This window comes from Meriones unguiculatus, chromosome 16, assembly GCF_030254825.1.
Source record: "Meriones unguiculatus strain TT.TT164.6M chromosome 16, Bangor_MerUng_6.1, whole genome shotgun sequence".
NCBI lineage: Eukaryota > Metazoa > Chordata > Mammalia > Rodentia > Muridae > Meriones > Meriones unguiculatus.
In genome coordinates, this window is record NC_083363.1 from 5,718,134 (window position 1) to 5,787,799 (window position 69,666).

The 69,666-nt window shown below is 56.6% G+C and overlaps 1 protein-coding gene across 6 annotated transcripts; it reads right to left on the minus strand.

Annotated features, from left to right (window-relative positions):
* Positions 1-945: 945 nt before the first annotated feature.
* Mdga1 (MAM domain containing glycosylphosphatidylinositol anchor 1) lies at positions 946-57,392 on the minus strand. 6 transcript variants are annotated; one of them, XM_021633474.2, is made up of 17 exons: positions 56,242-57,348; positions 28,149-28,288; positions 23,505-23,679; positions 22,146-22,342; positions 21,237-21,369; positions 20,753-21,022; positions 17,792-18,121; positions 15,171-15,467; positions 14,506-14,793; positions 13,005-13,156; positions 12,014-12,191; positions 11,714-11,737; positions 10,647-10,799; positions 10,146-10,280; positions 6,236-6,366; positions 5,917-5,973; positions 946-5,335 (listed from the first exon to the last, which is right to left on the minus strand). In XM_021633474.2, exons 1-16 carry the CDS (start codon positions 56,306-56,308, stop codon positions 5,959-5,961), a joined length of 2,685 nt encoding a protein of 894 aa, XP_021489149.1. In that variant the 5' UTR covers positions 56,309-57,348; the 3' UTR covers positions 946-5,335; positions 5,917-5,958. The 6 variants fall into 6 exon arrangements, with proteins under 6 accessions (XP_021489149.1, XP_021489148.1, XP_060225183.1 ...); XM_021633473.2 differs by having other exon boundaries at positions 5,917-6,025; XM_060369200.1 differs by lacking the exons at positions 946-5,335; positions 5,917-5,973; positions 6,236-6,366 and adding exons at positions 7,066-7,295; positions 7,441-7,635 and having other exon boundaries at positions 56,242-57,350.
* Between the last annotated feature and the right edge of the window lie 12,274 nt (positions 57,393-69,666).

Genomic DNA, 69,666 nt, shown 5'->3' on the forward strand with positions numbered 1-69,666 from the left:
AGCAAGCACACTTGTTTTGAGGAGACCTGAGGAAGAGGCTGCAGTAAGAGTCTGCAACAGACCTAGAGTCTTAGGGGCTGGAGAGATGGCTCAGCATGTAGGAGCACCGGCTGCTCTTCCAGAGGACCTGGGTTCAATTCCCAGCAACCATGTGGCAGCTCACAACTCTCTGTTAGCCCTTGTTCCGTGGGATTCGGCACACATACATGCAGGCAAAACACCGATGTGCATACATTTTTTTAAAATTATTCTTAATTATGCATCTGTGTGTCTGAGTGTGGGTAGGTGCACACGTGGGTGCAGGGACCTTCGCAGTCCAGAAGAGGGCATCAGATCCCTGGAGCCAGAGTTCTGAGTGGTTATCATCCAGGCCATGTTTGGGAACTGACCGTGGGCCCTCAGCAGGACAAGGTCTTACATCGGAGCCATCTCCCCGGAAGTGACCCCCCCCACACACACACTATTTTTTTTTTAAACCTTTTATATTAAGACGTCTCACTAAATTGCCCGGGTAGTCATGGCCTCGCTCTGCTGGAGCCTGGAGTGGCCTCAAACTTAAAATCCTCCTGCCCCAGCTTCCCAGGTTCTGGGATTACAAGCACACACCACACTCAACTAAAAGTCTCTTTTAAAAAGGGGTGTCTTTCCTGAAGCCCTGAACCCACATCCTCTTCGACAGCCCTGTGTTTTCACGATATCCTTCTTGGTGTCAGCCTTAGTTCCGTGTTTATCTCTCCCGCTAGGGAGGAGATTCTGCGTCTTGACGGCAGTATTTGGCTGACATCGGTATGAACAAGGGCGATGATTCTCTTCAGGCACACAGGACACAAGTGCCCTCTGTCTAGGCTACAGTGACAGGTATCAGAGAAGAAAGGCTTCCCCAGCCCAGCCCAGCACCTAGCTCCCCACCCACCAGAAGCCCAACACACGAAGGCTGGCCCCGAGTTCTAGAACACTGCATCTTTATTGTTTGAAACGACCGAGTCCGCAACTAGAGGTTACATTTGGGGGTTTGTGGAAGAGAGAAGGATGGGTGATGGGGAACAGAGGCTGGGTGGAGACAGAGAGCAAGGCAAAGGGGTGAGGCATGTCACCCATGAGTGGGGGGGGGGTCTCCTGTTGTGCTTTTACCTCAGGGTGGGCGGGGCAGACGAATGGACCTGGGCATGTGGAGAGGGATTGGCTCTCCTCCCGTCCAGGAGGCCTCAGGGCTGGAAGAGTCCCTTCCTGCTCTGATGACCAGGCTGCCTGGGGGGCAGGGAGCGGTCCTGCTTGGGGATGTCCTGGAACGGTCAGTCCCCCTCCTGTAGAACTAGGCTGAGGTGGGGGAAAATGGGGTGTCTGCGTGGAGGGCAGGAAGGTGCTAGGAGGGAGAGCATTTGTATCAGGGCCCCCGGGGCCACGAATAGAGGCCAAGCATGGAAGGGGAATGGGGACAAGCAGATGCCTTCTCCCTGAACCTCAGTTTTCTCACCTGTACAGTGGGCACACCAGAGTTGATGTCTCTAAGGTCCCTTCCAGTGCTAAGGGTCAAGAGATCTCCAGAAAGGAGTGGTCCTTCTGCCCTTACACCACACACACACACACACACACACACACACGCACACGCACATGCTTGTGCAGGACTGACAGAACAGAATCTCCAGCACGGGTTCACGCATCACACCCCTCGGACATTCTCTGGAAACATCCCTCCAAAGCCCCATGGAGCTGTCCAAGCAGAAGACAACCCAGGGACACTGCATGTCCTCTCCAGGCTTCCTGGCCCCGGGGAGGATGAGGATGAGGAGGGCACCGGCATCTGCTGGCCTTGGTTGTAGACAGCAGTGAGCAGTCGGGGAAACAAAGTCTCCTCTGTCTGGAGCCTGGGGGGGGGGGAGGAGCAGCGGCTGTGGCCAGTGTTGACAGGGAAAGACACCCTCCGTGTGGCACCCGTGCTGTCCCCGGGCTCAGAGCGTCTGTGGCCTGGGGGGAGAAGCCAGAACAGGACAGGAAGATGGCTTCTCTCTCAGAAAGATCCGAGCAACACCTGTCACGCGTGTAACAGGCCCAGCTGCAGCGACAGCACCCAGAGAGCGGTCAGTTCCTCTTCGCTGCCTGTGGCTATCCTGTAAGGGGTTCCCAGGAGCAGCGGTCGGGGGCGACAACACCCCAGCGATGCAGCACGAGGCTTCCAAGACTTGAGCTAGCCCGGGCCCGTCTTCATTCCAGCTTCTGCATTTGTGCCATGAAGAAGCCTGCTTTTCTGAGGCTCGTCCTGGCTCTGCTGGCTTGGAGAGGTGCTTCCGGGGAACAGGAGATAGATGGTGAATGGGAAAGAGGGAAGGATGGGAGGGGCAGGCTTTGTCTTCGGATGAAGGATGCTTCCCTGGGCATTACCTGTGGTCCCTGGGCATTACCTGTGGTAACCAAGCTGAGGCTACCCATCGGTTGCTAATCAGTACCTGGTCCCAGAATCCCTTTCTCCCAGTACCCCGGACATCAACCTTCAGGGGCCAGCAGTAAAAGGGCCCCAGAACCCTGAGAGCTTGACTCTGGGGCCCTTGTTTTAAGGCCACAGTTTTCCTCAGTTCCCTCATCACAGAGGGTGAGGGTGCCACTGAAGAGACACCCTAGATCCCACCAGCCTGGTCTCCTATCGCAACCCTGACCCACAGGGATACATACAGGAATGCTGATTCACAGGCATCCACGTGCAAACGCTCCTGCCCTGCAGTTAGACTCTCAGTCCTGCACATGTCTAAATGCTTCTGGCGCAGGCAAACACATACACCTCATAGCCTCTGCACACCGTGGGCTCACATACACACACACACACACACACACACACACACACCAGCCTTACCCACTTGCACACAACGGTGGGTGTCTTTGACAGGCCACGCACCCTTAGGCATGGCTGCCCTCACCACGGAGAAGGTTCAGGGATGTGATGGGCCAACACACACTGTACTTTTTCTGTGTCCAGCCCTGGGATATAGAGGAGCCCACACGGATGGTGGACTGATGTGCGGGAGCAGGCTGAGGGTGGGATGGGAGCCCCTGGGGGACGGAACGGGGCTGTTTCTCTAGCACAGCCCTGGCCCAGAGGCCCTGGAGTTGAGAGGACCCCGGCTTCCCCTCTCGGGTTGTCCTAAGGGGCTTCTTAATGCCTCTCATACCAGGCTGCACCCCGATACCATCAACTCACACCCTGACACCCAGGCTGAGAGTCCCCTGGCGGGTGAGTTTATAGCCAGGGATCACTGGCTTATGGAACCCATTCCACCAGGTTTTAGTCCTCGTCTGCCCCCTCATGCCTTCGAGAATGAAGGAGGGGCTCGGGGGGCGGGGCTCACGGTCTAGCTGGGGCCAGGGACTCGACACAGATGGGGCAGATAAGGAGTAATGTACCCCATAGGTGCCATGGATGCGTGTTCTGGAAGCCAGAGCAACTCACTTCAGACAGGCCTTGAAGGGCCAGGAAGGCAGCCACACTGGTTGGGTACCAGGAGGCCCAGCTGTAGCCTGGCCCGACCACTCACAGCCGATGATGATGATGATGGTGATGGTGATAGTGATGATGGTGGTGACGGTGATGATGATGGTGATAACAATGAAGAGACAGACCAGGAGGGACTTGGGGCCTGGGCTGCAAGGGTCTTGTCCTCAATGTGCCTCTTGTTTCTGCAGTGATGCTGGGCTTTCCAGTGTCTTTGCAGCTGTTCCCCACAAATGTACTGGGAAGAGCCCGGGGCCTCCAGCCAAGGGGCCAGCCTTCAAGAGGGTCCTCTGTAAGTTCTCTGTCATCCACAAGGGATGAAAGACCGCAGCAGGCAGTCTGAGACTGCACACAGGGCCAGCTCCCCACGTCATCACGATGAAAGATGCACGCTGACACTCAGGGACTGGACTCTCGCCTAGCCTCATATTTCTGCATACCCTCATCCAGTGCTGTGCACAGTGGTACACAGACACAGATGGGCGCACACGCTCTTACCCAGAGACGCACACACACACAGACACACTCGAACACGGAAACACAGACATACCATGTGCATGTACACAAACTCATTCCAGAAGGGGTTAGGATTCCGCTCTTCCATGGAAGCTAGGTAGCCGGGAAAGGGGAGCAGAGAGGGAAGTTCTAGATCCTAGTCCATCAACGTCGAGCTCCAAGGACAAAAATCCCTTCCCAGCTCCCAGGGAACAAGGAGACGCAATAGCCTCCATCCATCACTGCCGTGCTCCACAGGGCTGACTGGACAGTGTCCTACCCTCCCCGGCCCCTTCTTCCAGAACTCCCTGTCTGACTAAACGCCTGAGAAACGGGGGTGGGGGGAGGGGAGGGGCTCCATTCCACTCACGAGCTCATCGTTCTCTGGTTCTCTGTGGGGACTTGGGGTCGCAGAGGCAGGACCCCGTGCTCCTCTCAAAGCCGGGGCTGACCCGGGAAAACGGCGGGGAAGCTGCCCCTCCCACACAGCTGGTACTGTCTGGCATCGAAGCTGCTGATCGGAGTGGGGGCAGGACGTGGGGAGCAGCCTTCACCAGGCACATCCCTAAGCCCTGTGCTGGGGCCCTCCGACTGGGCAGGGAGGAGAAGGGAGCGTGACATCCCAGGAACAGGTGTGTGTGGGGGGGTCTGAGTTGACTGGCTTCTCCACCATCCACTCTCCATCCTGCGGACAGCTACCCGCAGCGGGTACCCCTTCCTCGTCAGCCTCTGAGCAAGGGAGACTCTGAGAGACCCCCCAGGCTTGCCTCTAAACCCCGAGAGCTCCATCCAGGCAGCCCAAGTCTGATGTGCCTGCCCACATCTGGCTCCCTTCCGGCAAGCCTCTGGGCTGGAGTTCGGCCTCGAGTCAGGGGACAGGGCGAGGTCAGGAACAGTGCAGTGCAGCCAAGAGGAGGCCTGTGTCACACCGAGGTCCCTGGAGGTGGCGGATGCCGTTCGGAAGGTCCCCTGTCTCCATAGTAAAGAAGTTGCTGGCAGGTCGAATAGAAACTTGTGCTTTAATATCTGTGTGTGTGAGTGTGGGTGAGTGTGTGCGTGTGTGCGCGTGTTGAACAACCCTCAGAGCCTGGCCTGGCCTCTGTCCGTGTTCTCCGCTCATCCTCGCAGCCGTTGAAGGCCCCCTCCCTGGCGGGCCGGCCCCGCCCCTGGGCACCCCGGCTGGCAGGGGTCAGTCTTTGGTACGATGTGGACACTTTGGTGTGCCGGGGGGCAGGGTGGGGTGGGGGTGGGGCCCACGCAGCTCTCATCATCTCTGCAACGCCAAGAGGAGCACGGCCATGGACCCCCAGGGCTGCAGGCTGGACAGGCGGGGGGCGCCGCTGCCTGGCATCACCACCACTGTGACCGAAGACAGACAAGAAAGAGGCCAGGGCTCCGGTTAGCTCCCTCATGGACGGGGAGGGACAGACACGAGGCCCTGGGAGGCCTCGATCCTGATCCTCATGACTGATTCACCTCTTCAGGGGGTGAAGGAAGCCTGAAGGTGGGAGTCTGCACAGTTCACACAGACACACAAGCAGTTCGCATTTACTGAGCTAGGGAGCAAAGGGCTTGAGCTCAGTGGGCCTCCGTTTCTTTATCTACAGAATGGGTCTAATAGCATTGGACACTCCTCGGAGCTGCTGGGAGCATTGAGTTGAGCCTGCTGTGCAGGTTTCTGGCTGTCGCCTGGTACAGTCATTGCTCAGTCCACTGGACCTATTGGTAAGGGGAAACACCGGGCCACAGGTACATACTACAGACACCCCAGTAAGCTTAGGGGAGGCAGGGCCAGTGGCTTCTTTCCTCACGGCCTGAGTGGGGGGTGGGCACTCATTCACAGTCAGACACCCAGTTCTCATGGTCACAGGCAGCCTAAGCCCCTCCCTTCCGGCCCCCACCTTCTCCCAGGATTCCCCAACCCACTTCTAGACACATACCTTTGTTGGGATCCATCTGCCTCCTGGGACACTCTCCCTTCTTCAGTGTGACATCATCTATGGCAATATCCCCCAGGTAGCCCGAGCCTCGAACCCCCTCAAAAATAATCTGGGGTGGAGTCAGAGAGCAGGGGGAGGGGTTGGGGAAGTTGGGCCTGGCACCAGGGCCTCCCCACCCCCTCACCTCGGGCTACCTGGAAGGCCCTCTGCCCTGCCTTGGCACCCCCCACTCCACCCCAGGAACCTGCACGGGACCTCCCTGGGCTCTTCCGGCCAGGGCAGCCACCTGCCTCAGGAACCGTCCTCACCCGGGACTCACCTGGAAGGGCCCGCTGGGGTTGATGGGCACGTGGGCCTGCTGCCACACATTACCCTTGTTGCCGCTGAGAGACCAGGCATGCGTGTCCACGGCGCCTTTGTTCCTGGACCGCACCAGAAGGTTGAGGGAGCCTGTGGCAAGAGAAGGGAGAGCACGGTGAGGCTGGCGACGACAGCCCTGCCTTCCTGTCTTCCCCAAGCCAGCCTCTCCCTCCCTCACCACTGCCCACAGCACTACCCTGCCGGCCGGGACCTGTTCCTGTCCCCAGACCAGCTCAGAGCGTTCCTTCCGTTTGTCCTTTCTTTTTCCATGTAACCAAAGAATCAGGCCTGGCACAAAACACCTGCCACCATCCCCAATGAGGGGGTGAAAGGACCCCAGAACGCCTCACCTCAGCTCAGTCAGGATTCCCAGAGCACAAGCACATGGCTTCTGGGGTGCAGAAAGGGACTTACCGTTTTTATTTGTATAGTTTTAAAAATTATATATATATTCATTTTTTACTCATTCGTGTGTGTGTGTGTGTGTGTGTGTGTGTGTGTGTGTGTGTGTGTGTGCAGCTCACTGATTGACAGCTGGCTGGCCAGCAAGCCTCTGGGATTTGCCTGTCTTGGTCTCCACTACCCAACCCCCATCAGGTTACAGATGTCCTGCTGCTCGGCTTTACGTGGGGGCTGAGGATCTGAACTCAGGTCCTCACGCTTGAGCGGCGCATGCTTCATCCGCTGAGCCAGCTCCTTCTCTGGAGGTCTTAGGCTTTGGCTAGAGCCGGCCTTCACAGCCGTGCTCTAATGCTGATGCTAGGACAAAGCTTTAAAAAGAACCAACGCTGAAACACAGAACGAGTTTATTTGAGGACGTAAACCCCGGGGGTGACTTGGCTGTGGTGAATCCAGTCAGGGTTAAGATTTGGGGGGTGTGGGGGCACTAGCCTAGGGGTGCTGAACCCATCTGCTGCGGATCAGGAATCCTAGTTGCTGTGAGGGGCGCTAGGGGAGGAGCGGGCTTCGGCTTTATTGGAAGGTGCTGCCTTTCAATCTGCCTCCATCACTCCCTGGCTCTGCAGGAAAGGAAATCCATCTTCAGAGGCGCCCGGTGGCTGGCATTTCCATGGCGTTGCCCGCACACAAAGCGGCACCATCTGCAACGCCAGTTAGACAGACATTCCCTCCCTCCCGCTCGGGGGGAGGGTCACCAAATGTTACCTGCCTTGGATGAAAGGAGTTGGCTGGGACCGAGGAGAGCCGACGAGACACGGAGTTTAGGGACAGCTGGTGCCCAGAGCTGCCAGGCACGCTGGGAGGGGGTTACACAGCAGAGTGGGGCCTGGCGGACGTGCTGAAGGCTCAAGGCGAGCAGGGCCTCAACAGCCAGGGATGGGCCCTTCAGGGAGCAGCCGCCTGTGGGCCCAGGCCCAACGCTCCTCAGGGCCCTTACAAGCCCCCAAGCCCCCAAGTACAAAACAATTCTGAGTTTAGTTTGGGCTGAAACCCTGTCTTGAAGACAATTTTTAGAAAAGATTTATTAATTTTTTTTATCATATGCACATGAGCGTTAGCCTGCGTGTATATATGTTTGTGTCTGGTGCTAACAGAGGTCAGGAGAGGGCATCAGATGCCCCAAGACAGGAGTTACAGACCTTTTTGAGGTGTCATGTGGTTGCCAGGAATTGAATCCAGGTCCTCCTCAAGAACAGCAAGTTTCTTTCTTTTTTTTTTTTTTTTAAGTGCTAAGTCATCTCCCTAGAGAAGTCAGTGAGCGCCAGGTTCAATGAGAGATCCTTTCTCAAAAGTTATGGTTGTGTAGGTGTGGTGGCACACGCCTGGCCCGCAGAAGGCAGAGGCAGCTGGATCCCTGTGAGTTCCAGACCAGCCTGGTCTATGCAGTGAGCTCTAGGCCAACCAGGCTTGTAGAGAAAGACCTTCCCTCAAAACGATGTAAGTAAGGGAGACCTTGATAAAGGAACAGCGTCTGAGGTGACCTCTGAACTCCACACCCGGGCACCATGGAGCCTCCAGACCTGCACACCTCTCTCTCCCGTATGCATACGTAAGAAAAGGAAAAAGCCGATGTGAGGAGAAGAAAGTACAGGTGCCTTCGGCGGGAAAGCGAAGGGTTGCCCCCGGCAACAAACAAGACCAGAGACAGGGTAGAGCTGAGTAGTGCTGGGGGGGGGGGGGGGACGGACCTGAAGACGGTGACAGGAAAGGCCAGAGGGCCCTGAGCAGAGGAGTAGCCTGAATCTGGGATGAAGTCTCTCCACAGCTGAATAGTCCTGCCTGGAGAGGGGGGCAGAGGTGGGGGAGTAAGGGGGACCAGGATGCCTTTCGCCTCTGGAATAGCTCACGATAGGGGTCTGACGATGAGACCCCTCAGGCGGCCTCAGAGCTGCCTCCCGAGAGCTTTACTGCCCAGTTCCACCCTGGGGAGCTCAGAGCAAGATCTGTGTGTCACAGAGACGGTCCCCTCAGGCTTCCTGCCCCCTCATTCCCCAGGCTCTCACGCCCTCCGTTCCTCCCGACACCTGGATGCCCAGGACCGCTCACTCCAAGCTGACAGCCACCCACCAGCTCCATATTTGCCCGTGACTGCTGTGAAACTAAAGGGACCCAGGGCCGACCGTCAGGGTCACCCACCTTTCTCACCCCAGGGGAGACACTTCTCATAGAGTCCAGACCCACAGCGCTGGTCTGCATCAGTGGTTGGGGGCAGAATGTCCTATCCCACCCCATCCTGGCTCATCAGTCAGGGATGGCCCCTTCCCCCTCACAGTGGAGACTTCTCCAGGGGGAGCCTGAGGACTGTGCAGAGGTGGAGGGGAGGGGACCAGGCAAGGATGGTGAAGAAGCTTCTATGGACTGATAAGGAGGAATTGCCAAGATGATAGATGGTCCGGAGGGAAAAGGTGAGTATAAAAACAGAGTATAAAATGGTGGGGAGAGAGAGGCACCGCCACGCACTGCCTCCTGCAGAGGTGGAGGGACCAGGAAGAGCGGGAGGTATTTACTGTGTACTCTTTTATAACTTTCACTCCCTGTAAAACACATTAGCTCTCCTGTAGGTAAAACAAAACAAAAAACCAAACAAACAAAAAACAAATAAACCACTTTCTTTTCCCCGTAAAGACAGGGTCTCACTATGCAGTCCTGGCTGGCTCAGAATTGGCTATGTAGACAAAGCTGGCCTCAAACTGACCCCTGCCTCTACCTCCTGAGTGCCGGGATCAAAGGCATGCACTGCCACACCCAGCATAAACAGCACATTAAACAACGTTCCTGTTCTCAGCAGTCTCCCCCAGACCGGCCTCGGGAGCCTCTGTTTTCCCTCTCCTCCGCTGCCTTGGTGCCGCCCTGCCGTTACCACAGTGGTCACTAACTCCTATCGGATGCCATTAGCTGTCTGTCGTATGGGGACCTGCCCGTCTCCTGCCTCAAAGCGACGACTACCTGACCCGTGGCAGAAGCCACGCACCGCAGCCCTAGCTGCGCTGGTGATCTTTGGTGACAGTCATGCTCCACCTTGCCCCATCTCCCTATCCCTGGTCCTTACTTCACTCTCTGGCATCTAGAAAGCATCACTTCCTCTCGTGGCTCAGGAGGACACACCCTTCCAGTGCTGTGTTTAGGATTCAGAGAAGCCAGACCTGGGGTTTGCCGTGCTAAGCAGTCCTGGGGAAAGGCTTATTAACCTCTCTGAACAATACGGACCCAGGACCTGGCAAGCGGCGTATTCACAACCAAAACAGCTAAGTTATGTTTCCCGTCCTCGGCTTGCCCACAGTTCCCCACCCCCACTCCCAGGTTAGCCAACGGGGAAGCTTAGGTCTCCTTGGGGAGTCCAGAGCCTCCTTGTGGCCCCCTAGTCCTCCCCAGCCAGCTCGCACAGTCAGACCTCACGGTCTCCAACTCACCAATGTGTTTCCCGTACATGTGGTAGAAGAAAGAGACGCAGTAGAACTTGGCGCTGGCATTGTACACGGGGCTCACCAGCCTTGCCCGGTCCCCCAGCTCCCGGGGTCTGGAGGTCTCAATGAACATGTAGTAGCCTGTGGTGGAGGTGGGGGTGTGCTAGGAGCCTCTCCTCGGGGCCACCCAGTCTCCTCCGTACAGCTGATTTCCTCCCTGCTGGGTCTTCAGGCCTAGCATGAGCTACTGAAGCCCGGTCCTCCCTGAGGCTCCTCTGCTCAGCGTGCAGAAGTGCCCGGCTCTACAATTTCTTCTCTTCTGATCTTCAACCAGGGCAGAGTTCTGTCTCCCTCAGACTGGGGCTCCCTAAGGACCGGGCATGTCTCCCTCAGAGGGTCCCTAAGAATTGCCTGTGTCCCCCTCCTCTCTCAGCCTGGGTGTCCATGGACCTAGACTCCTCCCAGGGGCTACCCTCTCTATTCCTAAAACACAGCCCGTGTCCTCACCTTCAGGGGTGCCGCTGATGTCAGTAGGGGGACCGGTATTGGGAGAGCGCTTGGGATTCTGGGTAAGAGCATTCTGCCTCGTCCAGTCAAAGTTGTCTGTCAGATCCTGGGTGTAGCCACAGATCTTCTCGTCCTCAAAGTGACAGGTGTTGTCTGTGTCAAGGGCACAGGTCAGACAAAGAGGCCCAGCTTTAGCCTCTCTTGTCTATCCTTGCCCTCCCCTTCACCTCCCTAAGTCAACTTTAAATAATCTAAACAGTGGTCCAGGGCTTCAGGGCCACAGAGACCAGGAAGTGGGGTCTAGGACACATTTATTCCAGAAGAAGACTTTGTGCCACAGCCTTCTGGTTTAACGCCGCCTTCCAGAATAACGATTCTAGACACATACAATAAAATGCACAGGGACCTCAAAGGAAATCAATTATATTGAATACAGTTGTCAAAATATCCTTGTACTCTCTTATATAATAACAGGGGCTTCTTTATTATATAATTAAATCACGATATCCAGCATTAGGTCTAATAACTACTGTGGTTCCGAAACACTAATGAATGAAAGTGACATTTACGGGTATCTGCAACAACTGTAAGGCGGAGGGGGACAACTGTAAGGCTGGTTATCTGCAGATGACAAAGTGGCAGCAGGTCGTGATTATTCTAGTGTGGTCTGTTGTCTGCAGCCATCATGAAAGAGCACGTTAAAATTCTGTCAGAAGTAACAGCGCGCCTCCCGAGTGCTACCCCCCTTGAGTTCTGTAAGAGGTCCTTGGCAGGTAGCATCCCCGTCTGCTCCCTTTCTTCCCTGAGTTGCTCTTTGTTTAGGGAATTTAGGGATGAAATTAGGACAGCCCGGCTTTTCCATTCCTTTGGCAGACAGTGGTTCCCCCCTCCCCAGCATGCAGTCTTTAAACCCCAGGATAAACTGTGGTTGTAAGCCGCTCCGGCCCTCCCCCGTCCCTGGCCCTTTCTCCATGGGAACACAGGAAGAAGTCATTTTTCTCTCTGGGTATCTCTCAAGGTCCCTGTGTCCCTAAAGAGTAAGGGAAGTTTTAGGACTGGGCTCTCACCTGACAGGTTGGGCGAGTTGATGGCTGAAAAAAAGCAAGCAAGGGAACCAAGTCAGAACTGGGGTGTATGGCTGGGCAAAGTGTGCCCAGGCTGGGGATCAGGGCAAGAGGGAAGGGTCTTCGAAGCCAGGACAGAGGACCCAGTAGGCCTGGCCTGCAATGATGGGGGAAGTGTGCAGAGTGGGATGCTCCAGCTTCAAGGGCTGCATAGGAAGCCCCACCCCTCCTGCCGCCGCCGCCGCCACCACCACCACCACCACCACCACCACCACCACCACCACCACCACCACCGTCACCTACGCTCTGTGTAGTGGATGATTCTGGAAGCCATGTCACCAGCCCCAAAGGTGGTGTAGGGTGTGAGGCGGATCTCATAGCTGTGAGGCACACGGAGATCAGTCAGGATGTATTCCAGCAGCTGCCCCTTCTCCACGTGCCGTACGGGGATGGCCTTGACCAAGGCATTGTGCTGGTTCAGCTGTGGATACAGGGGAGTTCCCAGATGCCCTGTGACCTCCACCGGAAGGGGAGCCCAGGCCCCGGAATGCTTCCGGGCAGCAGAAAGAGCAAAGATCTGCGACATCAAGCCTTTGGTTTCCCCCTCTCTTGAGAGGGAACGGTTTTCTGATCCAGGGACCCTCCCGGCACTGTCGCCATGCTAACAATGCTACATAATGGTATACTAGAGCAACAGGCACGGGGACAATTAGTGTGTCCCTGGGCACTATGAGGTGCTCAGGCATCATCAACTCGTGTGATATTCAAAACAACAATCTTCTGAGATGAAACAGTAACACTGCCCCACTTCACCGATAAGCCAGCATGGGTTAAGAGAGCTGTAAACTTGCCCAGACTCTTTAGAAGCTGGCTTTGCCCCTCTAGGCCCTGTCCCCAAGGGCCAGTCTTCCCCTCCCACTACCGCCCCTTGGTCAGATCAGGACCTCATGGATTGGACCAGGCAGGCATGAGAGCAGCTTTGTGTGATAGAGCCCTCGTCCTCAGCCCTGAACACCAGAGTAGACGCCCATTCTCTGAGCCATACTGGCCTTGGCTGGAACCCAACCGCCTGTGTCTGCGTCCCGGCTGTGTCCAGGGACAGTATGGAGGACAAAGATGGATGCTGGGGGGGGGGGGGCTCCGGGCTCTGGCTGCTACATCCCGACTCTTCCTCTGCCTCAGAAAAGTTGTCTAGACGGAACGGACTATGTCTGGGAACTCTTCCCCCGGCCCTATTTCTGGGACCCGCCACCATACCATGCCCCCATTGCCCACGCCTCACGCCCTGGCCCACCTGGCGGACACTGAGCCTGTAGTTGAGCACAGGGTCCACAGCGTCCGGCTCCCTCTGCGTCCACTGCAGCACATAGGAGTAGTTCTTGGACAGCTTGTGGCTGCGGGTGGGGTTGGGGGTGTCGAAGTAAAACTCCGGGCTGTAGGCTTTGGCTGAGAGGGCGGGGAGGGGGGGCATGGGCCGTGGAGGTGGGGGGGGTGGGAGGAGAGAGGAGCCATGGAAAAGAGGGACAGAGGTGGGGGCAACAAAGAGAAAGGGGTGTGGTAAGGAGAGTTGGCATCGGGAGGAGAGGGGATGGGGAGGATGGAGGTGAGGCGTGGGGTGGGGAGGGAGAGGGCAGAGATGGAGGGGGCGGATTGTAAGTTCCAAGAGGGGTTGTTGGTGAGAACAGAGAAAAAGGCCAAAGAAGAAACAGAGAAAGGTCGGTAAGGGCGAGGGTCAGGTATATAGAGAGGAAAGAAAGAAGAAAACGATGGGTGGAGGTCAAAAGGTCAAAGGTCAAAAGGAAAATGGGAGAACAGGGGCGAAGGGGCAAAGGGGCGGAGGCGGGAAATGTCACAGGGGCCTCTGGCTGGCGAAGTTGAGTGGGTGGGGAGGCGGCCATGACCTGCAGCCCTCTCTCCTGCTGAGGGGATCTGGTGTATGAGTTGAAGGGGGCACCCAGTGCCTGGAGGGGGTCTATTAGAAGGCTGCGGGTACCAGGCAATAGAAAACAGGTTTCCCCCGCCCTCAGGCACACACAGATCTGGCAGGTAGCCTGTCTACTGCCCCTGGCCCTCTCAGCAACCCCCACCAGGCCTTACTGCCTGTGCTCCATGTGGGCCTGTCTGCAGCCCTGTTGGCTCATGGGAAGAGGCCTGATGCAAAAGATAGGTAGAGAGGGGTGTCTGAGCACCTGACAGCCTGTGCCTCTAAGGTGGCAACTAGGGGAAGATCATGTTCTGGCTACCCCAGCCTCATGTCCAGGGGCGTTTTTGCTCTCCTCCAAACTACAAGCCGGGCACCCAATAGTTTTCCCCATCCGCAGCCTCTGAGGCCAAGGACCACGGAGGAGAGGCTGGAGTTGAGATGGGACTGGGACCAAATTTTGAGTGTGGGTGGAGGCTAGAGGGACAAAAGCACAGGGCTGGAGTTGGATGAGGCTGAAGGGGCCGAACCTTCGTGATCGCCTGCAGAGGCTGGCTTTGAAAGGGACTGAACCCAGAAAATCAGGAGAAAATCAGGAACAGGGGCAGAGTTGCTTGGTCTCCAGGGGGCTGGGCCCTCAAGAGGATGGCCAAAGATTGGACCTGGGCTCCACGGGGCGGGGTCTACACCTGGCGGGGGCAGGTCTTGGAAGGACTGAGGCCCAAGACTGCCAAAGCAGGAAGGAAAGAGCAGCCCAGCTAGGTGTGGCAGGGCCAAGCGGGTAGGGTAAGGATAAGGCGCGGAGGAAGAGGGTGGGGATGGAGGGCGGAGCTTGGTCCCAGGTGGGCGGGGCTGGGGCCGACCGGAAGCTCACCGGAGACCTGGAAGAGACAGGTGGCGGAGCCCACGTCGTTGGAGACGCTGCACTCGTAGCTGCCGCTGGTGTCACGGGTCAGGGCGTCCAGGCGCAGCTCGGCGTGATCGGGGGCCTCGGCGGCGGCGGCGGGGACAACCGGCGGCGGGGGCAGCAGCTGCCCCCTGAAGCGCCACACGGCCGAGGCGATGCGCTGGGGGCTGCCGCGCAGGAGCGAGCAGCGCAGGAGCACAGGCCGGCCCAGCGCCTGGCGCACGTCCTGGGAACTGGGCTCCACCTCTGGCGGGACTGGGGACCGGGGCTGCCGTCAGTAGGCCCGTGGAGGAGGAGGCGGCTCATTTGTCCCCCATTCCCGTGACCCTGGCCTGGGAGGAGGGAAAGCCTATACACACTCTCGCCAGCTCATTCGTCCAACGGCCACGCTTCCTAGACTGGGCCCCTGGCCGTGCCTCAGTGGGTCCCTGGACCAAGGCATAAGGAAAGACGGCACGCCCACAGAGCTCGGAGCACGGTCTCTAGACCTGTTCAAATCCCAGTCCTGCTGTTCAAACTGCGGCAGATCACTGAACTTCCCGGCGCTTGGGCGGGGGGATCGTCAAGGAGGTTTTAGGTGTGGGTGGAGGGCTGGGGTCGGCCTAGGCTAAGTGTCTGGGGAGGGGACTCACAGTGTACCGTCAGCTGCACCTGAGCCTCCCGGGGTCGGATGTTGAAGCCGTTGTAGCGAGCGGTCTGGCAGCGGTAGGTGCCGCTCATGTCGCGGCTCACGCGCTCCAGCCGCAGCTTCCCATCCGGGGTCTCTTCCAGGGCCAGCCCCGAGGGCAGCAGGGCGGCCTCCTTGTCCACGCGAGACCACAGCACCGGCGGCCGGGGCTTGCCCCGCACTTCGCACTGGAGCTCGGCAGGAGAGCCCTCTCGCACCGTCACCACCGCGCGGCCCTTGGGCACACTGATGGTGGGCGGCACTGGAGGGAGGTGGAGAGGAAGGGAGTGAGGGATCCCCAGCCTCTGCACTTGGGGCTCTGCCTTCCCCCCTTTCTCCAGTCAGGGTAGCCTTGAACGTACTATGTAGCCGAGGCTAGCTTTGAACTTATCCTCCTGCTTCAGACTCAGGAGCGCTTTTAACCCGTCCCTTCCCAGCCCCTCAACTCCTGGACCTTCAGCGTCTCTTAGAGATAGATTTTTATATTTATTTATATTTATGTATATATGCACGTGTACTCACGCATGCATGCATGGCCCAAGGAAGCCAGAAGAGGGCACCGGATCCCCGGAAGCGCCCGGAGGCACCCCGGATTTCCAAGGAGGATGCTGGGAACCGAACTCCCGTCCTCTACAACAGCAGCAAGTACCCTTATCCCCCGAGCCATCTCTCCAGCACCCCTTCAGCTTGTCTTGCACGTTAGTCTATCTCCCACTAGTTTGTGGCCTTCCTTCCAAATAAGGATGCTTGGTTTCAGCAGGGCGCAAACTCGTGCCACACGGAGTAAGAACTACATTTCCCAGCATGCCTCTGAAAATGCTGGCCAGTGAGGCATTAGGAAAATAAAGGTCTTCCTGCGGGTCAGAATGCTGATCGCTGGGGGCAGGTGGAACTGCCATCGCTGAGTTGGTGACAACAAGCTGGTGGCACCTGGAGCTTGCGGAGACCAGTCAAAACCCGCCTGCTCACGAGCTGACTTCTACGAGATTGCTCAACTCAGACCTAACTTGCGTGCGGCGCTCAGGGTGGCGCCCAGCGCCTTCCGCATGCTCGGCCACACCCCAGCGTTTAGATCCCTGCTAATTAGGGCTCTGTTATTCACAGCCGAACCCACTCCACCCCAACACTCTGCCAAATGGGGGTCTTTCTTAGAAGACCTCCCTGGGTCTCGGCCCACCTTAAACGCTTCATCATTAAATGTCAAGTGTTGAACATTAAGTATAATTAAATACAAAGCGATTATTTGTAAATAACTGTACAAACCAGGCGAAGGTCCAGTTATCTAGTTTTTATAATTGCACCCTGCCAACATTTGTGCATCTATTGGCTTTCATTTCAGGGCCTTCTCTTCCTGTTTTGGAACCATTGCATTCATTCCCCTCCCCCCCTTCCAGGTTTAAATTGTCTCCAGAGGCTTTCACGAGGGCTTCTGTGCGCTAAGCACCAGGCCTGTCAGCCAAAAGTGGAAGCAGCCCTAGGCCTTTTCCCTCAATCAGAAACTTCCAGCCCCGGAGCCCTCTAGGCACCGCAGGATGAAGAGATGACCCCCTCTCTGACCATGTGCCTTCAGGTTAAAGCTCTATACTTGGGTTCCTTCGCCAGTGTCTCCTTTACAGACTCCTCCTTTGCCTCCCAGGTAAGAGCTCCGGTGTTTCCCCTACCCTCTCCCTTCTCCTAACAGTCCTTGTCCCCCCCTACCTAAGCCCCCCCCCCACCAGGACTTGGCAGAAATGCATCCGTGGTCTATGTGGATCCACTCTGAGGTCGTACTCAAGTCCAGCTCCTTTTAGAAGGCCCCTCTGCTCTCTTCGGTCTCAACGGAGCTCCCTATGTGCAGACGCCGAGACGGAAGGGGCCTCTGGGGTCCCTGGTCAGATGGCCCACCAAGAGACATGGCTTAGGGGCCAAAGGAGGAAATACTCGCTATGATCCGTTGTCATTGTACTGCTTGGTCACGTCATGCGGTTTCTATAGAAGGTCAGTTAGGGATCTCCCCCCATCCGGTCTAGGACACAGGGAGAAGATGCCACCAGCCCTCCAGGGAGCCCAACCCTACTGGTACCTTGACCTCAGAGCTCCAGCCTCCACGGCTGAGAGGTCCCCAGGGTGGCCTTTCGGAGCACATGCCATCCCACTCTCCCAGCCATTGTCCCTCTTCCATCCTCAGAATGGCCAGCGTGCTCTCCGTGCTCTCCTGACTAAGTGACTTTGCATTTGCTGATTCTGTGGCCCCCGCTGCTCTCTTTTGCTTAGCAAAATCTTGCTCCTCCCTCGGATCTCATTCAAATTACAGTTGGCAGCGACACGTTTTTTTGTGAACTATCTGAAACGGGTTCATCTTCCTACCAAATTCAATGAACACGGCATCTATTTTCCCCATCACTCTACCCCCAAAGCCTGTCACAGGGCCTTCTATGACAGGGACTCATGTGTTTGTTTGTGCGTATGTGTGTGTGTGTGTGTTATGACAAATGGTATCCTCCTCCCTCTAGACACCTATTTGCAAATCACTGTTTGTCTATCCACCCCCCCCACCCCAAGCCTGTCCTCCTTTCCTCCTCTCTGCAGCTTCCCCAGGACTCCCACCTGTCTCAGAAGAGATGTTGACCTCTATGCTGAGGTCAGGCACGGGCGATCCCGGGAAGGACGCCAGGCACAGATAGGTGCCGTAGTCACTGAAGTGCAGGTCAATGAGCTCCAGGCTACTGGTGACGGCGGGCAGCTCGGGGTCATTCCGGGTCACCAGCAGCCGCTTGGACACGCGTGCCGGCTTGCCGTTTTTGAACCACTGGTAGTTAACCTTCTCCTGGGGCACCGCATCCACGTGGCATGACAGCTTCAGGTCCTGACCCAGCTGAATGTTCTCGCTCTCTTTGATCACATCCGGGGTGATCTGGAACGTGGCGTTCCTCAAGGCTGAAAGGAGACGGGAGGTGAAGAAGGGCTGGGGCTGGCCCAAGGACAGATATCCATGACCTGCCCCAGCTTCTCCCCTCACACTGGCTGCACCCCTGCATGCGTGTGCAAACATACACACACACACACACACACAGACACACACTTCCCTCAGCCCAGAAATGGTTCCAATGGCTCAGAGATGTTTTGAACAGCATTAAAGAGCTCAGTGCAGGGAAGGGAGGCCGGTGATGACTGCGGGCATAATTAACGAGCGAGCGTGCTCCATCAGTGAGATGTGCTGGCCCAGGCATCACATGTACATCAGCGCATCTGGCCTGTCCCACAGTCATTGAGGGAGGCCCTTCCTAGGTATTCCTTATAACAGGGGGAACTGGGGTTCAGCCAGTCTAACTTACACCCTCAGAGCCTTCTTGGCCACGACACTGATTTGTTCTCGTTCATGTTTTCAACCTTGTGCATGCAAAGTACTGATTCAGAAGGAAACATGAGCCTTGATAGTGGCTCCATGTAGCATGAATTCAAAGGAAACTGAAGAGCAAGTAACTGCGCTTTTCCTCCCTTTCGTACTGTTTGACTCTTCACCACATGATAAAAAGCCAACATGATGATCCTGCACAACGCCACAGGGTTTAGGAAACCAAGGGTCTGGGTGCTTTGTAAAATGCAGGTCTCATTTGAAGTCAGTTAGAGCCCTTAACAGGCAAGGCGTTAACACTGGCACAGCGACCTGGAGATCAGGACTGGGCTGGACAAGGCAGGCTGCAGAGTCAGCCCGGGAGGTGACCACAGCTCCCGAAAGCTCTCACCAGCCCATTTTTAAAAGGTCAAGTGGGATCAGATAGAGACAGCTCATCTTTGCTGGGAAATGTGCTCTGGAAGAGAACGCTGTGGCCAGAGGGCTGTCATCTTGTTACTTTATTTCTCAGTCCAAGTCAAGTCCGAGGGAGGCCCCTTCTTGCTGGGAGGAGACTTGGAAAGAGCCTGCCCCAGCAGGGAGAGATGAGCACAGAAGCCAGTCAGAATCCTCAGAGGCTCAGTCACATTTGCCAGCATCTGTACTTTACTTTCAAGGCTGAGGAACTGGAATAAGCCTGAGTCTTTTGTTTGTTTAAAACAAACAAACAAACAAGCCGGGCTTGAGAGATTAGTGGTTAAGAGTACTGACTGCTTTTCCAGAGGACCCAGGTTCAATTCTCAGCACCCACGTGGCAGCTCACAACTGTCAATAACTCCTATTCCAGGGGATATGACACCTTCACAGATGTACATCCAGTCAAAAGACCAATGTACATAAAAATAAATAAATTTTAAAAAAAAAATTCCACTTTTAAGCTGGGCAGTGGTGGTGCACGCCTTTAATCTCAGCGCTTGGGAGGCAGAGGCAGGTGGATCTCTGTTAGTTCGAGGCCAGCCTGGTCTACGAAGGGAGTTCCAGGACAGCCAGGATTACACAGAGAAACCCTGTCTCGGGGACTGGGGTGGGAGTGAATGGGTGTTTGCCTATGTGTGTATGTGTGGACCACCTCTGTGCACTGTGCCCCCGGAGGCCAGAAGAGGGTCCTACCTCTTGGAACTGGAATTACAGGTGGTTCTGAGCCACTGTGTGAGTATTTGGCACTGAACTCGGGTCCTCTGCAAGAGCAGCAAGGCCTACTAACTGCCGAGCCACCTCTCCGGCCAATGTTTATGTTTTTGGAGACTGGATCCAGACTAGCCTTGGACTTGCTATGTAGCCAAGGATGACCTTGACTCCTGACCTTTTTGCCCCCACCAAGTGCTGGGATGACAGGCCGGCATCATCAAGACCTGAAAGTTTGGGTCTGAAACAAAACAAAACAAAACAAAACAAACAAGCAAACAAAAATCCCACCACCTAACACTGCACAAGCAAAACAAAAACACAGTAAAACAAAAACAAAAAAAGAAAGAAACAAGTCCAGATTAAGAGAAGCCGCTAAAGAAAGCATTCAAGGTGGAGGTTAGTACAGAAAACCTCCGCCCTTCTTTAGATCTTTTCCAAATTTGATACTGTGTAACACTTAGTCATCTTCAGATTCATTGACACTCTCTGCTGCTAAAGATTTACACATACACAAAACACCTTTAATCCCGGCACTTGGGGGGGGGCGGGGCAGAAGCAGGTGGATTCTCTGTAGGTTGGCGGAAAGCCTGGTCTGTAGAATGAATTTCAGGCCAGCTAGAGCTACATAGTGAGGCCCTGTTTCAAAAAAATAATAAAAAGTGGATATGCGGTCCATAGAAATGCCTGTTATTGTCATTTAAATTTGGTCAATCTGCAGCTAGGAAGCAAGCCAGGAAATTTCCCTTGAGGTCTGCAGTACCCACATTTAGTTTTTTTTTTTGGCAGCCTTCATTTGCCAGTTTAAAAGAAACTACGTCATCAATACTAACCCTTCTTCTTGTGAATTGCAAATTGCAGTTCTTCTGCCCCCTGATGGTAGACTGCTGGATTTGCAGGAAAACCAGACAGCCTGGACTGGGGCTCCGTGACTCGCCTTACCCTCTGCGGCAAACAGACGGTTCCCCCTCCCAGTTCACCGGCCGTCCCCGAAGCACAGAGACCCTGTTTGCCGTACTACTTCCCGCCAACCCCTCGGGGTCACCTACACCGCACCAGCAGGTTGACGGTCTTCTTGGCCGGGTTGCCCACGTTGTTGGTGGCTGTGCAGTTGTAGTAGCCAGAGTCCCGGGCCTGCACTGACGGGATGCTGAGGGTGCCCCCTTGAGCCAGAGCCCCCAGGGGCAGTGGGCCGGGCCCGTGGGACCAGTGCAGCTGGGGGAGGGGGTCGCCGCCCGTCAGCAGGCACCGCACCGTCACGTTCTCGCCAGGGTTCACCACCAGAGTTTCATTCACGGACAGCTTCAAGGCTGGCGGTGCTAAGGGGACAAGGAGGTGAGGTCTCAGGAGACTTTCAGGGCTAAAGGAGAGGGAGGGGCGGGAACAGGGAAATTGGGGTTTGCGGGGGAGGGGGGCAGGGGCCGTCAGGGAAGCTCTGGCAGGGATGAGGGAAACCCAGGAATGGATGTTGGGGAGGAGGAGCTGGGCGTGTGGGGTGGGTCCGCGTGGGTGCGGTCGGGGAGGCGCCCGTACCTGTGGTGTTGGTGAGCCGGAAGGTGATGGCCTTGTCCGGGATGCCACACACATTGCGCACGGACACCTGGCAGGTGTAGCTGGCATAGTCTTGGGGCCGCAGGTTCTTCAGCTTCAAGACCTTCGTCTCCCCCTGGGTGTTAGTGGACCGCTGGAGTGAGGGGCCTGCTTGGTCTCCTACATTCATTCATCTACTCCAGGCCCCACAGACAACAGGCAATTCCCATTCTGGGTCTCTTCTCCCCAGGCCCCGCCCATCCCATCTTCCCTAGGAAGTCCCCAAGCCCCGGACTGTGCTTCCACTGGCTTCTCTGAGGCAGGGGCTGCCCTGGCTGCACCCTGTCCAGGGTTAGGCCTCAGTCTCCCCTTTTGGAAAGGGAAGGAGTGGAAAGGGGATGCCACTGTGGCTTGTAGCCCACACAACATGGGACTGGCCCACAGGCCACATAAGGGGCTGACAGTCCCTTCTGAAAGCCCTCTGTGGCAGAATGGCTCTGTCACCACCTCCTTGGACTTAGAGGGGCCTTCCCACCCCGACTTCTGTAGCAGCTGCTCAGGAGTCCCCCATCTCGGCCACAGAAGCAGGCACAGATGGTTTGCTTGTCCTTCTAATGTTTTTGTTTTGTTTGCTTTTTTTTTGTTTGTTTGTTTGTTTGTTTTGTTTTTGTTTTTTTGTTTTCCCTATCCAGCCATACTCCCGGGAACACGTCGCCTTTGGGACTCCCCTATCTGGGAATCTGACCTCTGACTTCTGACCTCTCTGCTCTGACTTTTTACGGTCGGCTGCGTGAACTGTAGACCAGGTTGCTTCCCACCCGGGCACTGAATCGCTGAAGTCAGGCCACTCTGTGGGCATCTAGGTGGCCAGGCCTTAGCACCCCCAGATCTCTTGGGGGCGCCCCTCCTGACCTGGGTGTAGAGAGGCTCGTAGATGTCAACCCCATTGTCCTGGCTGTGGGACAGGGTGTCGGAGCCCCGCTTCCATATAAAGCGGGCGGGGGGGTTGGAGCTGACGGTGCATCGCAGGAACACGGTCTTCTCCTGGTAGAAGTTGCCACGGACATCGCTCACGGTCTGGTGCACTGTCAGCACAGGCTCGTCCAAGTCTGCAAGGACACCACCCCGAGTCCTCATCGGCTGAGGACTCCTTATGGAGCCTGCCTAAGTTTCTTTTCTTTCTGGGCCTCAGTTTCCTTATTAACCAACCACACTGCTAACCGAGCCACAGCTTAACTTGGAATTTCTTTTTAACATTGATGCCTAAAACCTTCCTGGTGGCGACCGTCTCTGGGCCATTGCTGGCCAGAAGAGGTATAAAGAAATCACCGAGCAAGCATGTCCAACATTTTGACAATGGGATGCGATGCTTTCATCTAGAAAGTTTGGATCTGAGAGCAGCAAAACCGAATTTTTTAAAAAAATGAATCTCATAATGTCTTAACTGAGTTCACTCTTTTGTGCCAGGCCGCCTTACAGCCTTCGTGGTCTCTGGCCACAGGCTGGACCCATCCTAGCCTAGCTCCTTGAAAACACGCTACAACTCGGTGGGGCTTACGCACGTGTGCAAGTGTGAGCGATTGTTGAACGGGTGCCTTAAGGGCTTCGTTGATGTCAGGCCACAGTCCCTGTCACTCACATAAGCACTTTCTGGAAGCAGAGCCCAGGGATCGGCAGAATTGAGAGATGGCTCAGCCTCCCACCAAGCTTGATGGCGGGAGTGTGGTCCCCAAGCACCGGGAGGTAGAAGGAGAACACATCTCCTTCAAGTTTTCCTGTGACACCTCCACCCCACTACATAAATAAATAAAAATTTAAACCTTCCTCAGTGAGCCCAGGGCACAGCCAGGGCTGCGACTCGGGGGTCTACGGTTCCACAGGTTAGAGGGGAAGAGAACCCCAGAACCGTTCTGAAGCCTGTACCCTTAACTCACACAGGAGGCTTAGGCCTAGTCTATGCTGGGAACAGGACTCTGGTACCTCGCTTTTCCCCACCTGTGGAGGAAATATAATTCGACATGTCCTGTCCGCCTGACAGGGCTATATCAAGGTCCACGAGAGGAGGGAATGCAGAGAAGGGTTTAGGGAGATATGGGGCAGGGGGGAGGGGTGGCACACAGCCGGCCATTCCCAAAAGAGAGGCCTCTTCCACCCTCCACATCTTCGTCCTACTCCGCCCCTATCCGGGAGGGTTCGGGAGCTCTTCCTGCAGGGCCACGGACCGGCGGGGGAGGGGGTGGGGGGTCAGCACCTCGCGGGGCCGCAACTCACACTGCACGTCCACGCGGATGGACTTGATGGCCGGCACGCCCACCCCGTTCTCCGCCTTGCAGTAGTAGCGGCCGCCCTGGGTGCGGGCGATGCGCTCGATGCGCAGCGTCTCGTTGAACACCGACGTCTCCTGGAACTTGTCAGACGCGCTGCCGGCCGTCTTGGTCCACCGCACCTGGTGGTGGGCAAGTCGCCGCACTGAGGCCGAGGCCACCCCACCCCGCTCCAGCCCCGCCCGGCGTCCCCTGCCTGCCCCATGCCCTCCAGGCCCCAGGAAGAGGGTGGACCCGGGCCTCACCCAAACAGGTGAGAAGAGCTGCAGGGCAGAGGGAGGAGGCTCTAAGTCAGAGCCTAGGCAGAGCTGTGGGTCTGTTCGGATATGCACGGCAGACTTGGGCTAGCCTCTCCTGCCTGTTTTTTCCCAAGTGGCCTAGGGTTAAGGGGGGATTGGACAGGTATATACTTGGTGATGGGAAGACTGCTCACTGAATAAACGTGCGGTGTTTGTGTGACCTCATGGGCTACCCCGCCCTGAGTCTCACACTCCAGGCCGGAAAAGAGCTCTCCTGGACGCCAGTCTCAAAGATGGCCTTCTGGGCTTCACTCCCTTCTGCAGGCCCAGCCTGTTGTTCTACAGAGGGTCTGTGCAGCCACTAGACTTCAGCAGGGGAGCCGCTAGGGTAGGGAGACTAGGCTAGGGTAGGATCGTGTTCCTGATGGGGAGAAAGCCGGCTCTCCTGCTCTAAGCAGCCAGCCCCGTGGAGAGGAGCCTCGGAGAAGCAACAGCCTCGGGCTACCACGGCCACTTCCCTCCGAAGAGGGTTCTTCAGCACCATCGCCATCACCCTCAGATGACTGACAGCCAACAGCAGCCTCCTGAGGGAGTCTGCGTCGGAGCCAGCCGGCTGCCGGATCCCTGCGAGTGTTCCGGGACTCGAGCCCCTGCGTTCTGAAGTATTTGCCAGTCAACAATAACTAATACAGCATCACGCCTGCCTTGCAAGCTACGAGGCTCGGGGAGGGAAGCGCCGCATTAGTCACTCAACAGTTTCTATTATTAATAGCGCCCTTGGTAAACGTTCATGCTCTACGGCTTTGCCTTAATCTGTCCACGCGGACTTTAACATACTATTCAAAACCTGGGTTTGGGCTTTTTTGTTGTGGTTGTTGCTGTTCTGCTTTATTTTCGCCTCATCTACGTCTGTGTGGCACGTGCATGCTCCCTTTGGAGGCCAGACGAGGGAATGCGACCCACTGGTCCCATAGTCATAGAGGGCTGTTCTCCTGCTTCCCCCTCCCCGGGTTGTTTTCAAGTGCTACGTAACTGACAGGTGACCCCAAACTCAACTCCTGTTCTTCTGCCTCCACTTCCACAGTGCCTGGTATCAAATGATGATAGCATTAACTGTTTAATGCAATGCCAGGGTGATGCCCAGGGCTTCACCAGTGCCAGGCACTCTAACTGAGCTTACAGCCCCAAACCTCTCTCTCTCTCTCTCTCTCTCTCTCTCTCATAATTTCTACAGCTTCTCCAGACTTGTGGTCCATGTTCCTAGCTCTATCACCCAATTTACTAATTTTCTCTTTAGCTATCTCTGAGGTATTAAGGGCATTAAAAAAAAAAGAGAGAGAGTTTACTGTTTTTATCTCTATGGTTTCTGTTTGCCTTTTCGCCTATCGAACCAATCAAGACTTCGAGCGAGGTTCTGCTTTCTCAAAGGTGTTGGTATCCTGCTCTGCCTCTGGGAACAGACTTCAGTCCCCTTCACAGGCAGAGGCTCTTGTTGTGTGTCCACTTCAGCTCTTAGTCCTGGAGCGACCTGTAGCCCTGCTGTGGTTTGCACGTGCAGCGTCCCTGGGAGGTTTGTGGGTTCAAGGCTCTGTGGCTTTGGGGAGGTGGGTTATTGATGGGTTCAGATCTGATGGCACCGGGGATTGTGGGAACTGGGAAGGGGAACTAGTTTGAAGTTTGTTACAGTAGGGGCATGTTTTGGGGGACCAATGGAGCCCTGAGATAAAAGTTTACTTTCTTAGGCTTTTTGTCACAGCAATGGAAACACGGACTCCTGTGGGCCTCAGCCCCTCCCTGCCCTGTGTGTGTGCATGCTCTTCCTCCTGAGGTGTGCGAAGCTGCTGGCAGCCTGGGATTGGGGGATGGTGGGAGGGGGAGGGGAATCCTTAAACCCTCTCCGTTCATTTGCTCCCAAGTGACTTAACATCCCGCCAGTGCTCCCAAGTGACTTAACATCCCGCCAGTCTGGGAAGTCACATAGCTGGGCCACAGGCATTGTCTCCCACTAGCTTTATCATAGACAACACCTGACAGCTTTGAAACCATCTTCACAACAGAAGCTCTCTTCTTCTGTCCGGCAAGGGACCGTGGCTTTCCTCTGTTTCTCCCATACTCCAGGAAAAGGTGGCTTTTCACTCTCTCCTTGTTCTCGGGGGAGCCTTTGTGCGCTAATAATCAGCTACAGGAGTAATTATTCCTCTGAAAGGCACAGAGAGCATACAGACTCTCTCTCTCTCTCTCTCTCTCTCTCTCTCTCTCTCTCTCTCTCTCTCTCGGCTTTCTTGAGACAGGGTTCCTCTGTGTAGCCTGGGCTGTCCTGGAACTCACTTTGTAGTGAGACCAGGTTGGCCTCAAACTCACAGAGATACACCTGCCTCTGCCCTCCCTGACTGTTGGGATTAAAGGCGTGCGTCACCACCACCTGGCTGAATAGATGTCTTTCTCACCCATAGATTTCAAGAATGTTTCCGGGTGGGCCTAAAGAGAGCAGCGCCTGCGCGTCAGAAAGGCAGATCACCCAAAGTCTGTGACCATCCTTCTCTTCTGCACCTCCCCCACAGTCCCCTACATAAGCCTAGCACCCATCACTTTATGTTTTTGAAACACGGTCTCCTACAGCCCAGGCTGGCCTTGGACTTGATATATACCTGAGGATGACTTTGAACACCAGACTCTCCTGACCCCATCTGGGATTACAGGTGTGCACCACCACCACCCCTTATTTTGCAGTGCTAGGGGATGGACTGCGGAGCTTTGCACGTGGCAGGCGGCTGAGCCATCTGCTGAGTGACACCTGTAGCCTTCCCATCGCTTTCAGCTTTCTAGCTCTCCACCACCTTGTCCTCAAGTCCCTGGACAAGCAGAGAGCCTGGGAGATCAGTTTCAATCTACCATAGAGGACTAGGGACAGGATTGAAGACCTGAGTTAGGGGGGCAATGAAGAGGAGACCCATACAAGACACAGAAAGCTAGCGTCTGGCCAGCAGAGCCAGGCAGACGAGACCAGGCAGAGCCAAGCATGCGGGCTTGTCTGGCAGGGCGAGCAGCGAAGCCACCGATGCAGCAGGAAGACAGAGGCTGCTCTCCCAGCATGCCTGGGTTCCATCCCCCGCCAAACGCGGTGTGGGTAGCTCGCGTCTGTAATGCCAGCACTACGTAAGCGCAAGCAGGAGGGTCAGAAGTTATCCTCGGCTGTGTGGGAAGTCTGAGGCCTTGCCTCACCCAGCCGGGGCCTCCAGCGGTCACATGTGGGACGCATGCCCAGATGGCCAGGGGAGCCTGGCAGCCTGCTCACTAGCCTCACCAGCCACATCCCCACTGCAATCATCACACGTGACATAAAGACCCACAGGAATGCAGCTGCCATGTCGTCAGCGCCAAACCAGCCTTTGAGCGCGAGGCGAGCCGTGATGGAAGCTATAGGTGGAAAGAATCTTTAGGGCCTTCCTTGTACATCTGCTCATCTCAGAGCCAAAGCTAGGAAAGCTGTCTCCATCCCCCAAACTATCGGGGGGAGGGGGGGTTAAAAAAAGGATTCTGTATTTCAATGCCCTTCCTAGAATCCAATTGCCACCTTTGTTGCTGCTATTCAAGTATTAAAGGTCACGGCAGCTCGCCAGGCAGTTAGTTCTTCCAGCCATCCTCCCCACCTGCCTCCTCCTCCTCCCCCCTGCCAGAACCTGAGCACTTGATCTATGACAAAACTCATCTGGCATTTCCAGATACTTGTCTTCTGTCCCCTTCTAATTGCCTTGTGTCTTTGAACCTCCAGAGTTCGCTCTGGCCTGCCAAAAGCCTGAAGTGTTGCCTTTCCCGTCCGTGCGGCTCCTGACCCAAAGAGGAGGGCAGTGTGCCAAGCTACAGAGGGTAGGGCTTCTGGACTCCAACTCTCCTTCCGCTTTCTTAAGTGCTGTGGGACCTTGGGAGTTTGCCCAGCCTCCCTGGGCCTCACTTTCTCATAGGATAAGTAAAGTGGGGCCTTTGGAGGAGCCAGAGAGAAAGAAAGTGAGAGAGAGAGTGAGAGAGAGAGGGGGGCCTCCATGGCATTCGGTCTGCCCTCCAGCATTTCTTGAGGGTGTACGTAAAGATGTGTCTGCTCCACGGGGATGAGGAATGAAGTGGAAAGAACAGCTGGCATTCCATTTTTTTCCCCCTCTCAGCTCTCAATGTCTTCGCACCCAGCACTTCCCCTAAAGGGTTAATTTCCGGGCTAGTCATCTGTCCCCAGTCTTCGCTGTCCCTTCATGCTGCTTGCCTTAGGAGTGCAGTCCCCAGGCTCCTGCTCGCCGTCAGACTCTGGTGCCAGGCGGTGGAGCGTGGGCAGGACAGGTGGCCAGCGAGGCCCGGCTTACCTGGGGCCGAGGGTGCCCCGTGACCAGGCACTGCAGCACCAGGGTGTCGCTCTCCCGGATGGTGTAGACTCGCTCGCTGATGTTGTCCTCCTTCACCACACAGGCCTGCCCTGCGTGTACGATCTGGGCCTGGGCCGGAGCTGCGGAGAGATGACAGAGGAGGCTTAGGGAGGACTCCTGGAGCCCAGGAGCTAGGGCTGCCTCTAGGGAGTGCATGTGGGGAGAAGCCAGCCGGACTCCCCAGACGTCACGTCCACCCGGCCAGGATCAGCTCTTCTCAGAGCCCAGGCCCGAGTCAGGGGACCTCAGGATTTTGGGAAGATGGGTCCCTTGTGTGCTCTTCAGTGACGGACAAATACAGTGTGTGTGTGTGTGTGTGTGTGTGTATGTGTGTGTGTGTGTTGGGGGCGGGGGTCCACCTACTCCGCTGTAACAGGCATGGCAGAAAGGAAGATTTCCCTCCCAATCTATGCTACCAAACCATTAAAACGAAGGAGCCAGAAGGATGGGAATTCCTCCCAGGAATCCCGTGGGAGAAGGGGAAAGGACCAGCCGGAAGAGACTCTCCGGGAAGAGCTTTCACGGACCACTTTACAGGAAGAGCCCCACGCCCAGACAGTGAAGGGTCGACGGCGGGCGGGGAGTCAGTGTATACCTCCTTGGGCCTCTGTTTAAACTGTGGTCTTATTTCAGGGCCCCTAAAGATGGACGTCGGGGTTTCACTGGATCTCTGTCCCTCTCCCTAAGGTGGCCACATTAAGTCCCCCCCTCCCCAGAATCCTACTATTAATTTGTCCCTTTTAATTGGCTAATTGGGGCCAGAGGCCAGATGTGACTTGGGTCACGGATTGTGACCCCCACGTTCAAGGACACTGCAGGGCTGGGTAGCCGCTGCTCTGCTAGCTTGGAATCACTGTCTTGGGAGCTCCAAGTCTTGGGTGCTCTTGGGGCTACACCCAGCTCTGTGCTGAATCCCCCCCCCCCCCCGCTCACAGCGCTCAGGTGACCCATTCCCCAGAATTCTTTCTTTCTCTCTCTCTCTCTCTCTCTCTCTCTCTCTCTGAGAGGGCTGACCATGGCTGTTCGGGCTCTCGGGCTCCCCCTAGGGACAGTCAAGGCCGGCCTTCCCCAACCCCACCTCAGTTCCCCTTGAGACCCCGCACCTAGCAAATCCCGCGCCCACCCACGACTCCCGCCCGTCTCTACCCTCTCAGCCTCTGCTTTTTCCCTTTTATTCTGCATTTGCGCGTGTGTGGTGTGTGGGCGTTGTGAGTATGCGTGAGTACGTGTGTGGACGTGTCCGCGGAAGCCTGAAGTCCATGTTCGGAGTCTTCCTCGGTCGCTCGCCACTTCACCCACGCAGTCAGGGGGGAGCGAGCCCGGATCTTTCGCAGACAGCTAACTAGCTAGCCTGCTCGTTCCGGGGAATCCGTCTCCGCCGCCTTTCCAGCAGGCGCTGGGATTCAGAGCAGGCTGGCACGCCCACCGGGTATTTACAAGGGTTCCGGGGATCCGAATTCCAGTCGCGCGCATAAAGCCTGCGCTTTCCCCACTAAGCCAGCTCTCTCCCCAGCCACCGCGGCCTCGGCTTCCAGAGCAGGCAATTCACAGCGCCCCTCCCCCCCTCCCCCAGCGCCAGAGCATTTGTTTATGTTGCCCCCAAGCTGCGGGCAGCTTCTCCTCCAAGGGACCGGGTTTTAATGAGAGGCTAGGAGCCCTCAGAAGACTGTGGCTCCCTTCCGCCCGGGATCCAAAGGTGTAAGCCGAGGCTTTATTGGAGGCTAGAGGGGAGCGGGAGAACTGGAGGGCAGGGAAGGGGGTGGTGCTGACTGGAGCCTAACACAAACCGCCCCCACCCACCAGTGCCTGGACTCAGGAGGAGGGAAGGCCCAGGGATTAGGGGATACAGACACAAGGCAGGGAGGGGGAGCATTCCCTCTGCAGAGGCCTTCCAGAATCCTGTATGCATCCAGACTGTCCACGCATCAGACCTGTCCTCAGGTTCAGGATGGTGGTCCTTAGGCCTCATCTCGGACCGTGCACAAGGCCCCATGTTGAGGAGCGATTTCACCAGGATGCCCCGCAGAGAGGTTACTAAGGGTGGAAGAGCTTCGTTTGCCTCCGACGTCAAAGCACAAAGACCCATGCTCCTGCCACCACATCTCCTGCCACCCAAGAAGAACAGTAGTGATGTCTGGGCCTCACTTTACCTGTCTCTGAAATGGGGATGCAGCCGACTCCTAGAGCTTACATGGTCGGGGCACCAACATGATGAATAAAAAGTTCAAAAGGAGCTCCCACCACCATCACGGACGGGACTAATAAGATCTAACCAGAGTTGTGTCCCAGAAGGCAACCAGACAGCAGGTCAGGAAACTGTCTGAAACGGGGTTTCTCCAAGCCCAGGCTGGCTTCCAGTACACTCTGTAGCACTCTGAACCTGAACTCCTGATCCTCCTGCCTCCGCCTTCAAAGTGCTGGGATTATAGACACGTGCCATTGACCCCAGGCTGGAAAAATCTGTGGCACGGCTGCTGAGCACAACTCTGGCCACGCCTCATGAGGCGGCCGTCCACGGACAGTCTCCAGGCGACCATGCCGACTGCATGGCTGTCACAGAGCCGCGAACCTCGGTTGAGCGGCTAACAGCGAAGCTGTGTGTCTTTGGACAACGGGAGTCACCTCTCTGAGCCCGTTTCCCCACGTGTGGGAGGAAGATGGGTTGATGACCTCTGAGGTCTCTTCAGCTTGCTATTGATTTTGTAACCGGCGCATGGTACCTGTATGAAGCGCACACGCCACACTGCAGGGACCCGGCCTGTCGCTGTCACCATGCCATAAGATAGGCATCTTTGGCCCAGGTCCCCAGGAAACCTCATCAGGCAACAAGCTACCAAGAGATGTCATGCATGCGGGTTGCTGATAAGGCCAGGAGGCTGTATGGATGTCTGTGGGAGGCCCGGGCTGCCTCTTGACAAGAAAGACACAGGTTGAACAGGCTTCAATGGAAGATAAGCTATAATCTTGGACGCTGTGGCTTGCCCACAGCAAGGCGGTGTTGTAATGATGGAAGCGTTGGTAGCTGATAAGGAATGATGGAAAAGAGCTACAAAGCTGCACACGCTCGGGGCACAGTGAGCCTGGACCAGGGTGCAGGGACCTGGACGGCAGACACAGGCAAGCATCTGTAGCTTCCTCACTGGAGGTGGGCAGGGAGCGGCCATCATGGATGACATCATTAAGGTTTCCCACCTCCCTCTGCTGACGTGAGCTGTTAAGACCTGACTCTAACATGGCGGAGGACACTGGAGGAGGCCTGAGCCACACTTGTGAATGCTGGCATGCGTGTGCCCCGTGATAACATAGCACCTCTCTCAGGGATGGATGAGACAGAAGTGAATGCTCATGGCAACCCCACGACAGGTCCAAGAATCTCCCAAGGGGCTGAAGGGATGTCTCAGTAGTTAAGAGCAGGTAATGCTCTTTCAGAGTACCTGAGTCCAGTTCCGATACTCACGCGCACACGTCTGCCCCTTAAACACACATGCATGTAATTACAAATACGCCTTTAAAAAAGAATCTCTTTCGAGTGCCTTTTCTTCTGATAACTAAAGCCTGGCATCAGCTCACGTGCCTGTCAAGACCGGTAGAGGTGAACCCAGCATGGTGACGTGTGCTTGCATACAGCAATGGGGAGGCAGAGCCAGGCAGAGCCTTGTGGATTCGAGGGCAGCCCAGTCTACAGAGCAAGTTCTATGCCAGCCAGGGCTACACAGTGAGTCTGTCTCAAGACAAAAACAAAACGAGACAAAAGGCAGGCTCTCTCAGTTACGTCCTGCAGGCTTGCTGGCCTGGCAGTGCCACCGTCTCTGCTTCCCTTGTCCTGGGGGTAAGGGGACACTGGCATTAGGCCCTCTCATTATCGTACCCACATTTTACATTGGTTCTCAGGATCCAACTCAAGTCATCAGGCTGGCAGAGCACGCGTCCTAAGCCATCTCCTCAGCCCACGCCGGTGTCTCTCACACAGCACATCATCAGCCAGATGAAGGGAATGCACCACAGCCAGGCTGATCCTCTCAGGCACGATTTGATAGACCCCAGACACCAAAGTGTCTATTACGCATGACTTTATTAGTTCAAAATTGAGAGCCGTGAAAGCTAACCTCGTAGTGAGGAGGCTTGGCGGTCACTCCCTTGGGGAGACAGGGTATTATTAATGGGGAAAGGAATACCAGGATGTGCCGGGGAGGTGAGATAGAGGACACCTCGATCTGAGTGCCGGTTCAATGGCGGTGAGGTCCGCATGTCCAGGTATCTATTTTGTTATAGTTTGGATATGACATGCCCTTCCCCCAAAAGGCTCACCAGTAAGAAGCTCGAGCCCCAGCTATGGTAAGAGGTGAAGGGATCTTGAGGGCACGAAGTTATTCGAAGGCCTTTGATGAGGAGGGCTCAGGCCGTGGCTCACTTTGGCATGCCTGGAACCCAGCATTTGAGCCCAGGTACCACATAAAACCAGGCACGATGGCACATGTCCGTAATCTCAGGATTTAGGAGGATGAAGCAGGAGGATCACTTCAAGATCATTCTCGGCTTCGTGAGTTTGAGGGCATCTGGAGCTATGTGAGATCCTGTCTCCGGTTGGGGATTTAGTCAGTGGTAGAGGGCTTGCCGAGCTAGTGCAAGGCCCTGGGTTCAGTCCTCAGCTGATCCTGTCTCAAAGGGAAGGTGGGTATGGCTGAGTATATACTTTGAGTTTAATCCCCAGAACTCAGGTTTGTTTGTTTGTTTGGTGGTGGTGATATTTTTTTTTATTGTTTTTGTTTGTTTGGGTTTAGGTTTTCATTACAGGGTTTCTCTGTGTAGAATTGGCTGTCCTGGACTCAACTTGTAGACTGGCTCGCCTCAAAACTCCCAGAGATCTGCCTGCCTCTGCCTCCCTGAGTGCTGGGATTACAAGCGTGCATCACTGATCCTGGCTTTTTATTGTTTGTTTGTTTGTTAATCCATAAACGGGGCATGTATTTGTGATAACCATGAGCCAGAGCAAACCTTTTTTTCAACTGAGGTTGAATTTATCACAGTGACTAACACACTGAGTTATGCTTCCATTTAAGAAACAGCAAAAGACCCATCTCTGCTGGCCTTAATTACCGTAATTATCCCAGGGAACCCAGAACATCTGTGACCCTCACGTCAGAGGTGGTTCCTGGAGGGAGGATGTCCAGCACATTACCAGGCAATTCAGAGGGCTCCCCGCTTCACAGGGCCCCTGGCCAAGGTTACACAGGCAGGAAGAGCGGCTGGAGAGAAGGCCCTTTGGCGGAGCTGGGAGCTGCCGGCCAGTTGGGCGGGTTGCTCCAGGGACACACTTGCCTTTGAGTCACCCAGCCTCCTGTAAGTAACAGCCGAAAACTCAGTTTCACTAGTTTGCCTGATGCAGGTAAACAGACATTCATTCACATCTCCCCAGGGTTAAGAGTTGATCTGGGCCAGGTGGCTCACGCCTTTAGTCCTAGCACTTGGTAGGCGGAGGCAGGAGGATCTCTGTGAGTTCAAGACCAGCCTGGTCTATAAAGCAAGCCCAGGAAGGACAGCCAAGGCTACGCAGAGCAACCCTGTCCAGAAAAACCAAACCAAACAAACAAACAAACAACCCTTTCCCCAAAAGAAACCCAACACAAACCAAACCAAAAAGAAACCATTTTCTTCCTGGCATCACATCCCTGGCGCCGCTCTCTTGGCATGCCGCTTCCTGCACTGTCCTCCACAGGTCGACGCTGATGTGTCTGTCCCCGATTCCACTTCTTCTCAGCCTCCAGCTCTGCCTGTCCTGGGAAGCCTCCAGGAGCAGCAGCAGCTGCTTCAAAAGGCCACCAGCCAGGGCCTGTCATAATCCCTTCTTCCATCTGCCCAACAACAAACGCTCAGGGCCTGCGCCTGCTGGGTGCTGGGGAGACTGCCGCCAAGAGTAAACAGGCTTCACTCTCAAAGGGCACGATCAAGCGGGGAAGCAAAGAGGACCAAGGTGGTTCCGGGGAGTGCAAAAATGAAAGCGCCAGTGCAGGGGGGTGTGACAGAGAACAGCAGGGACAGACTGGAGAGGAACGGACTTCTGAAGTCCCCGGGTCTAGCTAGGACTAACGTCCAGGTCTGTTATCCACCTGCTGGGTGACACTGCTCAAGTCTCCTAACCTTTCCGAGCCTTAGCCTCTTGGCCTGGAAATGAGAATGGTGCCGCCCCTTAGAACCAGCATGAGCGTTCAAAGCAGTGTGTGTAAAACACTGGCCCAAATAGCGCAAGCTCTCAAGATGAATGACAGCTCCCAAGACGATGATGAAACGGGAGCAAGAGGGACAGCAGACCGCCCACCGAGGTCCTCTTCCATCCCTGGGTGAAAGAAAACCCACAAAGCAGACATCAAACTGGAAAGGATGTCTCCTGAATATGCTGGAGATTCACGTTGGGGGTCATGCAGGGAGCGAGGAGCTAGCTAGTGAGGGCACCCCCTTTCTTAAAATGCCATGCCCCTCAATCCTCGGGAACTTTAGTCTTTATATATATATATATATATATATATATATATATATATATATATATATATATATAAATGCAGTGGCTGAGGGAAATTCATAAGTGAACCCACGTGAGATGTTTAAAACATCTGGGGAGATGGCTCAGAGCACAGGAGCGCTTGCTGTGTGAGCATGAGGGCCTGAGTTCAAATCCCCAGCACCCATGTAGAAGCCCACAGCCTGGCCTCAGTATTGAGAGTAGGGGTGGGGAATGGGCAGAGGACACCACCCGACAAAAGGATTGCGGCCAGCCTGGCTCCACGCCCAGAGACCCTTTCGAAATCGATAAGGCAGAAACTAACGGAACAGAATATCTAGCACCCTCCTCTGGCTTCCACAAGCATGCTCACAGGAACAGAGATACCTGTGCACGTATTCATGCTCACGCGCACACAGGTAAACATGCGCGCACACGCTGGATGGATGGATTAAGTGCAGTGGCACGCAGCAGGCACCCAACCATCGGCCACCACTCTGAGGTCAAGGCAAACAGGAGCTCTCGGGCACTCGCCTCTCTGTGAGGTGGGTCACCTTTGCATGAAGCCCGGGCCACTCCTGGCACCCGTGTGCCCTGTATACTTTCAAGCTCCTTATCTCCGCTCCAAGACAGAAAGGGCAAGTCAATATTTAGCCTCCTTCACAAAGAGGGAAACTGAGGCATAGAAAACACCTTGATTGAATCACCCCGAGACCAGAGCAGAGCTGGGGCCCAGACCCTGGTTTTCTCCCTGCTGCCTCGCAACACTGCTCACTGTCCTGTGGAGAGTCAGAGAGGGACTTGTGTGAGCTGGGGAGCCGGGCCACACCTCAGGTCTCCCCACACCCTCACCACAACCACATACCCAGAAGCCCATTTATCCCACAGGGTTCTACAGAGTGTGTCGTCTCCGACGTGACCGTATCTGGGGCCTTCAGGACCCCATCATTGTCTCCATTTTCCAGATAAGAGAGGTGAGGCTCAGTGGTTACATGAGCCCCCTCAAACCACTCTGGCCTGGAGGTCACGGCACTTCCTGGATTTCATGTGCTGGGTGCCCAGCACAGGGTTGAGGACAGAGTTCAGGATACTGTCTCTGTCTCCGGACAGATTATATGGGCCAGCATCCCTCGCCGACATCGCTCCCTCGCTGAGACCCCTCTTGCCCTCCCATCTCTGGGTTCGAACGTGTTTATTGATCCTTTTATGCGTGTAATGTAAACGGACACTTAGTAACGCAGTGGAGTTAACAGCGCTGAAATATTAACAAGCTTTTCTTCCTTAATTAGCTTCTCGGAGAATGGCGGCCAAGGATTCCGAGGAAGTCTTCCTGGGTCAGGCGACAGCCAGCCCTCCCGGACCATCTTTTGCCGGCGCAGATTCTCCAAGCTCCTCCTGTGGCCCATGAGTTATCGGACACGGGAAATGAGCCTTGCCTTCCATGCTCTCTGAAATGGGGCTGGTCTAACCTTCGTGCAGTCCAGCCCTCTGCACAGCTGCCAGAAGCCTGTCCTCTGTGCACTGCCAGCCAGGGGTGACCCAGGAGACCTTCTGGAGGCCTGCACCTCCAGGAAAACCACCAGTTTGAAACAATCTTTCCCTGCCTATCTCCCCTAGCCTCACCCTACTGCAAGCCATCTTCAGAGAAACCGCATCCGCCTCTGCTCAGCCTCCCCTGGGCCAATCACCCCAAGGCCACATTCATTGCTCTTCATCCTCCCTCTCCTCTCCCGAGCCCCGAAGCCTTCCTAGGGCACACACAATCAGCGCTGAATTTTCCGCTTAGGCGTTGTTTGGCTCTGTAACGTTTCTTGAGGCTCCGAGAGCCATCTCTGCCCTCAGAGCCTGCGATGTAGAGCCTCATAGATAGGTAACCTCTTCCGTGAAGAGCCTTGGGGCTCTTCAGCTCCGACCACGGAAGAAATCTGCTCCCCACCCCAAGGCCTTTTGTGCTGATCAAAACCAAACCCACAGCACAGCACGGAAGGAACAGCTCGGCCGGCGAGGCACTTGCCTTGCAAGCACAAAACCCTGAGTTGCTCCCCCAGCACCCACGAAGAAAGCCAGAGCATGGTGGTGAGTTCTGAGGAGAGAGAGGTGGGCAGGTCCCTGGGGCTTGCTGGCCACCCTTGCCAAATCAGTGAACTGCTGCCCAGTGAGAGACCAAGTCTCTAAAGACAAAAACAAAAACAAGCAAAACCAAGTTGGATGGTTCCTGAGAAACCACACCCAAGGCTGACCTCTGGCTGCCTTACATACGCACCTGTATACACAGCAGGTGCACAGCCTGTTTGTTGGTAGAGCCAGAAGCTCCTGGAAAAGGCTGGACCTCTTATCAACCCATCTTTCTGAAAGTGGTGGCCAGCTTGTCTGTGCCCCAGTCTCTAGGAATGTTCTGCACCTCTTACCACATCGGCGCCATGCGAGCAGGAGGTGGGCCAGGCTCAGCTCGCATTTGTCAACTGCCAGTCAGCAGCCATTAAGGCTCCGGGAAGACTCCCTAAGCCGTTGGTAGAGGGACCTCCAACTGAGAGCCTGCAGGTCCCTGTGGGTGCAGGGACAAAGGACGGCAGTAGCCAGGACACTAGCCAGGACACGGCAGTCACTTAGGGAAGAGAAAGCAGAAAGGCCCCAACCTCGGGCAGGATCCTGCTAGGCTGTAAGTCCTGGGCTGCATACGTTGGGTGTGAGGGACAGAGGCAGGACTCCATCTTGGAGTTCACAGCCACATAACCTGGGACAAGCTAGTAAGCCTCTGAGCCTCAGTTTCTTTAACCTCAAGGTGGGGAACACTGCTCCTCACGCTCCACCAGGAACAAATTCCGCTTGAGGACTAAGTGTCGGGCACTAAGCGTGGGGACTGGTGCCCGGGAGGCACTCATTCCTGCTTCATTTCCAGTTGGTAGTAGAGTCCAGGGCCATCTGGGAACCAGTCCTGAAGTTCCACAAGAGGAGTCAGTAAAACTGAATGGTGGCTACTTTAGCAGGATACTAAAACCAGAGCAACAAGGGAGGCTGAACCTGGTCACCAGTGAAAGAGCGCCCCCTGATGGTGGGGGACTAAGGCTGCTGCCTATTGGACTGGTTCGGGGATTTGGAGCCATGCTCACTGGTTCACTCATTCACTATCCTAATGTAGGTTCCCATCACCTAGCTCTAACATGCTCTCCTACTCTCATGGTTCCCTGGTCTCAGCCAGTAGCCCAGAGTCTGGTCATAAACAAGGCCCCAGCCCTTATACACACCCATACCTGCCCAGAGAAGGTACAAACTGGGAGGAGATACAGACCTGGGTGTGGCTTCCTGTCCCAACTGTGACAGTAACAGCTGTGTGACTTGAGGCAAACCCTAACACTCCTAAAGTATTAAACATACAAGGATGGGATGCCTGACAGACCTTCTAGAGAGAGAGGCAGCAGGGGGGCGGAATAAACCAGACTCACACTGCAGCCCGGCTATCCCAGTGTGGACCCTCACAGCCTGCCCCCCCCCAGCAGCTGCTGTCCCTATAAGCCTGGAACATAGGTCCTGGGGATTAGGCATCTCCTGATCCACATCCAGATTCCCATCCTAGAAGGCAGAGCCTGCTTCAGGCCTTAACCAGGAACAGGCAAAGCTGTGCTATGCAGAAGCCAAAGGGTCCTGAAGACTCCTGACCTCAAATCCCAGGAATATGAAGGGCTAAACGGGCCTCCATCTGAGTCCCTGGATGCAATACCCAAGCCCAGAGCATAGGGCTTGATTTGGGTTTTTTTTGAGGAGGGGGTTATCTGGGACCCTGAGGCCTCAGACAAAGTATGACAGCAATGGTTGGGAGGGAATCCTTTCCATCGAATTTGCTGGAACTGGGGGCTGAGGGGGAGGCTCCGTGCCAGCTCTTCGATTGACTAAACCCCCACAAAATAATATTAGGCTCACAGTGCCTTGTTAAATGCAACATCCAGCAAAGCGCTGCTGTGCAAACTGTAAAGCTCAGTGCACATCCACTCCTGTTATGATCGTTAGGTGCCGAGAAGTCCAAACACGGCCTTGGGATGTGAAAAGTCAGAAATTAAAAAAGCATGAGAGCATACATCTATTAAACTGGGGGCAAACACACGGAAACGATCAGATTCGTGTAGCCAGGCCGTGCACGAGCAGCCCATCCAACTGTCTCGGTGCCAGAAGCCAGACTTTGGGGAAGCTGCCTCTGAAGAGATTATTTCAAAGGGAAAAAAAAAAATCACTCGCATAAGGATATTCATGGCGGTGTTATTCAAGAGAAACGCAAATTGGCACCTGCCCGGGAGCAGCTACAGAGAAACAGTGACCCAAGCCAGGCCCATCAATGCAGAGGGTGCTACCTGCCCATTAAAGTGGCAGGTCTGAGGACTCTGTCAATAGCGGGAGACGTGTGCGGGAGATAAAGTCAGCGGAGAGAGAGGAAGGGAAGGCTGTTTACAGCTATGTAAAAACGTATCGACAGGTATGGGCAGAGAGCTCCAATGAATGGTTAATGTTTGATGGGCACGGGGGCCGGCTGCTTCCTGTGAAGTTGTTTAAGTGGTTGATAATAACAATAACAACACTGAAAGCAAAATCAATCTTGCAGCCTGCGAGCTGGCAGGGTCCCAGCTCCTAGGATGGAAGAAGAAAGAGGAGAGGAAAAGCAGGGAGGACGCAAGCCTGAAGGTCCCTTTCCCTCACCGAAGGCTGCTTGGAGGCCCCAGTGGCACTCCTGCTCTTAAGATGCTCTGAGCCAGCTTCAGGGAGGGACTACAGCCATGCCAGAACCTTTCCCAGACAGACTGCCTGCATGCGGGGTCACCGGGGTGTCCCTGCAGGCCAGGTAGTCATCCCAGACACACGGCGCTGTGGGAAGGTTTGCTCCGAGGTTACGCTAACTTCTTGCACCTCTCCAGACACTGGGCTCTGGAGCCAGCACCCCCACACCAGCAGGACACCGTGTCTCGTGATGACCACCTGTCCCTCAGGAACTGAGAGTCACCTGCGGCCTCTCCTCCTGTATCCCACGTGCAGCCCACTGGTCAGCCTCCACAGCTCTGTCCTCTGGAGCCTGCTCCTGTCTGCTACCCTGTTCTTGGTCCCTAGCACCAGCTCCTGCCTGGAAAGTTAAAGTGACCTCCTGACAGCTTTCCCCAGCCTCCTCCCTCACCCACCAACCTCCTCCATCACCCACTAGCCTCCCTCCTCCATCACCCACCAGCCTCCTCCATTACCCACTACTATGCCTCCATCATCCACCAGCCTCCTCCCTCACCCACTAGCCTCCCTCCTCCATCACCCACTAGCCTCCTCCCTCCTACCAGCTGGCCTCCCTCACCTCACAGCAGCAGCAGCACTGACCTTTATCAACACCCCCTCTTCCTTCACCCATCCCCTATTCCTATCTCACTTAAACCTAAGCAATAAATTCAACGCACGGCTCTATTACTTGCTTTCCTTGCGACTATGACCAATCACCTGACAAGCAACTTCCGGGAGGAAGGGTTTATTCTGTCCCACAGTCCATTTTGGTGGGGGAGTCGTGGTCATAGGATCGCGAGGCAGCTGCTGGTCACATTGCACCCACAGTCCAAACACAGAGCGCTGCACGCTTTCTCCTTGTCCTTCACTCTGGATTCTAGCGTACAAGTTAGTGCTGCTGGGCTTCAGGCTGGGCCTTCCCCCCTCAGTTAAAGCTTCCTAGAAGTATCTTCACTGACACACCCCGAGGTATGTCTCCTAGGTGACCCAGTGTCGCCTGACAGTGAAGATCAGCCACCATGCCTGCCTTCTCCAGCCGTCTGCCCTTCTCTTCTCCCCAGCTCAGCCTCACCGGTCTCCAAGCAGGCCAGTGCCGCTCTCCACAGCCCCTCAGATGCCACTGCTCTGCTTGGGGAGATCTCCCCAGCTCTCCAGAGCCCTCTCCAGTGCTTCCTTCCAAGAGGCCTTCCCAGGCACCCCGTTTACAGCTCTGTCCCTGCAGAGGCTGGAGAGATGCCTCAGCAGCTGTGAACACTTAATGATCTTGCAGAGGACCCACGTCCAATTCCCAGCACCCACGTCAGGTGCCTCACAACTGCCTAGAACTCCAGTTCCGGGGGACATGACACCCTCTTCTGGCCTCCTGGGCTACCTGCACTCACAAGCACATAGCACACACAGACTGAAACACACGCACATAACATTTTAAAAAGGAATAAAGCCCATACACGTCCACTTTTCTTTCTTTCTTTTTTTTTTTTTTTTGTTCTCTCTCTCTCTGTCCCCTCAAAGCAAACACTTCTGGGGAGGGAGCATGTGTTAAATCTCTGAAAGGACGTGCCATTTTCTTCCAAGAGTCTGTTCAAAAAACAAAAAAAGCTAAGTCTGGGAATGTATTCTCTTTAGCATCCAGTGTATTTATAAATCAGGAAATAAAATACCTGCCCTTCTCCTTAAGCATGCTCTTATTAGTTGTTTTTTTTTTTTTCCTCCTCCATTACTGAAAGGTTTCTCTTCTTCTTTTTTTTTTTTTTTTGGCTGTAAATGGCACAAACCGTGGGATTTGATTATAATGCTATGCCCAAGAACAACCTGTAAATGACTGGGTGGGTGAGGGACTTGCTCCTGAGAGCTGAGGGTTCCACGGGTGAACGCTGTGGACATGCCAGGGGGCTAGCTTTCAGGGAGGAAAGCTGATTTACGGTGCGACAGAGGCGGCTGATGGAAGGACAGGAACGCTGCGGGCCGCGTTCATGGGTGGGGACCGGCAGCCTTTCAGCTTCCCCCACAGCCTCGTCCTCTTCCTCTTCCTCCCCAATACTGTGTCACCCGCCTATACAGGGAACATGCCATGCCACTCCTCTGGTGGCATTGTGTGTGATGCAGCGGGGACTGTGACTGCCTCCCGTGCTCTCTCTCTCTCTCAACATCTCTGCCACCAGGCACTGGAATAAGAACACGCCGATTAACACACATCAATTTTTCTCATAGGCAGGGAAACTGAGGCACATGGTGGGGGAGGATGAAGATAAAATCCTGCCCAAGCTTTCACTTGGCTGAGGCAGGCAGGACTGGAACCCAGGACCCATTCTAGAAGGCTCTGTGCACCCCTTCAGCCTACACCGCCCCACCCCACTCCCCCTGAGCAAGAGAGACGCCATTCACCCCCTGTGGTATATTTAGTTAGGTGATGCTGAAATTAAACCCTGGTGGTGTCACCTGAGCCCGGCGAGTCATGTGCGACCGGCTGACCTCAGAGCTGCCAGCCGCTGATACCTCAGTGTGAAGATCTCCCATCGTGCCCTCCCTGGGGCTCTGGAGGAGGGGAGGAAGCGATGAAGGAGGGAGGGGGCCTCCGTGCACGTGGGACCACTTGGCCAACCCTTACAGAAGCCGCCTCTCTGGTTGCCATGGCACCACTCCTGAGAGGCCTGGGTCTGAGTGTGTGAGTGTGTTGTGTTCGTGTGGTGGCGGAGGGGGGCCGAGTGTGGAGACCTCGGAGAAGGGGCTACAGTGGTCCCCGTCCTGAGGCTTCAGCCATCAGGGTCTCCCCCAGTCAGAAGAGAGCAGCAGCTCTCTGGGGTCGTGGGGGACATGAGAAGGACCAAGCGGCCGGATGGCAGAGGGGACAAGACAGGCACGAGAGCAAAAGGAACAGCAGGGAGAAACTGAGGTCTCTGGCGCAGTGACCAGAAAACACTTAGGCACTTACCAAATGTCAGGGGAAGGGGGCTTTTTCTCTCTCTTGAGATAGGGTCTCAGGTAGCCCAGGCTGGCCTTGAACTCACTATGTAGCCAAGGGTGACACCGAACCCCCTGGACTTCCTGCTTCTGCTTCCCAAGTGGTGACATCACAGGTGTGCCCACCCACCCAAGTTTATGTAGCTCGACAGGAGATGCAACCAGCAGCTCAGACAAGCTGGGCAATCACTCCACCACCGGCTCCATCTCCATCTCCCCAACCCTGGAGGCAGGTGTTATTGAAGGAGCTTGAAAGAGATCCCCTGGCTAGCCCACGAGCAAAACATTTGCTTCCACCGGGCCTGAGTCCGGAAGTAGACGTGCCGGAGCCCTAGGCTGCTGGCTCCCCTTTGCGCCACGGCTGTCCTCATCCATGGACCTTCCCCAGCCGACTGCTGGGCCCAGCTGGGGCTACTGCGGTCCTGCAGCAGCCCAGGCTCTTTCCTGGCAAGGGTGCCCTGGGTGAGCACACGCCTGGCCTAGGGCCCGGTGCCTGGGAATGAGGATCTGGCTGGTGGCTTTGTGTTTTGTGAAAACCAAGTCCACAATCAAGGCCCCCTGCAGCCAAGCAAGGCCTGCTGGGAAGGCTGGCTGGTCTCCCTTCCAGGACCCCTCAGAATCGACCCTTGCCGCACCCCCCCCCGACAGGAGCTACGGATGGCACCAGCTGCCACCCTGGCTGGCACAGGAGACCCAGTGGACAAGGCCTGGGTCCAGCTCTGGCCTCCCAGCCTGACCCCCTTCTCCCTGGAATAAATTGGAATAGAAATGAGAGGGAATCGCTCTCCTCTGTTTGAACAAATTGCTATGGATCCCTCCCTGTCTCAGGTCAGGGCTCGCGATGGGGGATATTTTCACTTGCCGACTGCTAATAGACTCGGGAGAAGCTGCTGGATCGATTGCGGCCGGGAAAATTAGCCATGAGCTCCGGGCCAGCCTCGGCCTGCCCCTGCCCCCCACCCCAGGCCTCCTGGTGGGGGAGAGGAGGGGGCTGTGCCCAGCAGGGACCGGAGCCAGGAACGGACAGATTGAACCAGGGGTGCTGGGGCTAAGCCTGGTGGCTGCCAGGAACCACAATCTGTTGGACGGCTGGGACAAAGGTAGCTGCTCAGAATCCCCAGAGAGGTCCCCAGAGCATGCCCAGTACAGACGTGCATTCACCCATGTCCATGCAGCTACTCACACATGCCCGACAGATTTCCGTGTGCATGAGAGACAGATAAGAGGTAGCAAGAGCTGTCAGGGTCTACGGAGAGAAACACTTGGCAATCTCACGTTTGCCTCCAACAGAATGGGGGAGGTTGACAACCAGCTCCCGTCCCGGCTGCCAGCCAGCCCTCTGCCTGCTTCCTCAGAGACACACAGGCGTGTTCTGATGAGGGGACTCGGGAGCCAGCATCTGCCGGCCCCACCATGAGGCTAGCACCAAGGACCACGTTGGAGAAGCGAGTGGACACCCATCACATCTCAGCCAGTGCAAGCACAGGTCCCACCGAGGAGACGGCGAGGCCACCAGCTTACACCTCTTTCCCATCTGCGCTGGGTCTAGCCCTTGCCGTGTGACACCCAGCAGCTGACCCCAAAAGGCCGAGGTCTTCCTCCATGGTCCCCGTGGACTCCCTGGCTGTTCAGGGCGGCGGGGTGGAAAACTCCTCGAGGGCGTGGACAGAACTCCGCAGACCACAAAGCAGCCCGAGAGGCAAGGCGCGGTGCCCACTTTGACCTGACTGAACTCTTCAGAGCTGGGATCCATTCACCATGTTGCCCAAAGTCCCCTGGAGACCCCTGCTGGTCCTCAGCACTCCTCAGGGATAAGCCCTGACCCCCATCCTCCAGAAAGGCCCAGGGCAGCAGCTCTCAACCCGTGGGTCTCCGCTCCTCTCACAGGGCTCGCCTAAGACCGTCAGCATATCAGATATTTACGATATGATCCATAACAGTCAGGAAGTAGCAACGAATATACGTCTATGGTTGGGGGCCAGCACAACATGAGGAGCCGCATTAAAGGGTCGCAGCGTGGGGGAGGCCGAGAACCACTGCTCTGCGGGAAACCCACACGCTGGCATTGTTCTGAGCAGCTTGCTCTGCACGGAGGCTTGAACCCAGAGCCCTGCGGCTCTGCAGATCACCCTGGCTCCATCCGCAAGGCCCAGGCTGAGGCGGGGTACCCGCTGCCAGTACCCCGTGTTCCTCTAGCCATTTCAGGGGCCGTCCACCTAGCACCTGCTTGGCACCACCATGCTGGCCACCACGGCCGACGTTCCTGTGTGCCCCCGTGGGCTCAGAGGGCAGAGTTAGCAACAGTAAGGGAGCAGGAGGCAGGTATGAACCAGAGCTCTCCAGAAAGACACAGGGCAATCTCTAGGGAAAGGGGCAGGGGCCCCTCAATCCCACGGTCACTTCTCTGCTTTTCAACCCAGGTCACCCAAGACCACAGCTCCAAGGGAATTTACGGTCTGTGGTTGTCCTGTTTCCCCCCAACCTATCCCACCCTCACCTCCCGAAGTACCAAGGCAACGTGGGTAATCCCTGGATGCTCCCATGCCTGAACCTCCTTCTCGTTAGGTCTGGGCTTCAGGCCTGGGTTCTAGCTTCCAGGCCTTCCATGCTGGAGGTGGCACTGTGCCCTGCAGGCCGGTTGCAGGCCGGTTGTTCTCTGCATGGCAGATCTGGAGGGAAGGGTGACAGCAAGCAGCACCCCGTCCCACCCACAAGGAGGCCAGCGCCTCCCAGACACTTCATTAAGGGTTCTGATAGCCAAACCTCCAGGCTCACAGGGCAAGCCCCTCACCCTGTCTAGGGGATGCTGAGGCTTGGAGAGATTAAGGAATGGGGTTCGAAAGGATGAGAAGGGACAGGAACTTACCAACCCCACAGTGACACGCCTAAGAGGTGACATGGACACTGAAAGAGAGTCGACTTTGGAGTCCCTCCATGCGGCTACTGGCTTCAGCCAGGGCACGTGATGGCTGTGTGACGCTTACAAGTAGCTTCCCTTCTCTGGTCTCAAGTCTCTGCCTACACTGAATCTCAGTGATCCCGGCGGGCTGGGTCACATGAGGCCTTCGTGGGGTGGCTGAGTCCTGCCTGCCACACCCTGTAGAGCTCTGCAGCTGCTCTCCGGGGAGTCAGGCCCTCACTGGTACAGCAAGCTAACCCGACCTTCCCCAAGGGACCAGGCCGGTGAAATTCAGTTCCCTCTCAGCCCTGCCCTTCCGGGTCCCACTCAGAGATGGAGAAAAGAGCATCTGTTAAGATGGGAAGAGGCTCAGAGCCAAGGACAGATTCAAGTTTGGTGCTGCAGACTCAGCTCAGAGTCTTTCTGATGTTGGGTTATGTTCCAGCAAGTTGAAATAAGGTCAGACACGAAGAACTTCCCCAAATGAAGGCCCAAAGAAAGACACAGTAGATTGTCATGGGGCTTCGTGGTGTCCCCTAGAAGTTGGCAAATGAACTTGGCTGCCTCAGAACTACTTCTCAGCCCAGTCTTCAGTGTCTGGTCTTGAAAGCCAGGAAACTGCTAGTCTCTGGGCCACAGAGGCCAGGCTGAAAAGAGATACCTGCTAGTGGAGACAGACTCCCTGGAGAGCCTAAGCTAGGAGAGGGGAATAGGGGTCAGGGGACAGAGCCACCAGCAGGCAGGAGACCAGGCAAGGCTCTTACAGAAATGTCTAGGTGACTGCAGACAAGTCACGTGTCCACTCTGGTCTCCTGTTCCACATGAGTGAGGTTGGCACAGTGGGTGAAAGGGGGCCCAGTGTGGCCATTCACACATGCAGACCTCCTCAGTTAAGAAATGGTAGGTTGGGGTGGAGGAGGGGGCTAGAGAGATGGCTTAGTGGTTAAGAGCACTGGCTGTTCTTCCAGAGGTCATGAATTTAATTCCCAGGAACCACATGGTGGCTCCCAAGCATCCGTAAGGGAATCTGATGCCCTCTTTTGATGTGCGTGTGTGTGTGTGTGTGTGTGTGTGTGTGTGTGTGTGTAAACAGGGCACTCATATACATAAAATAAATAAATCAAAGAAAAGAAAGAAAGGAAGGAAGGAGGAAGGAAGGAAGGAAGGAAGGAAGGAAGGAAGGAAGGAAGGAAGGAAGACAACCATGGCAGGTGGCTCGCGAAGGTGGCTCACGGGAAGGGGCTTGATATACAGCCTCAGAGCCTTGCCTCCTCTGCTTCTCTGGCTTCAAGTCTCCTACACTGAATCTCAGAGACCCCCATCTCAATCCCATGAGGCCACAGAGGGATGGCCACACCCTTCCCTGCCCTGCCACAGCCGGTTGGGACCCCAGCACTATAACCCAAGCCAGGGCTCAATGGTTAAGAGCTGCCCGAGCAGAAGGCCCAGCACCCACATTAGGCAGCTCAGAACCACCTATAACTAACTCCAGGCTCCAGGGGACCCGATGCCCTGTTCTTGCTGCCAAATGCTCCTTTACTTGTGGGTATACACACAGAGACACACAGCTAAAAATCAAACAAATCTCTTTAAAAAAAAAAAAAAAGATAAATCCGGACAGCTCTGGGGGTACAAAGACAGGCAGAGCCTCAGGGTTTGCTGGCCAGCCAGTCTACACAATCCATGAGCCCTAGGTCTGGGAGAGCCCCTGCTCAAAAGTTAAAGTGAAACCTGTAATCCCAGGACTCTGAGAGGCAGAGGCAGGCAGATCTCTCTGAGTTCCAGGCCAGCCTGGTCTATAAAATGAGTCCAGACAGCCACGTTTACACAGAGAAATCCTGTCTTGAAAAACAAAACAAACAAACGAAAAAACAAACCAAAATAAACAAACAAAAGAGTTAAGGTGGAGAGCAGCTGAGAAAGACACCCAGCGCCGACCTCCAGTCTCTTACACACATAAAAACAGGGCAGCAGCTGACCGCGTGGAGACCGGTGTCAGGCTCGTCAGCTTGTCTGCCTCCATTCCTCTCTCTTTATGTTTACTGCATTTTATTGGGTGGCGTGTGTGTCTACTCATTCCAGGGTGAGCTTGTGGAGGTCGAAGGGTAACTCTCAGGGGTCAGTTCTTTCCTTCCATCACATGGGAACTGGGGATTGAACTCCAGTCCTCAGGCCCGGCGGCAAGTGCCTTTACCCGCTGAGCCACCCATTGACCCCATCTGTGTCTTTCTACGGAACTCCTGTGCTTCTGTAGGCAAGAATGCACCCACCTTAGCTTCCCTTGGTTAAACCGGCCAAGGAACTCAAGGCTGCTGCCTGATGTAAACAGAAGCCACCCAGGGGCTTCTGGGAAAGCTCACTAAAGGAAGAAGGCTTTTTCTGATGGCAGTGCACACCTTTAGTCCCAGCACTTGGGAGGCAGAGGCAGGTAGATCTCTGAGTTCCAGGCTAGCCTGGTCTACAGAGTGAATTTTAGGACAGCCAGGGCAACACAGAGAAACCCTGTCTTGAAAACAAATAAACAAACAAAAAGGAAAAGGGAGAAAAAAAAGCTGGCCAAAATGTCAGACATCCTGATTTAACTGTGTGTGCTGTGACACAGGTCCTGGGTATATGTTAACGTGTCGTGGGTGATCTCACGTGCAGCCAAATCCGAGGACTACTGCTTATTTGGGGCCCTGAGATGAAAGGAACCTGGAGGACACTGGACCTGAGGAGGCAGAGACTGAAGCCTCAGTGTTTCATAGCTAAACATGGTTCCTGGAGGACTTGGGGGGCTCCTCCTCGTGATGCTCCAAGAATCAACCCTTGCCCCCAAGAAAGGCTAGGGAAAAACCATCAAGGCACTGCCCTCCGGAGTCTCACATGAAGGCATGAAATTTGGCGTTGGGCAGCTTTCAGTGCAAATCCTGCCAACCGTGGGCCCTTGGTATGTCACTCAGCCTGACCCTCAACCTTTCCGCTTGGAAAATGAGGGCTGTGGGGAGCTCCTTAGGGACATCCAGCCCTAATATACCTTTCAGCCTTCAGCAGGCTTGAGATGAGGAGGCCCTGTGGCTAAACGCAGGGATAAAGTAGAATCACAAGCCGAAAGGCTCCAGCTGGTGGCTTCAGGAGCAATAAAATGGGCTGCATTAAAGCCCCCAGGGTCCAGCGGTGGCCTGGAAGCTAGTCATGCCCTGGAGACAGCCCAGGGAGAAGACACAGCTTGGCCTGACTTACTCTAAAGCACAGACACCCACTGTGTCAATCCAGAAAGCCTCCACGTCAAAGCACCAATTTCAGGGCTTCCAGCCACAGCTCCCATCTGCAGGGCTCCTGCAGGGGAGGGTCCAGGCAGAGCGAGGCCTGCACCTCGGATAAGCTCCCGGATGGCCTTAACCTGCCACCTCACCGCTTCCAACCCACCAGGGAATCCTAGCATCTTGGCCTGCTCTCGGGCTGGAAGGGAACCAGAGAGAGCTTTGAGGGAGCCTTTCCCGAGCCTTCAGGTCGCTGCTCGCCCTGATGCCCCCCAACTTCTACCAGGTACAGACAAGCAGGACTCAGGTTAGAGCCACTCCAGGCCACCAAAGTCCTCCAGACTCCTCAAATGTGCAGCCGCTGCTTCCTACTTCCATGCGGAACCTCCCTCAGTCTGCCGCCTCTGCCTCTGCTCCTGTAAGTCCCCACAATTCACCTCAGAGCTGGCAGAGTACTGGCACCACCCTGAGGCTTCCCTGTGGACCCCAGGAGCTGCACGTGGCAGAACCCGCCTCCCAGACAGGGAAACTGAGGCGGCCCTTGAAGAGGCAGCCTTCTGCCCATTGGGCCCTGCCCACCTGCCTTTGTTATGCAAAGAGCAGCCCAGGTGCCACCAGCATCTCTGCTGGGAACATCCTGGAGGCTGTGGAGAGCTGGGGAGCCCACAACCCTCAGTGGGCCCTGAAGCAGTTCCTCCTCTGCCCCACAATTCCCTCCAACTCTGTCCCCCACTTTCCAAGTCCCCGTGTCCCTTCTCAAGCCCCGCTGACAATGCTCTCCCTGGTGACACCTGCTTTGTCTCTCCTCTCCCTAGATATGAGTGTGTTTCGGCACCCTGGCCTCAGTCCAATGCCCCAACGGACACATAACCTTCCCTGTTGGTGTCCACATTGTTTCTGTGGACATAAACTAAGGCTCACACCAGCCTTCCTGCCACCCAGCCCATGCACAAAGCCGACCTCCAAAACCACGCTCAATGGCTAGGAGTGTGGCTCAGTTGGTAGAGTCCTTGCCAACCATGCCCTGAAGCCCAGTCCCCGGCACTCCAGTACTTGGAAGGTGAAGGCGGGAAGAACAGAAGTTCAAGGTCATTCTTGGCTACCGCTACATAACATGCCCTTCTCAAAACAATACCTCACCATTAAAGCTATTTGCCCAGGCCTTTGTTTGCCTGTCTGTGGCTGACAGAAGGGTGGTCCAGGGCAGCCCCTCTTCTCAGGGCTTCACGCTGCGGCAGGACGGAGCCACAATTGAGGAGCTCAGGCCCTTACCCTCTTCGCTCTCCTGCCCCAAATCTGTCTAATCAACAGCTTTGTATTCTGCTTCTTCCCACTGTGAGTCTGCTCCCTCACTGCAAACCCCAGGCCATTGTCAGCTCTCGTCCCCATGGGATCTCTTTCCTTCCCTGCCCCGCTCCGGGTCTCACGATGGCGTTCTGCAGATTCCCGGCCTCACCCCCTTGCCCTCCTTCAAGGGACTCTTAGAAAACTGCCCACCTGTGTCATAGGCTCCGAACCCACCCCACTTGAACTCAGAGAGGGCCTTACACAGCTTCAATACTCCAAACATCTGTCCTCACTAATTCTCAGACCCTGTCTGCCGCCCTCCTCCTCCTCCTCTTCATTCTTCTCCCCACGATGGACTCCTCAGTTTTGTTCTAACAAGTCAGGTCCGTCCATACCTGACCTGGAATACTTCCTGAGGTTTCCTCCCTCAGCATCTTCGGGTCTCTGTTTTGGGGGGCACCTCCACGGGGAAGCCCCCCCAACCCCTAGCCACCGTGTATGAACCTGACCCACAATTTCTCTACTCAGCCTCCTGCTCTGTGTGAAGCCTCTCAGTGAGATGCACTGTATTTGTGCCCTCATCTTCACAGCCAGGCCCTCCAGGGGAAACAAGAGCTGACCACCACCCCAGTCCCCATACATACTCGGCTCTTCTCGTCCCTTCTCCCAGCCACCGAGCCAGGCCAAAGCCTCAGGACAGCTCTGCACTTGCAGGGGCTCCACACTGCCCCCTCAGACACACCAAACATCACAGTGCTCAAGCCCATCCTTCCAGCACGGCCTCCATCACAGGATTTGCAGTGTACAACCCTGGGCCCCACCCAGGGGTTGCAACTTTATCTCCCTGAACCCCTTGGCTTCCTCAAGGGTAAAATGGGCTAAGGAAGCTATCTCTCCAGGAGGCTTAGTGCAAGTCAGAGACAATAATGAATATTCATGAGCTCCGTCATCATCATTATTACTCCTCGGCCTTCTGATCCTCACAGCCCTGACTTCCTTTCAACCAATGCCTTGCCAACAGGGCAGCCCTCTCCATGCCCAGGGTCTTCAGCTCCACATGGCCTCTGCCAGGGACGGCCTTCCCAGGCCTGGCTGCAGATGGCCGAGGCTGTTCCAATCTCCATCACCCACCCACAAGCCCTGGAAGGTGACTTTTCCGTGTCTCGTGCTGTCTTTGCCAGGAGGGATTTACTGAATCTCTGTGGAACTATTCGCTTCTTCCTGACCGATGGTGCCCAGAACTAGCTCTACGGGAAGTAGAGACTCAGTAGAAGACAATCAGCCCTTATTTTCCTTACTCCCCAGAAGACCCACGGGACCAACACATGGGCACCCCTCTTACCAACTGTGCCACCTGGACCAGTCACCTATGTCCTTGGACCCTACGTCCCAATGACAAAGACAGGCACCCGGTGGGCTGCCTTGTCCAATCTATCATGGGAAACGAAAGCCACAGTCAGGCCAAGGCCTGGCAGGGCGTGGGGTGCCACCATGCCTGTGACTTGATGACTGCCGCCACCAAGGCTCCTCCCTGAAAGGGGTCATTCTCCTACATCCTGAAAGATGCTGGGAGGAGCCACAGTGCATGGAGGCTGACTGTCACTTCCGTGCATTCTTTGTTCTGCAAAGAACATGTGCTATCCAGTCTTAGAAAAAAGGAACAAGCCATTGTTTTGTTTGTTTGTTTGTTTGTTTTTAAATTCATTCCTCTTAGCTCGGCATGGCTCTTGCCTGCCTTCCGTATTAGCTAGTAAACACATTTCTGTATTAGCTAGTAAGACGCCCCTAGTCTTCTGACAGCGGAAAAAGAGATGCTGGCCAGGGATCATACCTAGGTTTATAAAGAGGCAATTGTGCAGAGATCCTTCCCACACACAGCCTCCTACACTCATGCCCCACAAACCCAGCTGAGGGCCCACAAAGTTCTCGCTGGCCTAGAGAAGAAGTGAGCCATCTTGAAAATGCAGAAAGGGTAGCTTTTCCCGGGGTGGGTGCCCTTGGATTCAGAGGCACCCACCTCAGGTATGTGGGGGTTGGAGGGAGACCCCTTCCACCTCAGGCTGGGGAATTAGGACGGGTCCCTCTCTTCTGTGATGGGATGAGGAGGCCCTTAAGAGAGGCAAGTGGCGATGTGGTGGCCAAGCCCGCCCCCTGCTGGCAATGTCTAGAAGAGCGGCACCAGCTTTACAACGCCGGGTGCCCAGAGGGATTACACCCGACCTCTTTGATACACAGGTTTCTGGGACCTACTCAAACTATGGTGTCTGGGCAGGGGGAAGGTGAAATGGGGCTCTTTCTAGATTGAGAGACCTGAAATTCCATCCCCAGGCTCTCCAACTTTTGTGGGCGGGACACCTTCTGGTGTTATCTCCCTGAACCCAGTCACAGGAAGGCTCCTTGGGGCTGCTGTGGGAATCAGGGTGAGGGGAAAGAATCCTCCATATTCCCAGCTGGACCTGAATACTCCCAGGCCCCTCTGTGCCTCCTGGGCGGCCAGGAGAAGCCGGCCTGATTTCCACTCCCACTCCATCCAGGTATCGATCTTCTGCATCATTCATTTGCCAGGCCGTGGCGGCCTGATTAGCTCCCTCCACCTCCTCACGGAGCCCCCCCATCCCTCCGTGTTCCAGCAAGGCAGAGCTAATACAGGGCTCTAAACGAGGCTTTGCCACCCAGCCTCAGCAGCTCAGAGCCAGACCCGGCCAATTACACGTAGGCCCGTCAGCTAGTCCCAGCCTGCCCCTCAAGGGTACTTTTCACGACTCACGCAATCCCTTCCCATCTAGCTTCCAGACCCCAGGACCTCACCCATGCATGATGCTCAGATGCCCAGCCTGCAGGGTAGGAACGGGCGTCTGCCTGAAGTGGGTGGGTGGGGGAGACAAACCAGGAAGAGCTCTATAAGCCGTCAGGGGGAGCCCCCAGGCAGACTTGGGGGGGCTGTCAAAGGCAGCAGGAGAAAAACAGCCTGGATTGGTGGCTACAGGCAATCTTTCCCTCAGGCAATGTCTATAGCAGAGAATGAAAAAGGAAAGGGGGACAAAAGTAGGCGGGGACCATCCTGGGGAATTAGGAACACCTAAGCCTGCTGCCCCTACGGGGCAACCTGCTTCTCGGTGGAAGAGCCTATATGGACGGCCACTTTTCAAGGAAGGGGTGTGGAACTCAGAGGGAAAAGTCCCGAGTGTCCCCATCCACACCCACCCTCAGAAACCCCACACTGGAAAATTCACTTCAGGAAATTCCTTCCCCACGATCCCAAGAGGGAAGGTGGGGTGGGGGCTGGGGGGAACCTGACTTGGTGATAATTCTGCAAGCGATGTTACTCTTGTCAAATTATTCAACATCTGTCTTCATGTTCCCACAAAAATTAGCATAGGATAGTAGTTTCTGATGACACCTTTGGTGAAATATTTTGACTTCCCCCAGTAAGTTGCAAACAACCTGTCTTGAGGATAATGTCACTTCCCACTCCTGCATATTAAATAATCCAGGGGTTTGTTGTGGGTTTTTTTGTACAGAGCTGAATCCTGCTCACCGGCCCCTGCCTGGAAGTCTGACTGCTTTGAGGGCGGGGATAGCGGGGAGATGGGACAAGAAGCCGGGACACAGGACAGGAAGTCTGACTCTGCCTGCACAGAAGATGTCACCCCTCCTTCACCTGCCTCCTCCCTTTGTCACAGAACTAGATCTCAGAACTAGACCTAGTTCTCAGCCCTATGCTCCAGAGCGCACGCGCGTGCACACACACACACACACACACACACTCACACACACACACACAAAAGCAGATTACAGGGTCCACCCCGAAAACAACAAACTGGGCTAGAGATTGCAGGAGCAGGCTCTGCTCCAAATGAACCATCTGGTCCCACACGTGGCTGCTGTAGCATCTGTGGCCCCAAAGAAGAAAAGCAAAGCCACCTGCCCCGACAGAGAGGGCCTCCCCAGCCCTGTTGCTTCACGGTGCACCCAGCAGGAGGCAGAGCCTAAGGCCCTGAGCAACTGTCTCCCGACTGGATGGTCTGACCCTCACCTGAACGCCAAAGGCCCCCACGCCTGTCCCTCCTTCCTCCCCCGGCTTCACGCTCCTTGTGACACTGGCCCCCTTGTCAGCACCTCAGGCCTGGGGTAAAATGGCAGCAGCGGCTGGAGTCCACTCCCAGCACATGCTAACATATTACCTCCCTCCCTCGTGCTACTGAAACCCGGCACTTGACTTTCTTCTCTCTTTGGGGGCTGCAAGCGCGGCTCTCCGAGTAGAAATCTTCAGCTAAAGCCCGCTGTCTTGGTGAATGCCAAGCTCTAGAGACACCTGAGAATCTCATCCCAGCATCGTCGACCTGTCCCCCCTTCACTGGGGTTCCTACAGGGCGCCGGGTACCATGCTGGGGCTGCACGCTGCAGCGGATGGCCAGGGTGGGCATCTCCGTTCCTGTGTACTGCCATGCTCCCACTCACTGGTTTCATTCTGCTTTGGGGTGCAGAGGAATGGGTGGGGTAGGGCATCCCCCGGCTCTCCACCCTGCTTCTCAAGGCCTGTCCCAACCCTGCCGAGGTGTCCCCAAGTGCTTGTAACATCACAGGGGCCGCTGTTTCCCCCAGCTCCTGTTTCCCTGCCTTCCCATTTCACCTCCAGAAAGATTTTCCACTTGGCAATCCCCCTGCAGCCCAGCCTCCCCTGAAGCCAAGTGCAGATGCAAAGGAGGTCACTGAAGAACCAGGGAGCAGGCCAGGGGCACCCACCCTTCTTTGATTTGTAACAAGAGCAATCTGGGACCTGGGCATTCCAGAGAGAGAAAAAGAAAGAAAGAGGGTGGGACAGAGAAGCCTGAAAAAACGAGAGCATGGTTCTTGTCTCCTAACGTCTGTCCTCGTTGTTGGGGTCCCTAAGTGGGTCCAGAGAGGCACCCTTAAATGCCCACATGAAGAAAGACTGGAGAAACCCAAGCCACATAACCATGAGATCGTTCCAGCCCAAGGACACGGGAGGAAGGTGTGGGCAGTAGAGCGACGCCTCGGGAGGGTGTGCGAGCAGGTTGCCACAGTCGCTTGGGGTACTGGGTGGCCGCGACTGAGCTGCTGGCCTCGGGAGAAAGCAGACCCCGGAGGCCTCTGCTGTCTTCCTCTGCCCTCTTTCACACCCCCCTCCCATTGGCCCTCTCGCAGCACCCCTCCCGCCTGCCTTTTCTGGCCTATGCCACGGGCCAGGCAGTAAGAGACACACTAATTAAGAAGCAGAGTTTGGCTGGGTGCCTGGGAGGGCCTCACCAGGGAATGAAGCCCAAGCCGGCTAGCTGTTGGAGCCCAGGGGTGTACGCATTCCAGGTGCTCTCTCCCTAGGATGTCCCTTTCTCTTGCCAGGCACAGAGACCCAAGACCTGAAGCCAGTAGCCAGGGGACACGGCCTCTGTCACCCACACGGTGCGGGTCCGACTAGCTCCACTCTCAAAGAGAATAATGAGATTCTCGGCCCCAGAGAGAGAAGCACAATTCCGGCCCTCCCCAGCCACACATCATTAGAAAGTAACTACAAAGCCAACCCCCGCGGTCACCGGGAGGCAAGGCCAGGGCCACGGGCTCCGGGGACGGACTCTGTGCTCTGCCTGTCGGGAGGACGACCCGGGTAGCACCCAGCCAGGGAGTCTTCGTGGGAAAACACCCGGCGCCGCGTGGAGAAGAGGCGCCCGGCGTAGCCGTGGGCGCGGCGGAGCGCGTCTGAGGGATGCGGGGGGCAGAGCCGCGCGGCGGGAGGCAGAGTTGAGCCGCGCGGCGGGCTGGGTGCGAGCGGTGTCGGCGGTTCCCGGAGGACCGGGGCCGAACGTGCCCGGGCGTGCAAGCGGGCGGGGGGCAGCCGGGGCTCTGGGGTCGGCAGGCAGGACCCGGAGGGGCCGGCTCGGGAGGAGAGGGCTGCCGAGAACGGCCAGGCACCAGCCCAGAGCGCCGAGGAAAGCCGGGCGAGGCGGCGGCGGCGGCGAGCCAGCCTGGGGCCGCGCGGCTGCCGAGCGCCTTCGCCCCGCCGGCTGCGCACAAGTCCGGGAGGCGCCTCGCTCGCTCGCTCCCCTCGGGAGGAAGAGAGGAGCTGGTGGGGGCGGCCGCCCCCCGACCCCGAGCTCGGGGCTCCCGAGCCCGCCGGGTCCTCCCCAGCCCTGGCGAGGTTCCGGAGAGCCGAGCCTCGCCCCGGCACCCCTCCGGCTTCGCGCCCCGACCAAGCCCCTGGGGCTGGTCCCTGGGCTCGTGGGGAGCAGCCTGCGCCCCGGGCGAGGGCGGGGACGCGGCCACCCGTCCCCCGAGCGCCGGCCCCGGGTTGCACCGAGCCCCCGGCGGCGCGCGCTCGGCGCAAGAGCTCGCAAAGTTTCGGCGCGGCTCGGCCGGGGTGGGGCGGGGGCCGCGGGCTCTTACCGTAGACTCCTTGTCCCCGGCAGTGGAGGGGGAGCAGCGCCAGGAGCACGAGGCAGGTCACCTCCATCTTCACGGCCAGAGCCTCATCCCCGCGAGAGGCGGCGGGGGGCGCCTCGGCCGGGGCACAGCGGAGCCCTCCGCCTTCCCTCCTCTTCCTCCCCGGCCCGGAGCCGCGACGGAGAGGGCGCTGGACCGAGCAAGCGGCGGCGGCCGGGTGGCCGGCTCCGTCCTCGTCCCGCAGGGCGGGGACCCGGGGGGCGCTGACGCGGACCTCGGGGCTCCCCGGTCCGGCGGGCTCGGCCAGCGAGCAGCTCCGGGTGCCCGGGCCGCCGAGCGGGGGCGAGCTCTCCGCCGCTCCGAGCCGACAGGGCCGCCGAGGCCGCGACAAACTTGTCGCCTCCCCCCCGCCCAGGGGTCGCCTGTGCGCCGAGCCAGGCCGGGAGGCCCCGGGCTCCGCTCCGCTCGCTCCGCCGGTCCCGCGGGAGGCGCGGGGCGCTGGGCGGCCCGACCCCGGGGCGGCGGGGACCCGGCGTCCTTCCCGGGGGCCGCGGGGCGCGGGCCGAGCGCTCCGGGCGCCCGAGCGCGCCAACTTAGCCCAGCCGCCGCCTCCGCCGCCGCGGAAGCCGGGGCAGAGCGCGCGCCGGCGGGAGCCGGAGGACGATGCCCCCGCCGCGGGGACGGCAGCCGCCGGCGGGAGCCGGAGCAAAGTTTGAGTCCTCGGCGGGGGAGCCGGCGCACCCGCCGAGGCCCCGGCTGCGGCTCCGGAGCCGCCTCCTCTCCCCGTGCTCCTCTCCCGCCGTCTGGCCGCGGCCGCCCGTGGCGCTCCCGGGCTCCGCGGTCTCGGGAAGGGCCGGGCCGCGCCGCGCCCCAAGTTGGGCGTCCCCGCCCTCCCCCCCCTCGCGGACGCCTGGGCCCGAGGGGGGTCCCCGCAGCCGGAGGGACCGGGCCGAGGCTCCCGGGGCACGGCGGCCGCTCGGGCTCCGGGGCCGCGGGAGCGCTCCGCTCGCTCGGCAACTTGGGCTCCGCTGTGCTGCTTTCTGGTCCCTCTGAGCTTTTCATTCCGCGCTTCCTCCACCTCCCAGCCGCCGCCGCCGCCGCCCCGCCTCCTGCTCTCCCTCCTCCCTCACTCCCTCCTCCCATCTCCGCGATCGCTCTCTCTCTCTCTCTCTCTCTCTCTCTCTCTCTCTCTCTCTCTCTCTCTCTCTCTCTGGCTCTCTCTGGCTCTCTCTCTCTCTCTCTCTCCCACCCTTTGTCGCTCGCTCTCCTGTTTGATTCCCCTCCAGTTTAAAAAAAAAAAAAAAAAAGGAGCCAATTAAAGGCAGCCCAGCTCGCCCGGCCCAGCCTCTGTCCAATTTCCTTGCTTCCCCCAGGACCAATTAGACAAAACAAAACAGGGCTGGGAGGAAGCAGCCTCTTTCTCCTCTCTCTCTCTTTCTCTCTCCTCTCTCTCTCTCCCTCCGTCCCCCCCCACATCTCTCTCTTTCTCGCCTATCTCCGCCTCCCCCCCCCACCAGCCCCCTGGCAGAAAAAAAAAATGTCAGAAAGCAGCAATGGATCCATCTATCCCGAGGACAGTAACGGGAACGAGGGTTCGGCGCGGGCTCCGCCGCCGCGCACTCGCGCCCGCTCCCCGCCCGCCCTCGCACAGCCCAGGCTGGCAGAGCCCGGGCCGGGTGCAAACGCTCGCCGCGCGGGCAGCGCCGCGGCTGGCTGCGGAGCCCCGCACCTGCGGGGCGCCGGGCACTTAGGGATGTTTTGCACTTTGGAGAGAAGGCGACCCCGGAGCCTGGGACCCGAGGGAAAGGCCGGGGGCGCCCGCGGCTCCGAGACCGGAGCTGGCGCCCAGGCCGCTCGCCCGCGGGGAGGTTGGCTCGGCTTGGCAATCCCGCCGCCTCCACCGCCCCCGGCAGGGCCCCAGCCCCTTCCCGGGCCGCCTCGGCCTCTCCCCGGGCCGGGGCCGGCGCCGCGGGAGAGCAGGACGCGGTGCCTGCGGCTCGCGTGCTCGCTGCGGTCCACAGGTTGCCAACAGGTCTGCCGGCGAGACCTCGGTGTGCCAGAGCTCCACGGGGCCGCCCGGCGTCCCCTTCGGCCTGCCGCGCTCGCCCCCGCCCACCCGCGGGCCCGCGGCCGAGCCCCCCCCCCCCCGCTCCCAGCCTCCGTCCCCTCCGCCCGGCCCTCCCCGGAGCCCTGACCGGGACGCAGCTCCTTCCAGGCGCCCCTGGGGAGGGGCGTAGGCTGGGGGGCGAGGCGCTCCCCGGCGCCGCGGACGGCGTCCCCCGCCCCACCCCCTCACCTGGGTCCTGCTCATCTCACCTGCTCCACCTGTCGCCGTCATTTATCTCGGCGCGGGCGAGCGGGCGGGCGGGCGCAGGGACTGGACCTGAGCCGCCCGTGGGAGCGCTGACAGCCGCGGCGGCTAACGAGCTCCGAGGCTGGATCCCGCCCGGATCCGCTGCGAGAGCGGATCCATGACTCCAGGCGTCTGTCCAAACTCAAAGACCCGCTCCTCCACCCGAAGCCTCGGCTCGCTTGCATGTCAATGAACGCGCACATTAAAATATTAATACTAAACCCCTCCTTCCCCAAACCAGTTCCCACCGGGACCTTCTTCCTCTGGCCGGCCCGGACAGACCCGACCCGCTAGGGAAACGTGGAAAACCCTAGGAGATGACGGGTAGGTGGGAAGGCGCGCGTCGGCCTACTCCTCCTCAGTTTCCTTCTGGTCCTCCCAGGCTATCCACGCTTGCTTCTGCCCTCCTCATTTCTTCCTTTTACTGGGGGGGTGGGGGGGCTGGGGGTCCAAGGCTCAGTTAAGGGTGTCCAAACCCAACTCAGCAAATGCCAACTGGAGATTTGCTGAATGAATGAATGAAATGAATGAATGAATGAATGAATGAATGAAAGGTGTCCACCGTGGGCCAGATCCTGCAGTCCAAGGCTACCTTCAATGGGCCACCCTCTCTACTCACAGCCGTTAACCAAAAAAAAAAAAAAAAAAAAAAAGCATGCGCTGCCTCATTGATATCCACCGTCTTCCTACCTCGTCTGAGGGAAGTGGCACCAACTGAGGGGGTGAGCGGCTTGGTTTACTGTCGCGTTGCCGTTATTGGAAAGCTTCCAGAATCCCCCAGGAAGCTCCAGGGAGCCATCCTGATGACTCAGGCCCTCCCTGGCTTTGCCTATTCTGGGAAACCCTTGTCTTCCCTTCCAGTCAGCCACCCCATCCCCAAACATAGCGGAAGGGCCCGGCGTGCCGTCTGAGCACACGCGGGCCTGGGAAGGAAAGAAAGAAAGAAAGAGGCCTTGTGGTGGAGGAGGGCTAGGGAGGAGGGGAGCAGAAGTCCGGTGCCTGGCAGGCTGGGATTGAACATTTGCTGTGCTAATCCACTTGCGAATACTGGCTGTGTGTACTGTAAACACCTCAACAGTCTGTTCGTGTGTGCCTGTCAACTCAGTCATTTCCTCCTCCCAGGGTTCCGGGCCTGCTGCCTGAGACACGGCCTCAGAACCGACAACCGCAGGCAACCACCAGTCCTGTGACCCAGCCCTAATCTGCCCGGGCCTCACTTCCCCCCCAAGATGTCAGCTAGGTGGGCTTTCTACCCAACACAGTGCCTCAGAGAGCTGGGTACCTGCCCCGGGGGGGCAGAGGCTTCCTGGCAGGCACTGTCAGGAATCTTGGCGACTTATGCCTCACAGAGCTGCTGCATGGTCAGGCGCTCTGACATGAGGAGCCGGGCTGAACAACCTTGCTCCTTCCTCCTGAGCTACCTTCCCTGCGAGTGTGCAAGCCCAGGGGCGACATCACAAGCCACGTGGGGCTGGCTATTAAGAGTGTGGGGAGACCCCAAGACCTTCGGGAACCTCTGAGGAGACCCATGGGGCTCAGGATCAGACTGTGTCGGGGGCCACCATCACCTCCTCGCTGAAGAAAGCCCTTCTTCCAATGTCACAGAGAAAGCCCAGCACTTGGGCTTTTCAGGAAGTACCACAACTAGCTGAGCGTGGTTGTGTGACTAAGATGCGCCAGGAAAGCAGGGTCCCAGGGCAGGGTCCAGCCGGGGCGGTTAGCTGCAAGTTCTAATGACATCACTGTCACTAGAAAGCTCTCCGTCTCCTCCAGCTGCTCGCCGTCCTCCTGTGAGTCAGAGCCTGGAGGGGAGGAGAGGGAGAGCGGGGAGAGCCTCAGCCTGGCCCCGACGGTGTCGTCGCCTGGCGAGGTAGATTGCATCTGAAAATCATACGGTGGCAGGTATTGATTGAATCGCACAGCGGGCCGAGTTCTGGTCAAGGGGGGGGCGTTGGCTGGGAGGGGGACAGGGGAAGGCGAGAGTTATGACCCCGCTGAAAGACCAGTTTATTAATTCGAGCTCTAACAAATAGCCAATTAATGGCTGCAGCTGCTAATTAGTAAGCAGTTAACTTGTGTTATAAATTGTAAAGCTCAGGACCAAGGATAATGTAATCTTCCCACGACACTCCTGTGGGCGGGGGCGGGGGGGAACCTATGGAATTTTGTCACCAGACCTGTAGCCCATGCCACTCCCTCTTTCCTCCACACCAGGCTAGGCCATGCCGATAGAAGCAGGCTTCCTACAAGCACACGCATCTTCATGGATTGCTCTTCAAGCGCCCTAGGTGCTGTAGCACTCGTGTAAAAATAAATAAATAAATAAATGAAAAGACAAAACACCTTCTTTACGGAGGTGGGAAGAGACCCATAAATAAAGAGAACAGGCCAAGCAAACGAAGAGGATATCCGGTGTTTAGATAGTGAGGAGACCGCTGAAGCTAGAAAGGGGCATAGAGAGCACGGAGGGCTGGAACACGGGAGAAAGAATCCAGAGTCCTGCCGACTGGAGCCATGGCACGAAAGAGTGGAGGGACTGAACCACGCTGATACCTGGGTAGAAGAACACCTTGGGGATGAGACAGGAAGTGCAAAGTCAGTGGCGAGGGAGATAATGCCTGCAGCCCAGCGGCTGGGTGGAGCAGGAGAGGCTGAGATCAAAGTGAGTTGTGGTCTTAATGAGCAGGTCCCCCGTGGCCCCGCGTGTTTGGACACTCGGTTCCCAGTTGGTGGCAGCGGCAGCGTTTGGGAAGGTTTAGGAGGCGTGGCCTTGATGGTCGGTGGTTGGGTCAGTGGAGGTGAGCTTTGAGATGAAAAGCTTCAGACACCTCCGGCTCGCTCAGAGCTCTTGGCTCCCTGCCCTGGCCATCACTGCCATGCCTGCTGCCTGCTGCCATGCCACTCTGCCGGGATGGGCTCTTACCCCTCTGGGACCGTAAGCCAAGACCAGCTTGCTCTTCCTTTTTAATAGCAGCAATGGGGTAGTGAGTACTACAAATCAAAGAGCCCTGTGTGGCCTGGAGCTGATGCAGCGACACCAGGCTTTTGCTTTGCGTGAGACGGGAACTGTAAGGACCTTGAGCAGAGCTGGGAAGGGAGGGGTCATTATCCCCGTCACCCGGCACAGTTCCTGGTACCTAATGGGCGTTCAATCAACACCAAGTGAACTGATGAGTGGTGATGAGTAGGCTGGGCTGGAGGCCTGGGGTCCATGTCTCACGTGGGAAGGCTGGTTGATTGGAATCTTTGGTAACTACTTTTCAACCATCACCATAGGTCCCTGTGCTGGTTGGCCTGGGGCAACTTAACACAAACCTACATATATCTGGAAAGAAGGCATCTTAATTGAAAAAAAAACAAAAAACAAAAAACAACAACCTCTATCAGATTGGCCTGCAGGCAAGTCTGGGAGGCATTTTTTTTTCTTGATTAATGATTAATGGGGGAGGGCCCAGCCCACTGTGGGCGATGCCATCCCTGGGTAGGTAGGTGGTCCTGGATGGCGTAAAAGAGCAGGCTGAGCAAGGCATGGGGAGCAAGCCAGCAAGCAGCACGCCTCCGTGACCTCTGCCTCAGTTCCTGCCTCCTGGTTCCTGCCTTGAATTCCTGCCCAACTCCAACTTCCTTCAGTGAGGGGCTATGATGTGGGAGTGCAGGATGAAATAGACCCTTTCCTCCCCGAGTTGCTTTGGGTCATGGTGTTTTGTCTCAGCTCTAGAAACCCTGACTTAGACAGTTCCCTCACGTTTGAACTCTGCAGTGGACTCCATGCAGACTCTCCTGTTTACTCCTCACCTGTGCTTGTGTGGTAGGACAGGTGGCCTGTCCATTTTACAGATTCGAATAGTGAGGCCATCAGCCACTACTCCCTGACTGGCTTGCCACTGTGCTGCGGCTGTACCCTGCCTCACTGTGTGACCTTCCTCTCAACGGGCTCCAGAATGTTCTGCTGTCTATCGATGTTGCTGGGCCACCTCTTAAAATTCCTGCCATCATCAGTCTCCAAGGCCTGTGAGCTGTGACGGAGGCCTGACATCTAAATCAAAAAACACCCCCCCCCCCCCCGCAACCCACCATTTCTTATTTGGAGTCACCTGGGCCATCCCAGCCTCCCTTTGCTCAGGCTCTTGTTGGAAAGGGGAGGGTTTTGTTTACCCCACATCAGGAGCAATTTTGTCTTATCGCCGACTTTAAACAATTGATGGTCTCCGTGCTCTGAGAGGGCCTAGGGACTGTGGGATACCAGGCTCTGTGTCCCTGCTGAATGGGTCAGGAACGACAACAGGCAGAGGGATTCAACCATTTATTTAGTCAAGTTTCATACCTATGTCGTACTGGACATCCCATTGGGTAGAAGATAAGGGCAAGGGAAGACCCGGCCAGTCACCAGAGAGGCCCAGTCTGAGGTAAATACAATTTGTCTTCAGGGAGCTCCAAGCTGGGGGCGGGGGGAGCAAAACCTGCCCTTAGGGTATTGCTGAGGACACACAGGCTGTGCACAGGCAGCTTGGTCTGAGGAGGGAGGCACAGCCCTGCACCCCATCTTCAGCCTTAGAGAGGAGACTGTTTCTGACCCTGGTGTAGAAACAGGTGCAAATAGATTTAGGGCTGGACCCTAACAGGACAGAGGAAGGCACTGGCCTGGTAACTGACTATGCTCTTCTTGCCTCCTCTGCCTGGCGGGCTGCAGCCTCCCACCCTCAGCACCTGGGGAAGCAGCCTGGTATGCTATCTGGGTGTTTTCTCTCCATGCAAATGTCTCTCTAGGCCCCTGGGAACCGGGTCTGTTTGATGGCGAATCTCTGACACTGGCAGCTGGCAGCACACACAGGGAAGAGAACCGGTTCTCTCTGCCGTGCCAGGCTCCACTCAGGCAAGAAGCCTGTCCCCACCCACCCCGACAGCCTCTCCGGGGGCACCATCTCAGCCCATGGGACCGCGTGGCATCTGCAGATCAGCTACTTTCTGGAACCCTAGCTGCCGCCCGGTCTTGGATGTCACTCATGTCCCAGGCCGAGAACAGGCATCAGTGTCTTGTTTTATATACTTTCATGTGTCCCTCGCGTGTCGGGGCCACCCACAGCACCGAGGGCAGAGCTGAGCACACCGCAGCCACCTGAGTGCCCATGAGCCAAGCTGACCACACTGACCAGCACAAATCGGCTTTGGACGAGGCCTGAACCGCTCGGTTGGTATATGGATTAGGGCAAATGCAAATGCCCGGCTTTTAAGAACATAGATCTGAGTCCCAGGCGGCCCAGCCCGGTGGAGCTGATTCTTGGAGACAGGAAGCAAAGGGGTGAGGGGCAGGTGGCCAGAGGAGGTCCCTGTGCAAGCAGGTTTCGGAGACAGTATCGCCATTGCCTCCTGCTTCGGGGACGGGGCTGGGCCAGTGGTCAGGCCAGGTGCTCCTCCTGCCAGAGCAGGCTGAAAGGGCCTGTCCCCTGGCTTCTGCCGCCCCACTGGAAGTATCCTGTTCCGCTGAGCTGGCTTTTCTCACTCTCCCAGCGGCCTCTGCCAGAAGCAGGATCAAATGTTCCTCAGCTTAAAGAGACGGCCCAGGATGGGGACCAGTAAGGCTGAGGTCACAGCATAGGGGCTCAAGGACAGGCCCTGAAATCCACTTGCTCTTTTCTGTTTAACCTTCTGGGCTTTCCTTTAGTCACTAATTCCCCCTCTTCCCTGAAGACTGAACCTGAAGGTCTCACTCAGACTTGGCAAGCTCTCCTCCGGGTTCTTTTCTCCTTATTTCAAGACAGGATTTTACAAAGTGGTCCAGGCTAGCCTTGAGCTCTTTCTGTAGCCCAGGGAGGCCATGACTATAGTTTGTGATCTGAGTATGGGGTTGAGGGGCAGTTTGTAATACAAACACACACACACACACACACACACACACACACACACACACACACTGTGAGAGGAAAGGCATGGCATTTCCTGCAGGGGGCGCCATCCACACAGATTCCACAGGACCACAGCTGTCCTTGACCCCACTGAGCACTGATAGCACAAGGCCACGCCCTCTGCTCCCATGTGACCCCAGGCTGGCATCACCCTACCCAGGACCTCGGTTCCCCCTCCTCTCTCTAACCTACATCAAGCCTGTGCCCCTCCCCCTCAGCTCACCCTGGGCTGTCTCCTGACTTCACGGGATGTTCTCTGACTGCTCTGAGTGTCCAGGCAGGGCTGGAAATGCCAGGGTCCCCTGCCATGGGCTAAGCAGTTCCAAAAGCCCAGAGCCCAGGGGTCTTACTGTCCTTTTGATTAACTAGTCTCAATGTTTGGCCCTGGCTCTTATGGGGACCCTCAGCACCTGTCAGCGCGGGTATGGAGGATCAAGAATCAGGCATGGCTGCAGGGATGGAAGGAACCAACCACTCAACCCTTTAAAGATAACCCAGCCTGTTTATTGTTCACCCTTTTATTCTCCTACTCCAGGGCTTTCGGGGGGAGGGGCAGCTGTGGGTTAAAATGTCACCGCTCAGACTAAAACCACTTGCCTTCAGCAGCTACTTCACCTTCATCAGCTGGTTGGAAGCTGAGGGTACTGAGGAACAGAGAGGCTTGGCCCCCGCTGCAGTGTAGCACAGCAACGCTGGCACTGCTGAGTGCCTTTTCTTGGTCTCAGTGCCTCATCAAAAAGACTGATTTTCATCTTATGCGTGAGAGTGTTCTTCCTGCCTGGATGTAAGCATGTGTGCTTGTGGCCGGATAAAGCCGAAAGAGGACATTTGATTCCTGAAACTGGAGTTACAGAACGGCCTGAGCCGCTGGAAACTGAACCCAGGTCCTCTGGAAGAGCAGTCAGTGCTCTTAACCGCTGAGCCACCTCTCCAGCCCCAAATCTTTAAAAGGGAGGAGGAGGGGGAGGAGGAGGAGAAAGAGAAGGAGGAATAGGTGGAGGAGAAGGGAAGAAGGAGGAGGAGGAGGAGCCCTCAAAGCCACAGGTTGAATGCCGAAGCCCTGCTGATTGCCCTCCTCCTCCACCATGGCTGGAGGACACCATGACAGCTACTACCAAACATTTCTATCTGAGTCTCTTCACAAACGCTCTGAGGTACAGGTTGTAAAACCGAGGCATGGGAAGTGCTAGGTCGCTTCTTCAGGGTCACCGTACTGTTTGTTGGCACAGCTGGCACCTATCATTTTTTTTCCCCTCTGCGCTCTACGGCCCTGTAAATTAAGACGTGAGTGTGGACGAGCAAGGGACTGTGAGAGCAGGTTTCTCGTTCGTTCCCTGCGCAGAGCTAAGGGATCTGCTGTCCTCTATAGGTAGAATATAAATTATATAAATAATATTAATATGGCCTCAATTATTAAAGAGCTCGGTATGGAATAAAGATGAGAAGGTTGGATAATTCTATTTTAATGACTATTGTGGGCGACAGAATTTGGGGTGATTTGCATCTCTGACTTTATATATTGTGGTTTCTCCCCAATTTTCCACGAGCAGCCTGTGTTATTTTTACAATCAGAAATAAAGAAATGTTATTTTTCAAGCACATTAAAACAAAACAAAACATTACGTTCCTCTGCTGTCTCCCTACTAGCCTTCTTGCCCCTACCTCTGCCCCTTTCCCTCCCCCACCCCTTGGCCAGGGCAGGCCTTTCAACCCAGGCCCTTCTGCCTAGAGGCCCCAAGGGCCTCCTGCACTGGAGTGGGCTTGAATTTACACTGCCACATCCTCCTGCAATAAATGTCATCCTGTTTTATTTTTCCAAGTCAAATAAATTCGGATCCCAGGTCTCCAATTGCCGCAATGCTGAGAAACCAGCCTTCATTATGTGTGATTCTCCCGGGTCCTGGAGAAGAAACCTCGTGTTGCCAGGTCACTCGTGTCACCGTGGCCTGGCCACACCCACCGGAGCACCCCCGTAACCTCAGGCGCCCCGCCGACCCACAGAGGGCCAGGGTGCATAGTTTCTGCCTGTGCACACGCGCAGACCTGGCCCTGCAGACAAGCCGAGGTGAGCCCCCGCTCCAGATCAGCGCGCCCACCCTCTTCTCCACACCCTATCGGAAGGGCCTCAGTCACCGCCACCCTACCTGTGGAGATGGTGCTGAGACACTGGACAACAGCTAAAGCGCTGGCTGTCCCGGCTGAGACAGGAAAGCACAGCGCTCCAGCTCACCCTGAAGGAGGCTTCGCAGGCCCCTGTGGGCCAGGCCAAAGCAGCACAAGCCAGACATCCAGTGTCAGGGGAGCGAGCTGAGAGAACCCAGAGGGAGGAGTCAGAGAGACCGGAAGTGGTGTCCCGGAAGTAGACCTACCTCCAGCATAACTGGACCCAACATCAAGCTACCCCATTCTTTGTAATGTTCTACTATACTTTTAATTTTTAGTGTGTGTGCAGGAACACGTTCCACCAAAAATGCGCACGCGGAGCTCAGAAAACAACCTTCAAGAGTCAGCTCTCTCTCTCCACCCTGGGGTCATGGAGACCGAACTCAGCTCATCAGCCTTGGTGTGACGCTCCTTCGCCCTCCGAGCCATCCCACCAGCCCAAGCCGAACCATTTTCATCAGGAGAACGCCCCTCGGGAATGGCACCTACCCTTTGACTCACAGACTCTAGGCCCTCCCCCAGCTCCCTCGCCACTCCGGGAGGCGTCTCTGAGAATGTGTCCTGCACTTCCCTAGTGGGGGTGGAAGGGTGGGGGTGGAGGAAAAATATCAAAGAGGAAGTGGCATTCCGTCATGGTAAAGTGACGGTGTGACAGGACTATCTAGGCAAAGGCCGTTGCAAATGCAAAGGTCCTGGGGTAGCTGCCCTAAGAGCCTGGACTATTACACTCCAACCGACTCGTGCTGTGAGGGGTTCCCTCAGACAGTCCGTGTGAACCGCAGTGCTCCGACAGACGGGAGCTGTGGGAACACTTAAATTCCCTTTCACGCTCTTCAGAGAAACCCCCTGCCTCCCGGCACCACCCGCTCTGAGTCTGCAGCTTCGCCAGCCTGGAGCGGGGCTTGGTTTTTCCAATAACTCATTAAAACGGCTTGTGTCGCGATTGAGGAAACGAAGGGCCCAATGAGAAGCCTGCATTGCACAGCACCCGGGTCGTTAGGAGAGGATGCTGAGCAGTGGCCAGAGCCGACTCAGCTAGGGTGGGGCTAGGCTGTGGCTGAGAGGCCTTTGTCCCCTTTCTCTGACCCTCAACAAAACCAGCCCAACCTGCAACAGCCTCTGGACTCAGCTCCCAGCCAGCCAGCTGTTCATTCATTCACTCACTGTTGTGTTCACGCATTCATGTATCTGTCTATCCACTTATCCATTCAAGCAGGTGTGGACTGAAGGCCTACTACGCACCAGGTAGCAGCTGACACCAGCCTTAAAGAGATGCTGCCTCACTTGTGCCCTCAACCCAACAAATCCCCACTCCCAGACTGCCAGGCTTCTTGGCACAGCCTTACACCCGGGATACCAAGGGGCCCCTTTTCCCAGAGAGCCACGGCATTTCTGAACGGGTCCTCGGGTGCTAACCCCACAAGAGAAACCCAGGCTAGACAGAGACCACATTTATCCTAGCTTTGACTCTCCCAGAGCCCCAGGAGACTGCTACCAGACACCTTCAATCCCATGGCTTCTTCTCGGAACGGCTGCAAATGGGGCCCAACACAAAATATGAACCTATTTGAATTAGGTGCGTGTGTGTGTGTGTGTGTGAGACTACATCGTGTCAACCGTCACCAGGACGTGTGTCCTGCGAGTGTCTGTAACCTAGACCTACCCCAGGAACAGGGAATTGAATGGCAGCCCCCTAGCCTTCCCTGCTCTTATGTATAGCTCCTCGCCAGGCTGTGTGCAATTAGGCGGAGCTGCACACGGCTGGTGGCGTGGGAGCGCCGCATGGGCAGGTGAGGGCCTCGTGACCCTCCCATCCTCCAGGAGAGGCTGTAAACAGTCAACAGGCCGGCCGGGAAGGTCTTCGGCAAAAGGGGCATGGGCATGCCTAGCTCAGAGGATAGTCACGCCCAACATGGACCCTGGCCCACCCACCAGGGTCAAAGGGCACAGCTCTCTCCAGGCACAGTTGCAACAGAAGCTGGCTTCTGGAGGAAGACACTGATGCGACAAGAGGGGGACTCTCAGGAGGTTTGTTTATTGAACGGGGGCGCTGAGGCACCACGATGTGGGTGCCTCTGGGAGGGTCTCTCCTCCCAGACCCTCACCCACAGGTGGGCGTTGGGAAAGGCTGTCACACGCAGAAGGGGCAGCCAAGAGGCCACCAGCCAGCCAGCCTCAACACCACCAGGGTGCCCCTCGGTAAACAACCGCCCTTTCCACTGACCCGTGGTTGCTCCATGGGTGGCTGGCTGGCTGCAGACACACGTGCGCACGCTCGGTGCCTCGACACCCAAACAAACCAGACGCGCTTGCAGCTCCAATTATCCCCACCGCTCGGAAGAGGAGGTCAGCTGAAGAGTCACCCACTGGAGAGGCTTGCTTCTCAGAGGGGACGTCTCTCTGGAGGGCCCCTTTGAGCGTGGAGCCGAGCTCACACGCCTGCACTCAGGCGTGCCCGCTTCCCGAGCAGCCTTCCTGAGCAACAGCCCATCAAGCAGGGGTGGTCCAGGGTAAGCATGGAGGAGGTCACAGGCCATCGGCCTCGCCAGTCCCCTCCTGGGTCTGTGGAGGAGGAGCCCACGCCTGCTCCTCCGCAGCCCACGCACGCTGACCTGGCCCCACTCGTCTGCCAAGCCACGGAGCTGCCCATGAGCCCCAGACAGCTTCCCACGCTCTTTTCCCAGTCTGTCACCAGCCAGCCACCTGCAGGGGTGGAAGCAACAGGAACGTGACAGGGCGCGCGCGCGCACACACACACACACACACAACCTCCCTGCAGCCCTCAAAGTGGTCACACGATCCCGTCATTTAAACACGGGAACCCGGCACGGGTGTCCGTTCTAACAATGAGGAGACAGGCTCTGAGGGGCGTGCCGCGAGGGTGAGGGTGGGGGCGGGGGAGGGGCGGGGGAGGGGAGGGAGGCGGAAGCAGAAAGGCGCTCTGCTTCGGCCACCCACCCAGAGATTTGTTCAAAGCCCACGACGCTGGGTTAGCCCCGCCCCCGGTGC

Coding starts and splice junctions, on each gene's coding strand:
- Mdga1 (XM_060369203.1), bottom strand. CDS start 56,308: ATGGAGGTGACCTGCCTCGTGCTCCTGGCGCTGCTCCCCCTCCACTGC. Junction 22,343..23,504: donor CATCCGCGTGGACGTGCAGT/GTGAGTTGCGGC, acceptor GTGTCCTTGCAG/ACTTGGACGAGCCTGTGCTG. Junction 10,281..10,646: donor CATCAGCGGCACCCCTGAAG/GTGAGGACACGG, acceptor CCTCCACCACAG/GCTACTACATGTTCATTGAG.